The sequence below is a fragment of the Eleutherodactylus coqui genome, chromosome 11 (genome assembly GCF_035609145.1).
Source record: "Eleutherodactylus coqui strain aEleCoq1 chromosome 11, aEleCoq1.hap1, whole genome shotgun sequence".
Classification (NCBI taxonomy): domain Eukaryota; kingdom Metazoa; phylum Chordata; class Amphibia; order Anura; family Eleutherodactylidae; genus Eleutherodactylus; species Eleutherodactylus coqui.
This window is the reverse complement of record NC_089847.1, coordinates 36,151,930-36,224,018: the sequence shown is the minus strand read 5'-3', so window position 1 is coordinate 36,224,018 and position 72,089 is coordinate 36,151,930. Positions and strand designations below refer to the sequence as shown.

The 72,089-nt window shown below is 48.7% G+C and overlaps 1 protein-coding gene across 1 annotated transcript; it reads left to right on the top strand.

Annotated features, from left to right (window-relative positions):
* The first annotated feature begins 26,588 nt into the window (after positions 1-26,588).
* Positions 26,589-55,892, top strand: LOC136582628 (solute carrier family 12 member 3-like). The gene is made up of 9 exons (XM_066583798.1): positions 26,589-26,631; positions 26,708-26,791; positions 38,574-38,675; positions 40,723-40,834; positions 43,510-43,596; positions 45,709-45,844; positions 48,199-48,309; positions 53,659-53,793; positions 55,818-55,892. Exons 1-9 carry the CDS (start codon positions 26,589-26,591, stop codon positions 55,890-55,892), a joined length of 885 nt encoding a protein of 294 aa, XP_066439895.1.
* Positions 55,893-72,089: the final 16,197 nt, after the last annotated feature.

Below are 72,089 nucleotides of genomic sequence, written 5' to 3'. Positions count from 1 at the left end.
TGGCTGCGTGCAGGGTAAGGGCGGTTCATGGCGGGGTGCAGGGTGGCGACGCTGTGTGATTGCGCCCCCCTTATCGTCAGAGGGAAGAATCATTTGCTGCTCCAGTGGATGAATGAGCGATCCTGGTTGTCAGGTCATGGTCACATGATCAGTACTTCCAGGATTACAGCCTTCATTCATTCAGAATTTTTGTTGCAGCAAATGGATAATGCTTGCTTCATTGCAGCATCTCTCTTTAGAGCTGGGGGGCGCTGTGTGGCTGGGCGCAGAGTGGGGGTGTTGTGTGGCGAGGTGCAGGGTGAGGGCGCTGTGTGGCTGCGTGCAGGGTGAGGGTGCTGTATGTCTGCGTGCAGGGTGAGGGCGCTGAATGTCTGCGTGCAGGGTGAGGGCGCTGTATGTCTGCGTGCAGGGTGAGGGCGCTGTATGTCTGCGTGCAGGGTGAGGGCGCTGTATGTCTGCGTGCAGGGTGAGGGCGCTGTATAGCGGGGTGCAGGGTGAGGGCGCTGTATAGCGGGGTGCAGGGTGGCGACGCTGTGTGATTGCGCCCCCCTTATCGTCAGAGGGAAGAATCATTTGCTGCTCCAGTGGATGAATGAGCGATCCTGGTTGTCAGGTCATGGTCACATGATCAGTACTTTCAGGATTACTGCCTTCATTCATTTAGAATTTTTGTTGCAGCAAATGGATAATGCTTGCATCATTGCAGCATCTCTCTGGAGAGCTGGGGGGCGCTGTGTGGCTGTGCGCAAGAGTGGGGATGTAGTGTGGCGAGGTGCAGGGTGAGGGCGCTGTGTGGCTGCGTGCAGGGTAAGGGCGGTTCATGGCGGGGTGCAGGGTGGCGACGCTGTGTGATTGCGCCCCCCTTATCATCAGAGGGAAGAATCATTTGCTGCTCCAGTGGATGAATGAGCGATCCTGGTTGTCAGGTCATGGTCACATGATCAGTACTTCCAGGATTACAGCCTTTATTCATTCAGAATTTTTGTTGCAGCAAATGGATAATGCTTGCTTCATTGCAGCATCTCTCTTTAGAGCTGGGGGGCGCTGTGTGGCTGGGCGCAGAGTGGGGGTGTTGTGTGGCGAGGTGCAGGGTGAGGGCGCTGTGTGGCTGCGTGCAGGGTGAGGGTGCTGTATGTCTGCGTGCAGGGTGAGGGCGCTGTATGTCTGCGTGCAGGGTGAGGGCGCTGTATGTCTGCGTGCAGGGTGAGGGCGCTGTATGTCTGCGTGCAGGGTGAGGGCGCTGTATAGCGGGGTGCAGGGTGGCGATGCTGTGTGATTGCGCCCCCCTTATCGTCAGAGGGAAGAATCATTTGCTGCTCCAGTGGATGAATGAGCGATCCTGGTTGTCAGGTCATGGTCACATGATCAGTACTTCCAGGATTACAGCCTTCATTCATTCAGAATTTTTGTTGCAGCAAATGGATAATGCTTGCATCATTGCAGCATCTCTCTGGAGAGCTGGGGGGCGCTGTGTGCAAGAGTGGGGATGTAGTGTGGCGAGGTGCAGGGTGAGGGCGCTGTGTGGCTGCGTGCAGGGTAAGGGCGGTTCATGGCGGGGTGCAGGGTGGCGACGCTGTGTGATTGCGCCCCCTTTATCGTCAGAGGGAAGAATCATTTGCTGCTCCAGTGGATGAATGAGCGATCCTGGTTGTCAGGTCATGGTCACATGATCAGTACTTCCAGAATTACAGCCTTCATTCATTCAGAATTTTTGTTGCAGCAAATGGATAATGCTTGCTTCATTGCAGCATCTCTCTTTAGAGCTGGGGGGCGCTGTGTGGCTGGGCGCAGAGTGGGGGTGTTGTGTGGCGAGGTGCAGGGTGAGGGCGCTGTGTGGCTGCGTGCAGGGTGAGGGTGCTGTATGTCTGCGTGCAGGGTGAGGGCGCTGTATGTCTGCGTGCAGGGTGAGGGCGCTGTATGTCTGCGTGCAGGGTGAGGGCGCTGTATGTCTGCGTGCAGGGTGAGGGCGCTGTATATCTGCGTGCAGGGTGAGGGCGCTGTATGTCTGCGTGCAGGGTGAGGGCGCTGTATAGCGGGGTGCAGGGTGGCGACGCTGTGTGATTGCGCCCCCCTTATCGTCAGAGGGAAGAATCATTTGCTGCTCCAGTGGATGAATGAGCGATCCTGGTTGTCAGGTCATGGTCACATGATCAGTACTTCCAGGATTACAGCCTTCATTCATTCAGAATTTTTGTTGCAGCAAATGGATAATGCTTGCATCATTGCAGCATCTCTCTGGAGAACTGGGGGGCTCTGTGTGGCTGTGCGCAAGAGTGGGGATGTAGTGTGGCGAGGTGCAGGGTGAGGGCGCTGTGTGGCTGCGTGCAGGGTAAGGGCGGTTCATGGCGGGGTGCTGGGTGGCGACGCTGTGTGATTGCGCCCCCCTTATCGTCAGAGGGAAGAATCATTTGCTGCTCCAGTGGATGAATGAGCGATCCTGGTTGTCAGGTCATGGTCACATGATCAGTACTTCCAGGATTACAGCCTTCATTCATTCAGAATTTTTGTTGCAGCAAATGGATAATGCTTGCTTCATTGCAGCATCTCTCTTTAGAGCTGGGGGGCGCTGTGTGGCTGGGCGCAGAGTGGGGATGTTGTGTGGCGAGGTGCAGGGTGAGGGCGCTGTGTGGCTGCGTGCAGGGTGAGGGTGCTGTATGTCTGCGTGCAGGGTGAGGGCGCTGTATGTCTGCGTGCAGGGTGAGGGCGCTGTATGTCTGCGTGCAGGGTGAGGGCGCTGTATGTCTGCGTGCAGGGTGAGGGCGCTGTATAGCGGGGTGCAGGGTGGCGACGCTGTGTGATTGCGCCCCCCTTATCGTCAGAGGGAAGAATCATTTGCTGCTCCAGTGGATGAATGAGCGATCCTGGTTGTCAGGTCATGGTCACATGATCAGTACTTCCAGGATTACAGCCTTCATTCATTCAGAATTTTTGTTGCAGCAAATGGATAATGCTTGCATCATTGCAGCATCTCTCTGGAGAGCTGGGGGGCGCTGTGTGCAAGAGTGGGGATGTAGTGTGGCTGCGTGCAGGGTAAGGGCGGTTCATGGCGGGGTGCAGGGTGGCGACGCTGTGTGATTGCGCCCCCTTTATCGTCAGAGGGAAGAATCATTTGCTGCTCCAGTGGATGAATGAGCGATCCTGGTTGTCAGGTCATGGTCACATGATCAGTACTTCCAGGATTACAGCCTTTATTCATTCAGAATTTTTGTTGCAGCAAATGGATAATGCTTGCTTCATTGCAGCATCTCTCTTTAGAGCTGGGGGGCGCTGTGTGGCTGGGCGCAGAGTGGGGGTGTTGTGTGGCGAGGTGCAGGGTGAGGGCGCTGTGTGGCTGCGTGCAGGGTGAGGGTGCTGTATGTCTGCGTGCAGGGTGAGGGCGCTGTATGTCTGCGTGCAGGGTGAGGGCGCTGTATGTCTGCGTGCAGGGTGAGGGCGCTGTATGTCTGCGTGCAGGGTGAGGGCGCTGTATAGCGGGGTGCAGGGTGGCGATGCTGTGTGATTGCGCCCCCCTTATCGTCAGAGGGAAGAATCATTTGCTGCTCCAGTGGATGAATGAGCGATCCTGGTTGTCAGGTCATGGTCACATGATCAGTACTTCCAGGATTACAGCCTTCATTCATTCAGAATTTTTGTTGCAGCAAATGGATAATGCTTGCATCATTGCAGCATCTCTCTGGAGAGCTGGGGGGCGCTGTGTGCAAGAGTGGGGATGTAGTGTGGCGAGGTGCAGGGTGAGGGCGCTGTGTGGCTGCGTGCAGGGTAAGGGCGGTTCATGGCGGGGTGCAGGGTGGCGACGCTGTGTGATTGCGCCCCCTTTATCATCAGAGGGAAGAATCATTTGCTGCTCCAGTGGATGAATGAGCGATCCTGGTTGTCAGGTCATGGTCACATGATCAGTACTTCCAGGATTACAGCCTTCATTCATTCAGAATTTTTGTTGCAGCAAATGGATAATGCTTGCTTCATTGCAGCATCTCTCTTTAGAGCTGGGGGGCGCTGTGTGGCTGGGCGCAGAGTGAGGGTGTTGTGTGGCGACGTGCAGGGTGAGGGTGCTGTATGTCTGCGTGCAGGGTGAGGGCGCTGTGTGGCTGCGTGCAGGGTGAGGGTGCTGTATGTCTGCGTGCAGGGTGAGGGCGCTGTATGTCTGCATGCAGGGTGAGGGCGCTGTATGTCTGCGTGCAGGGTGAGGGCGCTGTATAGCGGGGTGCAGGGTGGCGACGCTGTGTGATTGCGCCCCCCTTATCGTCAGAGGGAAGAATCATTTGCTGCTCCAGTGGATGAATGAGCGATCCTGGTTGTCAGGTCATGGTCACATGATCAGTACTTCCAGAATTACAGCCTTCATTCATTCAGAATTTTTGTTGCAGCAAATGGATAATGCTTGCTTCATTGCAGCATCTCTCTTTAGAGCTGGGGGGCGCTGTGTGGCTGGGCGCAGAGTGGGGGTGTTGTGTGGCGAGGTGCAGGGTGAGGGCGCTGTGTGGCTGCGTGCAGGGTGAGGGTGCTGTATGTCTGCGTGCAGGGTGAGGGCGCTGTATGTCTGCGTGCAGGGTGAGGGCGCTGTATGTCTGCGTGCAGGGTGAGGGCGCTGTATGTCTGCGTGCAGGGTGAGGGCGCTGTATATCTGCGTGCAGGGTGAGGGCGCTGTATGTCTGCGTGCAGGGTGAGGGCGCTGTATAGCGGGGTGCAGGGTGGCGACGCTGTGTGATTGCGCCCCCCTTATCATCAGAGGGAAGAATCATTTGCTGCTCCAGTGGATGAATGAGCGATCCTGGTTGTCAGGTCATGGTCACATGATCAGTACTTCCAGGATTACAGCCTTCATTCATTCAGAATTTTTGTTGCAGCAAATGGATAATGCTTGCTTCATTGCAGCATCTCTCTTTAGAGCTGGGGGGCGCTGTGTGGCTGGGCGCAGAGTGGGGATGTTGTGTGGCGAGGTGCAGGGTGAGGGCGCTGTGTGGCTGCGTGCAGGGTGAGGGTGCTGTATGTCTGCGTGCAGGGTGAGGGCGCTGTATGTCTGCGTGCAGGGTGAGGGCGCTGTATGTCTGCGTGCAGGGTGAGGGCGCTGTATAGCGGGGTGCAGGGTGGCGACGCTGTGTGATTGCGCCCCCCTTATCGTCAGAGGGAAGAATCATTTGCTGCTCCAGTGGATGAATGAGCGATCCTGGTTGTCAGGTCATGGTCACATGATCAGTACTTCCAGGATTACAGCCTTCATTCATTCAGAATTTTTGTTGCAGCAAATGGATAATGCTTGCATCATTGCAGCATCTCTCTGGAGAGCAGGGGGGCGCTGTGTGGCTGTGCGCAAGAGTGGGGATGTAGTGTGGCGAGGTGCAGGGTGAGGGCGCTGTGTGGCTGCGTGCAGGGTTAGGGCGGTTCATGGCGGGGTGCCGGGTGGCGACGCTGTGTGATTGCGCCTCCCTTATCGTCAGAGGGAAGAATCATTTGCTGCTCCAGTGGATGAATGAGCGATCCTGGTTGTCAGGTCATGGTCACATGATCAGTACTTCCAGGATTACAGCCTTCATTCATTCAGAATTTTTGTTGCAGCAAATGGATAATGCTTGCTTAATTGCAGCAACTCTCTTTAGAGCTGGGGGACGCTGTGTGGCTGGGCGCAGAGTGGGGGTGTTGTGTGGCGAGGTGCAGGGTGAGGGCGCTGTGTGGCTGCGTGCAGGGTGAGGGTGCTGTATGTCTGCGTGCAGGGTGAGGGCGCTGTATGTCTGCGTGCAGGGTGAGGGCGCTGTATGTCTGCGTGCAGGGTGAGGGCGCTGTATGTCTGCGTGCAGGGTGAGGGCGCTGTATAGCGGGGTGCAGGGTGGCGACGCTGTGTGATTGCGCCCCCCTTATCGTCAGAGGGAAGAATCATTTGCTGCTCCAGTGGATGAATGAGCGATCCTGGTTGTCAGGTCATGGTCACATGATCAGTACTTCCAGGATTACAGCCTTCATTCATTCAGAATTTTTGCTGCAGCAAATGGATAATGCTTGCATCATTGCAGCATCTCTCTGGAGAGCTGGGGGGCGCTGTGTGCAAGAGTGGGGATGTAGTGTGGCTGCGTGCAGGGTAAGGGCGGTTCATGGCGGGGTGCAGGGTGGCGACGCTGTGTGATTGCGCCCCCTTTATCGTCAGAGGGAAGAATCATTTGCTGCTCCAGTGGATGAATGAGCGATCCTGGTTGTCAGGTCATGGTCACATGATCAGTACTTCCAGGATTACAGCCTTCATTCATTCAGAATTTTTGTTGCAGCAAATGGATAATGCTTGCTTCATTGCAGCATCTCTCTTTAGAGCTGCGGGGCGCTGTGTGGCTGGGCGTAGAGTGAGGGTGTTGTGTGGCGAGGTGCAGGGTGAGGGCGCTGTGTGGCTGCGTGCAGGGTGAGGGTGCAGAATGTCTGCGTGCAGGGTGAGGGCGCTGTATGTCTGCGTGCAGGGTGAGGGCGCTGTATGTCTGCGTGCAGGGTGAGGGCGCTGTATAGCGGGGTGCAGGGTGGCGACGCTGTGTGATTGCGCCCCCCTTATCGTCAGAGGGAAGAATCATTTGCTGCTCCAGTGGATGAATGAGCGATCCTGGTTGTCAGGTCATGGTCACATGATCAGTACTTCCAGGATTACAGCCTTCATTCATTCAGAATTTTTGTTGCAGCAAATGGATAATGCTTGCTTCATTGCAGCATCTCTCTTTAGAGCTGGGGGGCGCTGTGTGGCTGGGCGCAGAGTGGGGGTGTTGTGTGGCGAGGTGCAGGGTGAGGGCGCTGTGTGGCTGCGTGCAGGGTGAGGGTGCTGTATGTCTGCGTGGAGGGTGAGGGCGCTGTATGTCTGCGTGCAGGGTGAGGGCGCTGTATGTCTGCGTGCAGGGTGAGGGCGCTGTATGTCTGCGTGCAGGGTGAGGGCGCTGTATAGCGGGGTGCAGGGTGGCGACGCTGTGTTATTGCGCCCCCCTTATCGTCAGAGGGAAGAATCATTTGCTGCTCCAGTGGATGAATGAGCGATCCTGGTTGTCAGGTCATGGTCACATGATCAGTACTTCCAGGATTACAGCCTTCATTCATTCAGAATTTTTGTTGCAGCAAATGGATAATGCTTGCATCATTGCAGCATCTCTCTGGAGAACTGGGGGGCTCTGTGTGGCTGTGCGCAAGAGTGGGGATGTAGTGTGGCGAGGTGCAGGGTGAGGACGTTGTGTGGCTGCGTGCAGGGTAAGGGCGGTTCATGGCGGGGTGCAGGGTGGCGACGCTGTGTGATTGCGCCCCCCTTATCGTCAGAGGGAAGAATCATTTGCTGCTCCAGTGGATGAATGAGCGATCCTGGTTGTCAGGTCATGGTCACATGATCAGTACTTCCAGGATTACAGCCTTCATTCATTCAGAATTTTTGTTGCAGCAAATGGATAATGCTTGCTTCATTGCAGCATCTCTCTTTAGAGCTGGGGGGCGCTGTGTGGCTGGGTGCAGAGTGGGGGTGTTGTGTGGCGAGGTGCAGGGTGAGGGCGCTGTGTGGCTGCGTGCAGGGTGAGGGTGCTGTATGTCTGCGTGCAGGGTGAGGGCGCTGTATGTCTGCGTGCAGGGTGAGGGCGCTGTATGTCTGCGTGCAGGGTGAGGGCGCTGTATGTCTGCGTGCAGGGTGAGGGCGCTGTATAGCGGGGTGCAGGGTGGCGACGCTGTGTGATTGCGCCCCCCTTATCGTCAGAGGGAAGAATCATTTGCTGCTCCAGTGGATGAATGAGCGATCCTGGTTGTCAGGTCATGGTCACATGATCAGTACTTCCAGGATTACAGCCTTCATTCATTCAGAATTTTTGTTGCAGCAAATGGATAATGCTTGCATCATTGCAGCATCTCTCTGGAGAGCTGGGGGGCGCTGTGTGGCTGTGCGCAAGAGTGGGGATGTAGTGTGGCGAGGTGCAGGGTGAGGGCGCTGTGTGGCTGCGTGCAGGGTAAGGGCGGTTCATGGCGGGGTGCAGGGTGGCGACGCTGTGTGATTGCGCCCCCCTTATCATCAGAGGGAAGAATCATTTGCTGCTCCAGTGGATGAATGAGCGATCCTGGTTGTCAGGTCATGGTCACATGATCAGTACTTCCAGGATTACAGCCTTTATTCATTCAGAATTTTTGTTGCAGCAAATGGATAATGCTTGCTTCATTGCAGCATCTCTCTTTAGAGCTGGGGGGCGCTGTGTGGCTGGGCGCAGAGTGGGGATGTTGTGTGGCGAGGTGCAGGGTGAGGGCGCTGTGTGGCTGCGTGCAGGGTGAGGGTGCTGTATGTCTGCGTGCAGGGTGAGGGCGCTGTATGTCTGCGTGCAGGGTGAGGGCGCTGTATGTCTGCGTGCAGGGTGAGGGCGCTGTATGTCTGTGTGCAGGGTGAGGGCGCTGTATAGCGGGGTGCAGGGTGGCGACGCTGTGTGATTGCGCCCCCCTTATCGTCAGAGGGAAGAATCATTTGCTGCTCCAGTGGATGAATGAGCGATCCTGGTTGTCAGGTCATGGTCACATGATCAGTACTTCCAGGATTACAGCCTTCATTCATTCAGAATTTTTGTTGCAGCAAATGGATAATGCTTGCTTCATTGCAGCATCTCTCTTTAGAGCTGGGGGGCGCTGTGTGGCTGGGCGCAGAGTGAGGGTGTTGTGTGGCGATGTGCAGGGTGAGGGCGCTGTGTGGCTGCGTGCAGGGTGAGGGTGCTGTATGTCTGCGTGCAGGGTGACGGCGCTGTATGTCTGCGTGCAGGGTGAGGGCGCTGTATGTCTGCGTGCAGGGTGAGGGCGCTGTATAGCGGGGTGCAGGGTGGCGACGCTGTGTGATTGCGCCCCCCTTATCGTCAGAGGGAAGAATCATTTGCTGCTCCAGTGGATGAATGAGCGATCCTGGTTGTCAGGTCATGGTCACATGATCAGTACTTCCAGGATTACAGCCTTCATTCATTCAGAATTTTTGTTGCAGCAAATGGATAATGCTTGCTTCATTGCAGCATCTCTCTTTAGAGCTGGGGGGCGCTGTGTGGCTGGGCGCAGAGTGGGGGTGTTGTGTGGCGAGGTGCAGGGTGAGGGCGCTGTGTGGCTGCGTGCAGGGTGAGGGTGCTGTATGTCTGCGTGCAGGGTGAGGGCGCTGCATGTCTGTGTGCAGGGTGAGGGCGCTGTATGTCTGCGTGCAGGGTGAGGGCGCTGTATGTCTGCGTGCAGGGTGAGGGCGCTGTATGTCTGCGTGCAGGGTGAGGGCGCTGTATGTCTGCGTGCAGGGTGAGGGCGCTGTATGTCTGCGTGCAGGGTGAGGGCGCTGTATGTCTGCGTGCAGGGTGAGGGCGCTGTATAGCGGGGTGCAGGGTGGCGACGCTGTGTGATTGCGCCCCCCTTATCGTCAGAGGGAAGAATCATTTGCTGCTCCAGTGGATGAATGAGCGATCCTGGTTGTCAGGTCATGGTCACATGATCAGTACTTCCAGGATTACAGCCTTCATTCATTCAGAATTTTTGTTGCAGCAAATGGATAATGCTTGCTTCATTGCAGCATCTCTCTTTAGAGCTGGGGGGCGCTGTGTGGCTGGGCGCAGAGTGGGGGTGTTGTGTGGCGAGGTGCAGGGTGAGGGTGCTGTGTGGCTGCGTGCAGGGTGAGGGTGCTGTATGTCTGCGTGCAGGGTGAGGGCGCTGTATGTCTGCATGCAGGGTGAGGGCGCTGTATGTCTGCGTGCAGGGTGAGGGCGCTGTATAGCGGGGTGCAGGGTGGCGACGCTGTGTGATTGCGCCCCCCTTATCGTCAGAGGGAAGAATCATTTGCTGCTCCAGTGGATGAATGAGCGATCCTGGTTGTCAGGTCATTGTCACATGATCAGTACTTCCAGAATTACAGCCTTCATTCATTCAGAATTTTTGTTGCAGCAAATGGATAATGCTTGCTTCATTGCAGCATCTCTCTGTAGAGCTGGGGGGCGCTGTGTGGCTGGTTGCAAAGTGGGGGGGCTGGGCATAGGGTGGGGGCAGGGTGGAGGCGCTTTTTGGCGGGGCGCTTTGACTGGATGCCATGAAGTCGGGTCTTGCTTACCGTCCGTCCAGGTTGGCCCGTTCCTTACGTTTATTGCCTGGTAGAGCGTCGTGTGTCCCGAGTGGATGTTCTTCACGTTGTCCTGAGCGGCTCCTGACTTGTGTCCCGAGTGGATGTCCTTCATGTTGTCCTTTGCGGCTCCTGACTTCATATCCTGTGACAAGTTAAGAAAATAGCAGTAGGTTATGTGTTACTAGTGTTCTAATATCACCATGGTTACCAATCCACGTGTTCTGTTGATGGATCCTCCTGTGTGCGGCTCTTGTTCTTCCTGGACTGATAAGTGACTACACTACAGCACATCCCATAATGATGCCCACAGTATTGTGATGTCACCGTGTGTCCGGGACACTAGATTACGTCACTACTTGATACAATGTATATATATTACTGCTAGATAATTGTGAACATCGCACGTCCAAATGTAGCTTAATATGTTCCTTCACAATATAGGGGGCGCGGGTCATTGTACAGCAGACTTAGCGAATACCTTGATGTATAACAGTATATCCCAGCAGAATGTACAATGCAGAGCGATAGCGGATATACAGACCAGACCCGATATACGGAAGGGATGTAGGAGAGTAGAAAAAACGTTTGCTTTTCTTTCCAGAAGCAGCGACACTTTGGCCCGGTTGCTGTGCCTGATATTGACTCATTTGGTGCTGAGCTGCAATACCACACACAACCTACAGACAAAAGTAGCGCTATTTCAGGGGGAAAAAAGCAGATCCGTTTTTCTCTCTGGTTTAAACCAAAGCAATTAAAATGGTTACATTAATACATTACAGAAAACGGGTATTTCAGGAACAATGGTACAACATCCAAGCATTTTAAGCACATTGCAGGATCCGCTGTATGTCAGCAGCTCTGCAACTCCCGGAAAGTGGCGGTGTTACCTGTGCTGCATCCTCTCTCTTCGTTCTCGCCTCGTGATCTGAGCTCCAGGCTTTGCGTGCTGCAGGGTTATGTTGGAATGCGGTGATGTCACAATGCGGTGATGTCACAATGCGGTGATGTCACAATGTTAGAATTCTCTCATCCGATGATGTCACAATAAGTGCTCCACAGGCCGCCATCTTGTTATATCGCAAATGATGATCATGAAAGGGGTCGCATCACCACATGGAAAGTGGATGGGACCATAAAGGTTGCGTATAAATCACACACAGCATTAACCCCTTAATGCTCCATGACGTACTGGTAAGTCATGGAGGTTTGGGGTTTGTATGGAATAGGTTCGGGGGCCGATCCTACTCCATACAATGCTGTCTGGTATAGCTGACACCCGCCTGCAACATGTTAACCCTTTAAATGCTCCGATCGAAGTTTGCAGATCCCTAAGTACTCTTTTGCACGAGCGTATATCGACCCGCCGTTTTCACGGTCGGCAGATATACGCTGTCATCTGATGTGTTGGATTCCAATGCATCAGATAACATGGCCGTATTTCCGCAATGTAAACGCGTTTGGCCAGCCAATATAGCGCCGGATGCTTTTATGTTGGGCCCAAAAGACAGTCCTGGAACTATCTTTTGGGCAAGAATATGTCGGCCGCTGCATGGGCTCATAGGGGAGCCAATAACAGCGGCTGGGGAAGGGAGGTGGGAGGGAGTGTAGCAGCGTGACTGCTAAACACCCTCCCTTTTTTCTCCTCCCCTCTGGTTGATTGTAATGGGAAGGGGCGGGGCAGAGCTAAGCGCCGCCCCTGTTGGCTTTCTCCCATTGCTGGCTGTGGACAAGGGGCGGGATGGGGCAGAGCTAAGCTACCACCCTCTCCCGCCCCCTTCCGTTGCAATCAGAGGTGATCCAGTGAGGGGGAGGGAAGAGGAAGGGGCGACGGCATGGCCGCCTCGGCGTATATGCGTCAGGGCCCATGCCGTCTGATCGGTCGCACAAATATTAAATTTGTGCGCCTATTCACGAGCTTTTACGCCCCAGATGGCAGCGTATATTGGCTGGCCGTGAAAACTGCGTCCGATATACGCTCGTGTGAATGAAGCCTCACGGTTACAATGGCAGCTGTAGGCCTTCTGCAGACTCTATTGCAGATTGCCTATGAAGCCATGCCTGTGATTTGTTCTCTGCCTGATCTTAAAAGGGGTTGTCCTTTCAAGTTTGCATTCATTATAATGTGTCCCCGTACCTACAGCATTGGTTTCCAATGTATTCATTACGTAAAAACGTTGCACTGGGATTAATAGGTCATCAGTGACTGAAAACGGTGACGATTTTATACACAGCTGGAAAAGATAGGTCTTGCTGCTATGGGAGCTGCAAAAAAGGGAGGGGGAGGGAGTTTAGCAGCGTCCAGCACTGGGAAAAGCTTACAGCTGCCACTATTTAACTATTACAAGTCATTCCGAAGATTTATGCCGACCGAGGGATTTCCAGGCTGCAGCATATTTTTCCACTAATACATCGCACCCGGCCGTGTGAATGGATGAGAAAACAGTAATTTTGGCCGTGACTCGATCACAGTTTATCTTTATTCACGCGATTTTACGGCGAATGTGGGCTACCTTGAAAAGTATACGCCCAAGGCGTCATTTTCACGGGCGTTTTCACGCCCGTCCGAAAAACACGACCATCTGAGGCATTGTAATAGTGACCCCGTCAGTAGTAATAATGACCCCCACAGTAGTTTGAGTAGTAATAGTGACCCCCACAGTGGTTTGAATAGTAATAGTGATATCCACAGTGATCTCAATACTAATAGTGACCCCAATAGTACTCCAGCAGTTACAGTAACACACGCAGCAGCCCCAGTAGTAATAGTGACCCCCACAGCGGCCTCAGTAGTAATAGTGACCCCCACAGCAGCCCCAGCAGTAATAATGACCCCCACAGCAGCCACAGCAGTAATAGTGACTCTCACAGCAGCCCCAGCAGTAAAAGTGTCACTCATAGCAGACTCAGCACTAATTGTGTGCCTCACAGCAGACCCACCAGTAATAGTGACCCCCACAGTGGTTTGAGTAGTAATAGTGACACTCACAGTGGTCTCAGTACTAATAGTGACCCCCATAGTACTTCATCATTTATAGCGACCCCCCACCACGTCTCCAGTAGTAATAGTGACTCCCACAGCAGCCCCAGCAGTAATAATGACCCCCACAGCAGCCACAACAGTAATAGTGACCCTCACAGCGGCCCCAGCAGTAATAGTTTCCCTGACAGCAGACCCAGCACTACCCTACAGTGGTTTGAGTAGTAATTGTGACACCCACAGTGATCTCAGTACTAATAGTGACCCCCATAGTACTCCAGCAGTTATAGTAACCCACACAGCAGCCTCAGTAGTAATAGTGACCCCCACAGCAGCCCCAGTAGTAATAGTGACCCCCCACAGCGGCCCCAGCAGTAATAGGGACCCCCACAGCGGCCCCAGCAGTAATAGGGACCCCCACAGGAGCCCCAGCAGTAATAGGGACCCCCACAGGAGCCCCAGCAGTAATAGGGACCCCCACAGGAGCCCCAGTAATAATAGTGACCCCCACAGCAGCCACAGCAGTAATGGTGACCCTCACAGCGGTCCCAGCAGTAATAGTGTCCCTCACAGCAGAGCCTGCACTACCCCACAGTGGTTTGAGTAGTAATAGTGACACCCACAGTGGTCTCAGTGTTAATAGTGACCCCCATAGTACTTCATCAGTTATAGTGACCCCCACAGCAGCCACAACAGTAATAGTGACCCTCACAGTGGCCCCAGCAGTAATAGTGTCCCTCACAGCAGACCCAGCACTACCCTACAGTGGTTTGAGTAATAATTGTGACACCCACAGTGATTCCAGTACTAATAGTGACCCCCATAGTACTCCAGCAGTTATAGTAACCCACACAGCAGCCTCAGTAGTAATAGTGACCCCCACAGTGGCCCCAGTAGTAATAGTGACCCCCACAGCGGCACCAGTACTAATAGTGGCCCCCACAGTGGCCCCATTAGTAATAGTGACCCCCCACAGCGGCCCCAGTAGTAATAGTGACCCCCCACAGCAGCCCCAGCAGTAATATTGTCCCTCACAGCAGACCCAGCACTAATTGTGTGCCTCACCGCAGACCCACCAGTAATAGTGTCCCTTACAGCGACCCCAGTAATAATAGTGAACCCCACAGCGGTCCTAGCAGTAATCATATCCCTCAAAGCAGACCCAGCAGTAATAGTGTCCCTCACAGCGACCCCAGTAATAATAGTGAACCCAATAGCGCCCCCAGTAGTAATAGTGACCCACACAGCAGCCCAAGTAGTAATAGTAACCCCACTGTGGTCCCAGTAGTAATAATGCCCCCCACAGCAGCCCCAGCAGTAATCGTATCCCTCAAAGCAGACCCAGCAGTAATAGTGTCCCTCACAGCGACCCCAGTAATAATAGTGAACCCAATAGCGCCCCCAGTAGTAATAGTGACCCACACAGCAGCCCCAGTAGTAATAGTAACCCTACAGTGGTCCCAGTAGTAATAGTGTCCCCCACAGTGGCCCCAGCAGTAAAAGTGTCCCCCCCCCGTAGTACTAGTGACCTCCACAATAGCCCCAGTATAAATAGTGTCCCCCACAGCAGCCCTAGTAGTAATAGTCACATCCACAGTGCCAAGCAGTAATACTGTTACTACTGGGGCCGATATAGGGGACACTATTACTAATAGTATCCCCTATTTTAGCCCCCAATAATAATAGCACCCCCTGAGACCTATATACATACTTTCTTCTCCTCATAGAAGCGCTGCTGCTCCTACTCCTGGTGCTGTTGTGGACGTCAGGGTGTGCGTCTCGACATCAACTCCCTCTGCTCTTGCAGAACCAAGGAGGAGATGTCAGGGGAGAAGGATCCCGGGAGCACACTGACGTCACAGTGTGCGCCAGGATCAGTGCCACTGAGTGAATACCGGCCGAGAAGTTGCGGCACCCCGGGTAGTATTCGCTACCGAGGTGAGCAGCAGCTGACAGCGTGCATGCCAGCAGGGAGGGCTCTGTGTGCCGCCTCTGGCACACGTGTCATAGGTTCGCCACCACTGCTATAGGACACTTTATTATGTTTGCACATAAGGATCGCAAATTTTTAAAAAATTACTCAGACGACACCTTTTAATGGACGCCCGGAATTTCCTCTTCACTCTTGGTAATGAGGTTTTGCAGAATATTATAAAGAATATTCACCCCCTCCAGTAACAATATGAAGAATATTAGAAGTCCCCCCCCCCCCCCTGAGTTGTGTGACTTGTATAAGGATACAGTGTACAAGCCTCATGATTTTATAGACCACTGTCACAGAAGCCTTGGTGACGTCTGATGTCCCCATACAGTGTTTGTGGGGGTGGGGTGGGGGGGGGGGGCACTATCCATATATTATGTACTCTTCACCTAAAACTATTCTGTCTCCTCTCTAACTTGTAGGCTTCTGGACTCGGTTCCATGAAACCCAATGTTCTGTTTTTAGGATATAAGAAGAACTGACAATCATCTCACCCAAGAAATATTGAAAGTTATGTGGCCATCCTGCAGTACGTATGAAGATCTGCCTTCTTCTATCGCGATTTGTTTTATTTTTCTGATGAAGATTGAAGCAAACAGATCTGGGGTTGTAATGGCTGCATTAAAAGGATTCATCAAAAATAGATAACTTAGGTTCTATTTGCATCAGTTTCTTATCTGTTTTTTAGGGCTCGTTCACATCGCTATTTTTTAGTTCAGGTTTGCATTTTTGTCAGAGGAGCTACAAAACAGAAAAACAGCGATTCCTTTTTAAGTCCCGTTGATTTCAGTGGGAGCTCTTGGACTTCAGTTATGCTCATTTCAATTCCAATTAGAGATGAGCGAACGTGTTCTTCCGAGCTTGATATTCGTGCGAATATTAGGGTGTTCGGGATGTTCGTTATTCGTAACGAACACCATGCGGTGTTCTGGTTACTTTCACTTCCTTCCCTGAGACGTTAGCGCGCTTTTTTTGGCCAATTGAAAGACAGGGAAGGCATTACAACTTCCCCCTGTGACGTTCAAGCCCTATACCACCCCCCTGCTGTGAGTGGCTGGGAAGATCAGGTGTCACCCGAACATAAAAGTCGGCCCCTCCCGCGGTTCGGCTCAGATGCCTGGTGAGTTAGCTGAGGGACAGTGCTGTTTGTACCGGAGCTGCTGTAGGGAAATAATTGGTAGTTAGTGTAGGCTTCAAGACCCCCCAAAGGTCCTTATTAGGGCCACTGATAGCTGTGTGTTGGCTGCTGTTAGCAGTGCCATTTTTTTTCTTCTCAAAATCGGCTCTGCAGAGCGTTGCACCTGGCATTAGGGACAGAAGTGCTGCATAGGCAGGGAGAGTGTTAGGAGTGAGTGTAGCCTTCAAGAACCTCAACGGTCCTTTCTAGGGCCATATTTATCCGTGTGCAGTACTGTCCAGGCTGCTGTTAGCTGTGCTGCATTTTTTTTTGCTTCCCAAAATCGCCTCTGCAGAGCATTCCATCCTCCATTGATACTGCAGGGAAAGAATTGTATAGGCAGGGCCACAACACAGTTATTATTCATAGAATATACGCAGTGCTGCCTTTTGCTTGTAAAACAAGTGAAAATAATTCTATTTGTCCTGCCTCTGTCCGTCCTAACGCCGGTGGTCACGTGTCGGCTGCGTGTGCAACCTGTAAAAATCATACGCACCCAGCTACGTTTTACTCCTGGCTTCGCCATTTGCTTTCCTTAATTGGGAAAAAAAATACCTGCTCTGCCACAGTTAATAACTCTGCTACCCTCACGTTCTGTGACACATTAGCAGGAAAACAGCACAGTTATTAAACTTCTCATGTTCATAGAATATACGCAGTGCTGCCTTTTGGTGCAAAAAAACGGAAAATAATTCTATTTGTCCTGCCTCTGTCCGTCCTAACGCCGGTGGACACGTGTCGGCTGCGTCTGCAACCTGTAAAAATCAGACGCACCCAGCTACGTTTTACTCCTGGCTTCGCCATTTGCTTTCCTTAATTGGGAAAAAAAATACCTGCTCTGCCACAGTTAATAACTCTGCTACCCTCACGTTCTGTGACACATTAGCAGGAAAACAGCACAGTTATTAAACTTCTCATGTTCATAGAATATACGCAGTGCTGCCTTTTGGTGCAAAAAAACGGAAAATAATTCTATTTGTCCTGCCTCTGTCCGTCCTAACGCCGGTGGACACGTGTCGGCTGCGTCTGCAACCTGTAAAAATCATACGCACCCAGCTACGTTTTACTCCTGGCTTCGCCATTTGCTTTCCTTAATTGGGAAAAAAAATACCTGCTCTGCCACAGTTAATAACTCTGCTACCCTCACGTTCTGTGACACATTAGCAGGAAAACAGCACAGTTATTAAACTTCTCATGTTCATAGAATATACGCAGTGCTGCCTTTTGGTGCAAAAAAACGGAAAATAATTCTATTTGTCCTGCCTCTGTCCGTCCTAACGCCGGTGGACACGTGTCGGCTGCGTCTGCAACCTGTAAAAATCATACGCACCCAGCTACGTTTTACTCCTGGCTTCGCCATTTGCTTTCCTTAATTGGGAAAAAAAATACCTGCTCTGCCACAGTTAATAACTCTGCTACCCTCACGTTCTGTGACACATTAGCAGGAAAACAGCACAGTTATTAAACTTCTCATGTTCATAGAATATACGCAGTGCTGCCTTTTGGTGCTAAAAAACGGAAAATAATTCTATTTGTCCTGCCTCTGTCCGTCCTAACGCCGGTGGACACGTGTCGGCTGCGTCTGCAACCTGTAAAAATCATACGCACCCAGCTACGTTTTACTCCTGGCTTCGCCATTTGCTTTCCTTAATTGGGAAAAAAAATACCTGCTCTGCCACAGTTAATAACTCTGCTACCCTCACGTTCTGTGACACATTAGCAGGAAAACAGCACAGTTATTAAACTTAGATTATTCATTCACTAGAGGCAGTAGGGCCTTTCGTTTTCAAAAAAGGGAAAAAATTATATTTGGCCTGCAGTCTTGCGCCAATTTATTTCCTGCCTGTGAAATCAAATCACTGGTAATACAGCATGCTGAGGGGTAGGGGTAGGCCTAGAGGACGTGGACGCGGCCGAGGACGCGGAGGGCCAAGTCAGGGTGTGGGCACAGGCCAAGCTCCTGATCCAGGTGTGTCGCAGCTGACTGCTGCGCGATTAGGAGAGAGGCACGTTTCTGGCGTCCCCACATTCATCGCCCAATTAATGGGTCCACGCGGGAGACGGTTATTAGAAAATGAGCAGTGTGAGCAGGTCCTGTCCTGGATGGCAGAAAGTGCTTCGAGCAACCTATCGTCTACCCGCAGTTCTGCGCCGTCCACTGCTGCCAATCCGAATCCTCTGTCTGCTGCTCCTCCTTCCTCCCAGCCTCCTCACTCCACTACAATAACACCTGCTCAGGAGCGGGAACACTCCCAGGAACTGTTCTCGGGCCCCTGCTTAGATTGGGCAGCAGCGGTTCCTCTCCCACCAGAGGAGTTTATCGTCACTGATGCCCAACCATTCGAAAGTTCCCGGGGTCCGGGGGAAGAGGCTGGGGACTTCCGCCAACTGTCTCAACAACTTTCTGTGGGTGAGGAGGACGATGACGATCAGACACAGTTGTCTTGCAGTGAGGTAGTAGTAAGGGCAGTAAGTCCGAGGGAGCAGCGCACAGAGGATTCGGAGGAAGAGCAGCAGGACGATGAGGTGACTGACCCCACCTGGTGTGCAACGCTTACTCAGGAGGACAGGTCTTCAGAGGGGGAGTCAAGGGCATCAGCAGGGCAGGTTGCAAGAGGCAGTGCGGTGGCCAGGGGTAGAGGCAGGGCCAGACCGAATAATCCACCAAGTGTTTCCCAAAGCGCCCCCTCGCACCATGCCACCCTGCAGAGGCCGAGGTGCTCTAAGGTCTGGCAGTTTTTCACAGAGACGCCTGACGACCGACGAACAGTGGTGTGCAACCTTTGTCGCGCAAAGCTCACCCGGGGAGCCAACACCAACAGCCTCACCACCACCACCATGCGCAGACATATGATGGCCAAGCACCCCGCAAGGTGGGACGAAGGCCGTTCAGCGCCTCCGGTTTGCACCCCTGCCTCTCCCCCTGTGCCCCAACCTGCCACTGAGATGCAACCCCCCTCTCAGGACACAGGCACTACCGTCTCCTGGCCTGCACCCACACCCTCACCTCCGCTGTCCTCGGCCCCATCCAGCAGTGTAGTTCAGCGCACCGTCCAGCCGTCGCTTGCGCAACTGTTGGAGCGCAAGCGCAAGTACGCCGCCACGCACCCGCACGCTCAAACGTTAACCGTCCGCATAGCAAAATTCATCAGCCTTGAGATGCTGCCGTATAGGGTTGTGGAAACGGAGTCCTTCAAAAGTATCATGGAGGCGGCGGCCCCGCGCTACTCAGTTCCCAGTCGCCACTACTTTTCCCGATGTGCCGTCCCAGCCCTGCACGACCACGTCTCCCGCAACATTGTACGAGCTCCTCACCAACGCGGTTACTGCCACGGTCCACTTAACAACGGACACGTGGACAAGCACAGGCGGGCAGGGCCACTACATCTCCCTGACGGCACATTGGGTGAATTTAGTGGAGGCTGGGACAGAGTCAGAGCCTGGGACCGCTCACGTCCTACCCACCCCCAGAATTGCGGGCCCCAGCTCGGTGGTGGTATCTGCGGAGGTGTATGCTTCCTCCACTAAAGCACCCTCCTCCTCCTCCTCCTCCTCCTCCTCCTCTGTCTCGCAATCAAGATGTGTTAGCAGCAGCATGTCGCCAGCAGTCGGTGTCGCGCGGTGTGGCAGCACAGCGGTGGGCAAGCGTCAGCAGGCCGTGCTGAAACTACTCAGCTTAGGCGATAAGAGGCACACGGCCCACGAACTGCTGCAGGGTCTGACACAGCAGACCGACCGCTGGCTTGCGCCGCTGAGCCTCCAACCGGGCATGGTCGTGTGTGACAACGGCCGTAACCTGGTGGCGGCTCTGCAGCTCGGCAGCCTCACGCACGTGCCATGCCTGGCCCACGTCTTTAATTTGGTGGTTCAGCGCTTTCTGAAAAGCTACCCACGCTTGTCAGACCTGCTCGTAAAGGCGCGCCGGCTCTGCGCACATTTCCGCAAGTCCCACACGGACGCTGCCACCCTGCGCACCCTGCAACATCACTTTAAGCTGCCAGTGCACCGACTGCTGTGCGACGTGCCCACACGGTGGAACTCTACGCTCCACATGTTGGCCAGGCTCTATGAACAGCGTAGAGCTATAGTCGAATACCAACTCCAACATGGGCGGCGCAGTGGGAGTCAGCCTCCTCAATTCCTTTCAGAAGAGTGGGCCTGGTTGGCAGACATCTGCCATGTCCTTGGTAATTTTGAGGAGTCTACCCAGGTGGTGAGCGGCGATGCTACAATCATTAGCGTCACCATTCCTCTGCTATGCATCTTGAGAAATTCCCTGCAAACCATAAAGGCAGCTGCTTTGCGCTCGGAAACGGGGGCGGGGGAAGACAGTATGCCGCTGGATAGTCAGGGCACCCTCCTGTCTATTTCTCAGCGCGTACAGGAGGAGGAGGAGGAGCATGAGGAGGATGAGGAGGAGGGGGAAGAGACAGCTTGGGCCGCTGCTGACGGTACACCGGCTGATTGCCTGTCATCCTTTCAGCGTGTATGGCCTGAGGAGGAGGAGGAGGAGGAGGAGGATCCTGAAAGTGATCTTCCTAGTGAAGACAGCCATGTGTTGCGTACAGGTACCCTGGCACACATGGCTGACTTCATGTTAGGATGCCTTTCTCGTGACCCTCGCGTTGCACGCATTCTGGCCACGACGGATTACTGGGTGTACACACTGCTCGATCCACGGTATAAGGAGAACCTGCCCACTCTGATTCCCGAAGAGGAAAGGGGTTCGAGAGTGTTGCTATACCACAGGACCCTTGCGGACAAGCTGATGGTAAAATTCCCAGCCGACAGCGCTAGTGGCAGAAGGCGCAGTACCGAGGGCAAGGTAGCAGGGGATGTGCGTAGATCGAGCAGCATGTACATCCCAGGCAGTGCAACAGTCTTTAAGGGCCTGGCCAGCTTTATGGCTCCCCACCAAGACTGTGTTACCGCTCCCCAGTCACGGCTGAGTCGGCGGGAGCACTGTAAAAGGATGGTGAGGGAGTACGTAGCGGATCGCACGACCATCCTTGGTGACGCCTCTGCCCCCTACAACTACTGGGTGTCGAAGCTGGACACGTGGCCTGAACTAGCGCTGTATGCCCTGGAGGTGCTTGCTTGTCCTGCGGCTAGCGTCTTGTCGGAGAGGGTGTTTAGTGCGGCTGGGGGAATCATCACAGATAAGCGTAGCCGCTTGTCAACCGACAGTGCCGACAGGCTAACACTCATCAAGATGAACAAAGGCTGGATTTCCCCAGACTTCTGTTCTCCACCAGCGGACAGCAGCGATACGTAAGCAATACGTAGGCTGCACCCGCGGATGGAAGCTACGTTCTCTCTCACCATCCAAAACGGGGACATTTCTGCTTCATCAATCTGTGTCTAATATTCCTCCTCCTCCTCCTCCTGCTCCTCCTCCTGAAACCTCACGTAATCACGCTGAACGGGCAATTTTTCTTAGGGCCACAAGGCTCACTCAAATAATTTTTCTGAACAATTTTTATAAGTTTCAATGCGCTTAAAAGCATTGGAACTTTAACTTGAACCAATTTTTCGTTACACTGGGCTGCCTCCAGGCCTAGTTACCACTTAAGCCACATTAACCAAAGCGATTAATGGGTTTCACCTGCCCTCTTGGCTGGCCATGGCCAATTTTTGGGATGTACATTAGTACTGTTGATACAGCAATTTTTGTGGGCCCTCGCCTACAGTGTAATCAAATTAATTTTTAGCCCACCTGCATTACAGCTGACGTTACCTCAGCTGTGTTGGGCAATGCAATGGGATATTTTTATGTACCGCCGGTGGGTTCCAGGGAGCCACCCATGCTGTAGGTGCACACGGAGTTTTTAATTCATCTGTACACTTCTAAAGAACCCCAGTCTGACTGGGGCATGCAGTGTGGGCCGAAGCCCACCTGTATTACGCACGACATTACTACCTCAGCTGTGTTGGGCAATGCAATGGGATATTTCTATGTACCGCCGGTGGCTTCCTGGCACCCACCCAGGCAGTGGGTCCACAGGGAGTTTAACCTACATGTGTCCACTTGTAAAGAACCCCAGTCTGACTGGGGCATGCAGTGTGGGCCGAAGCCCACCTGCATTAAGCACGACATTACTACCTCAGCTGTGTTGGGCAATGCAATGGGATATTTTTATGTACCGCCGGTGGGTTCCAGGGAGCCACCCATGCTGTAGGTGCACACGGAGTTTTTAATACATCTGTACACTTCTAAAGAACCCCAGTCTGACTGGGGCATGCAGTGTGGGCCGAAGCCCACCTGTATTACGCACGACATTACTACCTCAGCTGTGTTGGGCAATGCAATGGGATATTTCTATGTACCGCCGGTGGCTTCCTGGCACCCACCCAGGCAGTGGGTCCACAGGGAGTTTAACCTACATGTGTCCACTTGTAAAGAACCCCAGTCTGACTGGGGCATGCAGTGTGGGCCGAAGCCCACCTGCATTAAGCACGACATTACTACCTCAGCTGTGTTGGGCAATGCAATGGGATATTTTTATGTACCGCCGGTGGGTTCCAGGGAGCCACCCATGCTGTAGGTGCACACGGAGTTTTTAATACATCTGTACACTTCTAAAGAACCCCAGTCTGACTGGGGCATGCAGTGTGGGCCGAAGCCCACCTGTATTACGCACGACATTACTACCTCAGCTGTGTTGGGCAATGCAATGGGATATTTCTATGTACCGCCGGTGGCTTCCTGGCACCCACACATGCTGTAGGTGCACACGGAGTTTTTACTACATCTGTACACTTATAAAGAACCCCAGTCAGACTGGGGCATGCAGTGTGGGCCGAAGCCCACCTGCATTAAGCACGACATTACTACCTCAGCTGTGTTGGGCAATGCAATGGGATATTTCTGTGTACCGCCGGTGGGTTCCAGGGAGCCACCCATGCTGTGGGTCGACAGGGACTTCACAATAGGGAGTTGTACCTGCCTGTGTCTATGAATTAAAAAGCCCGGTCTGACTGGGGCATGCAGACACCTTGACAGAATGAATAGTGTGTGGCACATAGGTTCCCCATTGCTATGCCCACGTGTGCAGCTCCTGATGGCGGTGGCACAGGATTCTATTTCTCATTGCTTCTGTACAGCATTGTGGGCTATCGCTCCGCCACTTTTAAAGAGGGTCGCTGCCTAGCCGTGCCAACCTCTGCAGTGTGTGCCTGCGGTCCCTCGTCAGGGCAGACGCAATTCTAAATAGACATGAGCGTGGTGTGGCATGAGGGCAGCTGAAGGCTGCCCAGGGACACTTTGGTGTGCGCTGTGGGGGGGAGGGGGGGCGGTTGGTCAGCATGTAACCCAGGAGAAGTGGCAGTGGAGTGTCATGCAGGCAGTGATTGTGCTTTGTTGGAGGTAGTGTGGTGCTTAACAAAGGTATGCCATGCTAATGAGGGCTTTTCAGAAGTAAAAGTTGTTGGGAGGGGGGGGGGCCCACTCTTGCCGGTATTGTGGCTTAATAGTGGGACCTGTGAACTTGAGATGCAGCCCAACATGTAGCCCCTCGCCTGCCCTATCCGTTGCTGTGTCGTTCCCATCACTTTGTTGAATTGCCCAGATTTTCACACATGAAAACCTTAGCGAGCATCGGCGAAATACAAAAATGCTCTGGTCGCCCATTGACTTCAATGGGGTTCGTTGTTCGAAACGAACCCTCGAGCATCGCGGGAAGTTCGTTCCGAATAACGAGCACCCGAACATTTTGGTGTTCGCTCATCTCTAATTCCAATCCATTTAATTTTCCTTCTTTTTTTTGCGCGGAAGCAATAGCGCAAAAACGAAAATCAGACAGACCCATTTTTTAATGTTATAGGCAATGGGTGATAGAACTGAATGGAAAGGCTTCAGTTTGATTCCGTTTTCTGTCCATTTCATTGTCCTATTTAATTGATTTGTCTACTGGATGCATTTAAGTTTTGTTTAAATTCTGTTTTGCTATCTGTTCCATTAAAAAATAATAATAATAATTTGCGCACCCGCCATTCGGGACGGCGGCAGCATTACAAGCTCTCCCATTGAAAGCAATGGGAGAAACTCTGTGATTTTCCTGCCGCGGCTGATAGCCGCAGCAGAGGATTGCTTCTTCTCTGAAGTGATGTGAGGCTGTTTTGCCATGAAAACGCTTCGCATTCTCTGGGAATTCCCATGGTTCAGAGGGTGACATGGAGGCGGGATTCAGGGCGCTGTATCGCACTTGCCCGTGTGAAGTTTGCCTTAGGTCGGCATCACGCGGGCTTATTTGCATACTCCATACGCAAAGAACAGAGCCCATTGATTTCAATGGGTCCGTTCACATGTGCGTATTTTCCTGCGCTTTTTGGTTGCGCAAAAAAAAGCCCAGCATGCTCTATTTTCCAAAAATCTTCATTGAGGTCAATGAAGGTGCGCAAATGTTTGCAAAGTACGCCAGGAGATGCGTGAAACACTACGTAATTGTGAAAAAGAACACATCTGGAGCTTATTAGGCTAATAAACTATTTTGATCACTGAACACAAATGCACATCACCTGCGCATTGAAGAAGTACAGTACAATAAGCCGATGAATGTAAAAAAGTTCCACAAAAACGCTGCGCCCATGCACGCACAAATGCACATAAACCCGTGTGACGCCCGCCTTAGTTTAAGTCATGATTGAAAAAAAAATAATAAAATAAACGTAGTTTAGCATAACTCTAGTTGCAGGTATATGTGTCAATTTTTTCTAATCTGTTTAGAATATACTTGCAGCATTTCTTAATTACTATTTTATGCTAATGTTATGGTTTTCAATCCTTACAATAATATATTTATCCTATTGGACTCTTTGTTTTATAAACCTTATTTGCAATGTTTTTATACTCAAGCATAAACTTTAACAATAAAATGTACAGTACCAGCTCTGACCATTAGGTGGCGGATACTTCTCACTACAATGTACTCGACTTGCACTGAATGGCCACTCTAGTAGACATCCCCATCTAGTACTATGTTGAACTTCCTTTGGCCTTGAGATGTGCAGTCATTCTAGGTGTTCTGCAGTGATATTGGGCAGGAAGCTTCTTGTAGCTGCTGCAAATTAGATGGAGATGCAGAAATGCTCCCAACACTTGACAGGAAGGGTTTATCGATTCATGCTGCTTCCTGACCCTCCATCAGCTCGGTGCAACAGAAATCTGGATCTAGTTGCCCAGGTGATATTTTTCCATTGCTCAATTATCCAGGTTTTGCGCTCTTTTGCCCCCCTGGAGTCTCGCTTTTCTGTCACTCTTAGACAGCAATGGCGCTGGAACCCTTCTGTTAATAGCGCATCTGTGCTAAGGAACACTGGGGCACATGTTCGTCTTAATAGGCACTCACGGCAGCTCTGGGCGCTTTCAGAAGGCTGCCATGACATCCGGACAACGCATTGTGATCTCAGGGTTAACAGCCACATTCGGAGTTATCTCCACCTGCGGCCGTTGTGGGCAGGTTTTAGCCCACTCCATATACAGTCATCCAATGTACATGTATGGTGCACGCCAGGAAGGGGTTAAGCAGCACTACATAAGAAAACTATATCAATGTGGTATTCCCATAATTGTATTGACCCGCAAAAAGATAACCTGTCAATTTTACTGCATTGTAAATGCTATAAAAGCAAAATATCCCTAAAAATTGCGCAGTTGTATTTTTTTTTGTTTCACCCCACAAAAATTCTTCAAAGCTTTGTAATGTATTAAATGGTACAATAAAAAAGCATCCCCCCCCCCCACACACACACACACAAAAAGCAAACTCACATGTAGATATAAAAAAGTTATGACTTTTTTTTTTAGGAGTAGGAAGGAAAAAATGAAGATGAAAAAAAATCAAAAAGAAGTGTAGTGGGAAGGGGTTAATAGTAATGATGATCATTAATAATGCCATTCATACTAAGTAGTTATATGTATTATGGGGACAGTTATCAATGTCTCCAGCATCTGCAGTCGATGAAGAACACCATAATAGCCCTTTCCAGTTGTCTCAACTACTCCTTAGTGATCTTGGTTCTGAAAGGGAACTGGTCACCAACTACATTATGGGGCTCAAAGATGAGGTAATGGGGGGAGCGGGGAGCTGTGTCTGATACTTATGGGTGCTCCGTTCCTGCACAGTGTCCCCGTGAAGTTGGCACACGGCAGTCTGAAGAGTCATGCTTTTCTATAGAGATGAATGGGAGAGCACCTGCACAGAGACGGCTGAAAAGAGCCCTCCTGCATACGCATGCCAACTTCATGGGGACACAGCGCAGTAATGGAGCACCTGTAAGTATTAAACACAGCTCCCCGGAGTCTCCATTCCCTTCCCCTTGGGGGGCTCAAAGGTGATGACTCGTTCCCTTTAAAACAATCTCTGAATAAGCAATCCACTGTGGATTGTGCCTGCTGAGGATGAAGGATGGTCTGAACATGTCCCGTGTCATGCAAGCCCATAGTAAGTGCAATCTCATATGTCTGCCTCTCTATAACATTAACCCGGTGTAATAACAAGCTCATATTGCTCCATGTAGTAAATCCCGTGTACCAACAAATGGAGGAACCACATCTGAAAACCAGCGCTGAAAACAGTGCAGACTGCTTGCCTCAAGGAATATGTAAGTGCCCAGTGTGCTTTAGAAGTACTGTTGTAGCAATGGGATGCCCATCATATAACATTCACAGTCTGTTACAACTGAAGGTTACAGTAAATACTATATGGACCATAGGCAAAGACAATAGAGTGTCAATAAACCACTCCTTCACAGTTACATATTAAACTAGTTATGACTGATCACATGATGGTGACATCCATCACAGGTCCTGTCAGCACACGAGGTGTCATTTATTGGAGTCTCCACACAGGTGTGCAGCTCTCTCACAACCAGCTACAAACTTCTAGACTGACTACTGCTGTATCCATAGCAACTGAGGCAGCAGGGGTTTGTGGGGGATGTAGGCCACCCATAATCCCTCATTCAGTGCAGAAGGATAAAGGACCTGTGATGACATCATGCGATCACAGGTGCTGTCAGCACACAGCTGCTGTCAGGCTCTGCATGTAACTCACACAGCATGCATGGACTCACAAACAAGTGGTCGTTAGCACTTTGATTAAAAGGGTTGTTCAGTTGTAAACTGTTGATTGCCTATCTTCAGAATAGGTCATCACCCAGGACCCTCACCAATCAGCAGTTCTTTGGACGAGTGTGTTTGTACACAGGGCGGATTTGTACAGGAAGTAGATAGCTCTGTTCCTAATACAGTGGCCAGCCTTGGTATTACAGGCAAAGTTTTCATTGAAGTGAATAGGAACTTGGCCTGCAATACCAATCACGGCCACTACAGTGGGAACTGAGCTGTCTAGTTCCTGAACAAATAAGCTCCATGCATGAGTGCAGTAGCCCAAAGAGCAACTGATTGGTGGGGGTCCTAGATGACGCATCCCTGCTTATCTACTATTGATAACCTATCCTGAGGAAAGTCAATCAAGAGTTTACAACTGAACCGCTTTAAGACCAGAGTGTTTCGTTCCTAAAGGACCAGACACTTTTTAAGCAATTTTTTATGCATGTGGTGGTTTCATGGCCCCACTTTTTTTTTCTTGGGCTGCCAAAATTCTCCGTACTTTGTTTTTTGGGACATACGAGGTTTTTTTAACATCTTTTTTTTACTGATTTTTCTTTTGTTTTATTAGGGGTAATGTATACAAGAAGTAAAAAAAAGAGGTTCTTTAAAATGCATAGTTTTTACTTATGCATATTTATGACAAAGTGAAAACACAACGTTAGAAATCTTTATATTTTTTTCTGAAAAAATTACATATTGCATTGACATAAGTATTCAGACCCTTTAAATTTAGTTCTGGGGGCTTCCCATTTCTCTTGATCATCTTTAAGAGGTTTCTACACCATGATTTGAGTCACCTGTGGTAAATTTAGTTGTTTGGACATCATTTTAAAAGACACACCCGTTTCTATATAAGGTCTCACCGCTCACAATGCATATCAGAGCCAAAATCAAGCCATGAGGAGGAAAGAACTGCCTGTAGAGCTCAGAAGCAGGATTGTGTGGAGGTAAAGATTTGGAGAAGCTACAACAAATTTCTGCTGCACTGAAAGTTCCCAAGAGCTCAGCGGTCTCCATAATTGGAAGAAGTTTGGAACAACCAGGACTCTTCCTACAGCTGCCGACCCACCAAACTAAGTAATTAGGGAAGAAGAGCCTTAGTAAGAGAGGAGATCCAAGAACCCAATGGTCACTCTGTCTGACCGTCAAAGATCCTGTGTGCAGATTGGAGAAACTTCCAGAAAGCCAACCATTACCGCAGCCTCCGCCAATCTGGGTATAATGGCAGAGTGACCAGAAAGAAGCCTCTCCTCAGTAAAAGAGACATGAAAGCCTGTCTGCAGTTTACCAGAAAGCACCTAAAGGACTCTCAGACTGTGAGAAACAAGATTCTCTGGTCTGATGAAACCAAGATTAAACTTTTTGGTCTCAATTTTAAGCATTATGTCTGGAGGAAACCAGGCGCCGCTCATAACCTGCCCAATACCATCCCTACAGTTAGGCCTGGTGGTGGAGCATCATGCTGGAGGAAAGGGAGACCGGTCAGGGTGGATGGAAAGCTGAATGGAGCAAAGTGCAGAGATATTCTTTATGAAAACCTGATGCAGGGTGCAGATGGAGCAGAAGGTTCACCTTCCAACAAAAAAAAACACAGGAGCGGGGACAACTCTGTGAATGTCCTTGAGTGGCCCAGCCAGGGTTCTGACTTGTACCCAATCCACCATCTCTAGAGAAACCTGAAAATGGCTCAACAGATGACAACCTGACAGAGCTTGAGAGGATCTGTAGGGAAGATTGGCATGGTAGCATCATACCCAAGAAGATTGGAGGCTGTAATCACTGCCAAAGGTGCTTCAACTAAATACCGAGCGCATGATCTAAATACTTAAGTCAATGCAAAATATTAGTATTTCGTTTTTAAAAAGCGCATAAAAAAATAAGCAGCAGCGGACCCATAAAAAAGCAGCTGCGGGGGACGGTCATCTCCCCTGCTTGCTTGGCAGAAGACCCCACACCGGCAAGGAACCCGGAAAACCCTCTGTGAACACCCGAACGCGGAACGCGGGAAAAGAGAACCGGGGCACGGAGGCGAGGAAACGGAACGCCTAACCCACAACAAACCGGGACCTTACCTTCACCGAAGACCTCCGGTGAGGTCTGCATACCCATCGGACCCCGCACAAGTCACTCTGGGAGAGCCGGGGACACTGCGGCCTGGACGCGCCTAAAGCCGCGGACTAGATTTCCGGCCGCGAGAACCGCGACTAGACCCGGTAAGAGCCGCGGGAGGGGGGAAGGCCTCGGGAAGCCACAGAAGACTCTGGGGACCCCCCGGGAATAGCCGCCCCACCGAAAGACTGCCGGAACACCAGAACGGGCAGTAGCGGGTGTCGCGCCATAACCCCTAGGCCGTGACAGGCACAACCCAACACCGCAAGAGGGGAGCAGCCTGGGGGAGCACCCGGATAACCGGAGAGACTCCCCCCCTCGGACCGGTGACCCCCCCGAAAATCGATCGGGACGCAGCGGCCTAGCGATAACAGAAGCCGCGGCCTAAATTTCAGCCGCGGCACCAATAATAAGCCCCGCCCACTACACCAGACAGGGGAAGGAGCCGAGAGGCAGTAAAGAAGTGTGGAGATACCACACAGCCACACCAACGCCGCAGAGAAAGCCCCAGAGAGCAGCAGAGACACAGGAGGCCCAGAGGTCCCCAGCAAAAAGAGAAGGGGAGGGGAAAAGCAAAAAACAAAAACAAAACCACCCAAAAACAGTGGGCAACCATAACCACCACACGAGCCCCATCCCAACCAGAGGAAAAGCACAAAACCTAACACATAAAAACAGAAAAGATCCTAAGAGACTTTTATCCGGGCCTGACCCCTGACAAACCCCCAAAAGAATAAAACAGCAACAGAGGGGGGAAAAAATAAGTAAGAGAGGGGGGAGAGGATACAGACAGCACAAAACAGAATAATTAAAAGATACCAAAAACAGGAGAGGGGAAGACAAAGGTGACAAAGAAAAAGAAACCAACAGAAACACTAGTCGCGGGGCGAACTAAGGACCCCAGACAAACAGAGATGGAGCAATAGATAAGGAAAGACAAGCCACATCCGCAACAAAATTAAACTGCAATAAAACCAGAAAAACATCAAGAACAGGGAAAGATACCTCAGCAAATCAACCCGCATAAACAGTCAACCTAAAAAACATGGATAAATATCTAAACGAAAAAAATGCGGGCACCTCAACAAGGGCAACACGCCAGCCAAACACAGACAAAACGTCAATGGGAGGACAACAAAAGAACAAATCGGCTAAAAACATCAAAGAAAGAGAAAGCAAAAACACACACCAACCTACATCCCCCTCGAAGAACTCCCCACCACGTACCGCGGTCTTATCAGACACAGACCACGAGACAATGGACACTTCCTCCATACAAACCAATGACCAACCAACGAATAATAACATGGACATAACCCAGGCGACACTGGTGGCACAAGAAGTCTCAAAAATGCTTCTCCCCCTATTCGATAACAGACTAGAGGCATTGCATAAATCCATAAATTCAGCATTATCCCAAATCACAGACAACACCCAAAGGCTGACGGAACTAGAAACAAAAGCCCAGAATACAGAACAAATCATAGCAAACTTGGAAGCCTCGCTGCAAAGAAATCAGTCAGAAACCGAAACGCTTCGGGAGAAAATCGACGACTTAGAAAATAGACATCGCCGTAATAATCTTCGCTTTGTGGGAATACCAGAGACAGTAACCAATAACCAGCTAACAACCTACCTAACAACTGAGCTACCACGAGTACTCCAACTCGACATACCTAACGACCCCTTAACAATAGAAAGAGTTCATAGAATCGGCCCCCAGGGAGAGGGGCGCAACAACAGAAGCAGACCTCGCCCAGTGATAGCAAAATTCATGCATTGGGCAACAAAAGAAACAATCCTACAAGCTTACCGACGACAAGGAGAACTAATAATACAAGGATCAAAGATCTTACTGTTCCAGGACTTTTCAGTGGCAGTATCGCAAAAACGCAAACTATTTACCCCAATCTGCAAGACCTTACATGAACAAAACACACGCTTCCAATTGCTATATCCAGCAAAGCTCCGAATCCAAGATGGCAATAAATCTCTAATATTTAACACCCCGGAAGAAGCCAGAAGACACCTGCGCATGGAAGAAGAAGGAGAACAGGGATGAGAAAGAGAGGGAGGGGGGGGGGGGGGGAGAAAAAAAAAAGAAAAGAAAGGAAAAGGAATTGCTCAATTGCTATTCACCATGACCCTGTTCGAAATATCGTGGATGTGGCATTCGTTATACAAAAGAATTTAATACTGAAAGTTTATACGTTTATAACTATGTTTTTCATGTTTTTTGTGTTTTCTGTTTTTTTTCTGACCCACTTGACCTTTAGAAAACGGACTGAAAGGAGGACCGGAGGGCCCCGCGGGCATGGCACAACCAACACCCAGTCGCATCCACGGCTCGCTGGGACCGAAGGATGTGACGACAATATAGAGGCAAAAACCACGGTAATTATAGCCGACACACACCAACATGCCCACAGACTTAGAGACTACTGAATACCAAACACCCTCCACAATACAAATACTGTCCTGGAACGTAGACGGACTAAATACACCCATTAAAAGAAAAAAAGTACTCACACATTTAAAAAGATATAAACCAGACATAGTGTTTCTACAGGAAACACACTGGAAAAAAGAGGGAAAAGGGGAACTAAAAGCACCATGGATAGACGCATGCTATACAGCCTCACACACATCAGCATCACGAGGAGTAGCCATTTTGATTAGGAAAAACACACCACATGTAATATTACAAAACATAGCTGACCCGTATGGCAGATATCTAATAATGAGAATCAAAATGGAAGAACAAATATACACCCTGGTGAACGTATATGCCCCCAACACAAACCAACCGGCATTCTGTACCACGCTAATAGAAAAACTACAACCGTACCTAAACGACAGAATAATTATGGGAGGAGACTTTAACAGCGTACAAGACGAAACACTAGACAGAACAGGGCCATCCACCCAAACAACCTCAATCACACATGCACTACTAACACTGAAAGAACAACTCAATCTGTGTGACCCGTGGAGACTCCTGAACCCCACCAACAAAGAATACACGTGCTGCTCTAATGCACACCACTCATTTTCGCGCATAGACTTTTTTCTGATATCAAACAGCATTTTTGAACACCACCACCAATCAGTAATCCACCCAATATCCCTCAGTGACCATGCACCGATAACAATGAAACTGCAACTGACAGCCCCGCGAAGGCTAACAAAAATATGGAGATTCCCCTCATTCCTGTGGGAATCAGAGGATCTCAGGGCATACCTGAAAATAAACTGGAATAATTACGCAGATGACAATAGGGCTCACATAGAGGACATAAACCTATTTTGGCAGGCTTCAAAGGCAGTGATGAGGGGCCACATCATAAGCTACCTGTCACATAGGAGAAAAAAATTCCACACAGAATTCGAGGCATTACATCACTCCCTCCTGGAGGCACAAAAAGAACATATGAACTCCCAGGACGACAATTCATATCAAACCTTCCTCACAGCAAAACATTTATTAAACACATTTGTACATACCCACGCACACTGGCAAACACAACTAACAAAAAACAAGTTCTATAGATGGGGCAACAAAACAGGTCGCTTGCTGGCCAACCTGGCCAAACAAAAACAACCACACAAACCAATATTGACATTGAGACAAGCTAATGGAGACAATCTCACAACAAAACAGGAAGAAGTGACTCAAATACTACACGAATACTTTGAAAACCTATATAGGGCAGAGCCGACAAACATGCAAGACATAAACAGCTTTTTAGAATCTGTGAACCTACCAAAACTAACAGAAGAACAAACATCTCTACTAGACGCCGACATACGGGAGGAAGAAGTAAGAGAGGTGATCTCGAGGGCACTAGGGGGAAAAACGCCAGGCCCCGACGGATTCTCGACGGAATATTATAAAATACTAATAACAGATATGGTGCCAATACTGACCCAACTCTATAATACAATATATAAAAACGACACACAAACAGAAGACTTCGGAATATCAAGAACGATACTACTCCCCAAACCGGGTAAAGACCAGACAGATCCAAGATCCTACAGACCAATAGCACTGTTAAACTGTGATTATAAATTCCTGTCCAAAATATTAGCCGATAGACTCCAGCTAATCCTCCCGTCCATACTAGACCCAGCACAGAAAGGCTTTACACAAGGGAGAAGTGCTTTAAAAAACATCAGAGCCGCCATAGCGGCGACGGTCATAGCACAAAACCCTGAGAGCCAAATTACAATGCTGCTGAGCCTGGACGCAGAAAAGGCCTTCGATAAAATGGCCTGGCCATATTTAAACAGACTGCTGGAAAAAAGGGGTTTTGGACAGATTTTTATGAACTACATAGACACAACACACACAAGGGCCACCACGACTCTCACAGTCAATGGCCTTAACACCCCCAACATAGACTTATTTAGAGGGGCCAGACAAGGTTGCCCCCTTTCACCACTGTTATTTAATCTATCAATAGACCCACTGCTTAGGTACCTGACGCAAACAACGCTATTTACAGGAGTCACCTGCGGAGGAACAAAGATAAAAGTAGAAGCCTTTGCAGACGATCTTTTACTGGTGATAGACAACCCTAGGGAAACACTAACACCCTTACTACAGGACGTGGAAAAAATTGGCAAACTCTCGGGTTACACTTTAACCCCTTGAGTGGCACGCCCGGAAAAGTTCCGTGACGAGCTCCACTGCTCATAGCAACATAGCCCGGAAGATTTCCGGGCTATGTATCACTATGGGAACTGCAGAGCACAATGCCACAAGCTGTGACAGTGTGCTCTGCCTGCACAGACCCACAGAGAACAAAGCAAGGGCTTTGAAAAACCAGCAGAAGATATTGCCGACATGTCGGCAATGTCCTGCTTTGTTTACAGGTTGCCATAGAGACCATCGGCTTGTCAGAAGCAAGCCGATGGTCTCTGTGGCAGGGAGAGCTTGCTGCTTAGCTGTCAGAGGACAGCTAGGTACTAGCTCTTACAGCAGAGATCAGAGAAAACCTCCGATCTCTGCTGTGTTAACCCTTTACATGCTGCAGTCTATGTGACTGCAGCATGTAAAGGGCTGTCACTGCAGCATGTAAAGGGCTGTCACCATCAGACCCCCGGAATGTGATCAGGGGTCCTGATGGGTCCCTGTGGAAGTCCCCTAAAGGGACAAAAAAAAATAAAAAAAATTTTAAAAATTAAAAAAAAAAAAAAGTTAAAAAATTATTAAAAAAATAAAAAAAACACTTGTCTCCCTTTACTTTGTAAAAAATCAAAAATACAATCACACATGTGGTATCCATGCGCGTCGTAATGACCCAGAGAAGGAAGTTAATACATTATTTAACCCCTTAATGACATGGCCCCTTTTTTCTTTTTTCCCCATTTCTTTTTTTCCTCCCCCCTGTTTAAAAAATCACAACTTGTCCCGCAAAAAACAAGCCCTCATATGGCCATGTCAATGGAAAAATGAAAAAGTTATGGCTCTTGAGACGCAACTGCAAAACTAGTTGAAATTCAATGGTTAGACCATTTTAAAAAAACTGCCCTGGTGGGCACGACAGGGTGGTAGGAAACCTGCCACTCAAGGGGTTAAACCTAGACAAAACAGAAGCCTTACTTCTAAGGGGGCAGGCCAAACCTCCATGGGCAACGCAGTACCCATTCAAGTGGGAAAAACATGCAATACAATATTTGGGAGTACAAATCACGAGAAATCCCTCCAAATTATACAGCACAAACATAGACCCCCACATCAAAAAACTAGAAACGACCCTAAACACGTGGAAAAACTTCACGATCTCTTTTCTGGGAAGAGTAAGCCTATTAAAAATGATAGAATTTCCACGTCTATTATACATACTACACTCACTACCTATCTTCTTAAAACTAAAAGACATAAAGAAAATAAACTATCTATACAGGAAATTCATATGGGGAGGGAAAAGACCGCGCATCGCGCTCAAAATATTACATAAACACAGAGAGAACGGAGGAACCAACTTACCCAATATACGAGACTACAATCTAGCGGCACAGGCACGAATTATTCATGACTGGATTCATTCCAAGTCACACTTCACAAACAAACCACTCGAACAAGAAATGGCCGGCCCAACACGACTCCAGAATATCCTCCACTGCTCATACGCAGAACTCCCAGGAAAAATCAAAAAGAACCCCCTGATATTAACGGCTTGGAAAACATGGAACAAACTGCGTAAAGATAACCAAACATCACCACAAGTATCGCCATACCTGTCGATAATGAACAACCCCAACTTTCAAGACGGTAATCCCCATAATATATTCGCGGAATGGGAGACCAAAGGAATACACACAATAGACAGACTACTGCACACAGGGGAAAAACGAATCCTAACATACGACGAAACGAAACAAAAATACCCTGAGATCCAAATTCCACTATTTTCATATCTACAAGTAAGACACTACATCACAGAACTCATACCACGACTTCAAGAACCCGACTGGGCACAAGTAAACGACATATGGACGGCTAGGAAAACAGGCCCACAGGGAATGATCTCCAAGCTGTACAGGACAATAAGAAACATGAGGGAGCAAGATGACATTGACTCGGGGGTTGGTAAGTGGGCCAGGGACAATCCTGATTTCACACCTACATTGATAATGAAATCTCTGACCTCAGCACACAGATACCTACCATCAGCCAGATTTCTGGAGATGAGACTGCAAATTGCCCACAGATCATACATAACCCCAAGTAGGGGATTCCAAATAGGAACTTACGACACCCCAAAATGCCTTAAATGCCAGGCCCCATATGCGAACTTATATCACAACCTATGGACCTGCCCCCCAATACAGGACTTTTGGACACGAATAGGAGAATACACAAAAACACACCTGACGAATTTCTGCCCACAAGAACCAATATGGGCAATATTTGGCTATTTAGACCCTGAAGTCTACCATTGCTCGAGAGGCGTTAGAAAACTGCTGCACTTTATAGCAGCAGCAGGACTAAAAGCCATTTTACAAACATGGATACAACCAACAGGGCCCCCGTTCAGACTGTTCCTGGACAAGCTAGCGTTCCTGTTCCAGATGGATTGGGCGGAAACCTCACTTTTCAGAGAAAAGAAAGTACAAACTTTCTTTGAGACCTGGGGGAGCTTCATTCAATTATTACCACAAAGGGTAAAAGACAAATTGAGAAACTGTTTCTACTACACCTGCTGGTTCCAGGAACAGATAGCAATGGGAGACACACCGATTTAGGGTGATACACAGGTCGTGCCATAGCCCGCGGGACCTCCGAAAACTTTGAAAATCCTCAACATACAGGTCAGTAGACCAAAAATATCCGTGGTCAAATTGGGTCAAAGGTTAGATTTCATGCATATAACCTGTTTGATTTAAAGTTTTATTTTAATTTGTTTAGTTTAATATAAATAACACAAAAAATGCAGGCTGGGACAATACGGCGAAAAAAGAACCTGCAAGAATATTGTAATGTCATATGTTTGTCCAGACCTGTTTAATAAAGACAAAGTTAAAAAAAAAAAAAAAGCGCATAAAATTTTTTAACATTCTGTTGTCACTTTGTCATTATGGGGTACCGACTGCAGAATGAGGGGGAAAACTGGATTTCTTTTTACATTTGCACAAGGCCACAACATAACATATAAAAAAATGAAAGGGTCGGAAGACGTTCCGAATGCATTGTAAGGTATTGTTGGGTCATAAGAGGGTTTCGGTTGGGTAATTTGTGGCATCACAACTTTACTGTAATGAAAACAAAGATCTGGTACCGTGTTAACAATCCGCAACTAGAGGTACTAAGGAAAACCGCAAGAAAACTCCACCATACCCTGCACAAGGATGACCGTCTGAAAACCATATTCCCGGACCCTCCGCTTCTGTGTTACAGGCAACCTCCTAACTTGAGGAACTTTATAATCAGGAGTGCATTACCCTCTGACACACAAAAAGGAACTTATCCCTGTAATGTAAGGAGCTGTAAGACCTGCTCACATGTACTGACTGCGGACAGGATACGGATCCCCAACACACAGCAGGACTATAAGATCCAGGGGACATTCACATGTTCCTCGTCCAATGTTGTGTACCTGATCATGTGCAGTAAATGTCCTGTTGGGGGTCTTTATGTTGGAGAAACAGGACAAAAACTGAAAGCCAGGATGAGATCCCATCGCCACACGATTGAACACAGAAGAAGAGAATTACCTGTGGCCGAACACTTCTCTAGCCATGGACATGACATAGGAGATATGAGAGTTTTGATATTGAAGGGTGGTTTCAAGTCACAAAACCACAGAAGAATTTGGGAGTATAAATTGATAACAACCTTTGACACGCTGAATACTGGGTTAAATTATTCCCCAGGATTTATGCGTGAATGGGAAGTGTGAGACTTGATTGCACAGATAAGACCCCCATCAACAGTAATTCAGGGACCATAAACTTTCACTCCCTTATCAGTATTTAGCTAAAAATGTTTGTGTATCTCTTATAACAATTCAAGCCTGTTGACCTTTTCCCCCCCTCCAACAGTAATTTAGGGACCATAAAACTTTCACTCCGCTATCAGTGCCTAGACAAAAAAAGTTTGTTTTCTGGTTTGCAGAATTCCTTTTAAGTGCGAACCAATCCCATCCATATCTGTGCCTTGTCATAAGTATGTATGTTATAAGTGTGTATAAATATGCATGCCTCTTCAGATCCAATCCATTTAAGCCGGAAGAAGTACCCTGCGTTGGTACGAAAGCTCGCTATTATTACATCATGTATTTTTGTTAGCCATTAAAAGGTATCATATCTACAAGATTACGTAGTTTCTCTTGCTGAGAACTTTACTGTGACATGACAACTAGTGTCAGGTGAGCTAAGGGGCAGACATACCATTGTTACCGTATGCCGTACTTACACAGGGGGCGCTGTTGTCGGCGCCCACCTCTGCAGTCAGCCAAGCCCGCAATGTTTATAGGGTGGTCCGGACGATAGTTACTACTTGGGAACATCCCCATACTCCCTCAGTACACATCTCTGCAGCACTTTCTAGGCTGCCAGCCATCATAAGTGACACTAATCTTGGCAGATGACATCATTATCTTGTGACAATAAGTAAGCACTATTATAATAACTTGTACGCTTTGTGACTTGCAGTGGATCCAGAAGCTGTTACCGTCGAGCAGCAGGCCAGCACTGTTTTCCAGATTAACCAAGGAAAGAAAACAATAGATATTTACTGGCTCTTTGATGATGGAGGTATATAGAGTATATAGGGCCAGTAAAAAGGCCTGCAATTATTACCTTATTAACCCCTTCCAGTACAAGAAAGTATACATATGTCCTGGGTTGGAAGGGATCCTCAGAAAATGAATGACATACCATCCGCAGCAGGAGCCTGCATCTCACTGCATCAATGAGAGCCCTGATCCCCACCATTAACCCCTTACATGCCATGATCAATATTGATTGCAGCATGTATGGCCTTAATATAGCAAGGCAGCTCCCTTTGTGATGTCATTGGCTCTCTGCCATAAAATAGCGGAGGGTCAATGGGTTGCATGCGAAGGTCTAACAAAGGTCTCCAGGTTTGCCATTTCTTTTAATGTAGAAGAATAGCGATAATACACAGCAGTGCAGAAGTGCTGCAGTGTATTATCTGAGTGATCATAAGATCACAAGTTCAAGTTGAGTAAAGGGTCATAAAAAAGTGAAACAACATAAAAAGATTTACTCATACAATAAATTGAAAACACTTTTTATCCCACACAGCAAACACTTAAAAAAAAAAAGTTGGAAAAATCGAGACAAAAAACTGAAAATTGATCAAAAGATAATATGTACCCCAAAATGGTACCAATAAAAACAGCTTGTCATACAAAAAACAAACAAGCCCTCACACCTCTTCATCCATAGAAAAATTATGGGTCTTTGAATGCAGCAATGTAAAAATAAAATTTTTCAAAAATAAGGGTTCTATTGTAAAACAAAAGTGAAAAAAAAAATCTCTATATATAATTTTGGTATCGTTGTAAGGGCTCAAACACACAATCATATGCGTAAAATGCTGCGTGAGTCTCTTCCTTTGGGTGCATTCAGACGACCGTATATCGGACCCCCTCTCCGCCCCTCTGCGCTACTTGCAATGAGAGCAGGTGGGAAGGGGGCGGGGCTAAGTTTAATGAATTTGCCCCGCCCCGCCTCTCCTCATTGAAAATAGTGCGGGGGGGGGGATGGAGAGGAGGCAGAGAGGGGGCGGGAGCTCAGAGCACTGCTCCTGGCTCTTCCAGCCTCCTCCCCCTGCAGAGAGAGACGCCGTATATCGGCCGGCGTGAATACCCGGCCGATATACGGTCGTCTGAATGCACCCTTTATCTGAGAATAAAGCAGTGCTTTAGCAGTTTGTGCTAGGGCCCATAAGCCAGCAGAGAGCCGGCTACCGCCGCGCCTGGCAGTGAGTATCTCACATTCGTGGTCATGCGCAGCGTATCTTGTTTCTTTCTTTTTTACCAAAAAACCCCAGCTGTGTTTCATAGCGGGGTTGCGTATGTATCGTCACCCATAAGCGATGTATTGCGTATGGACAGCATTGCATACGCTGCCCATTCAAAAGTATCAGGCTCTCACTTCATAATGCGCAGTGAAATAGTGCACGCTGCTATCTTTTTCACATGGGTATCTCCATGCAGTGTTTATACGCTAATGTGAATGGATCAATGAAAATCCACTTACTTTCATTGACTCCATTCACCGTGTATCACACGACCATGCATCGTGCGCGTAATACGCAATGAAAACACGGTCATGTAAATGAGCCCTTATTGTACTGACCCACAGAAAATGTTATCCTGTCAGTTATACCGTATAGTGAATGTTATTTTACAAATTGGCAGAATTGATGTTTTTTCACGCTACCCTCCAAAATATCAATAAAAGTTGTACAATGCATTATATATACCCCAAACTGGTACCAATAAAAACTACAGCTCGCTACACAGTGAGCTGTATGGTTATGTTGATGGGAAATGTGGCGATGAAAATCCTAAAATATTGTCACACCCTGAGGTCCACAGTAGGCCGCACCATTATGGGGTTAAAGGAAAAATTAAATATTCAAAATTAGTATAAGTCCCGTTACTCTCCGTTATGGCTCTCCTCACCAACCCCTTTCCTATGGCTGGTGTGAACCCAGGGGGTCGCACAAGGCTGAGAGGACTGGCCTAAAGGTTAGGCTGCCGCCCCTCCTACAAGGTATCGAGAAGGGATAAGTGTAATACGTGGTTTAATAGCCTTCTCTTCCTGGCAGGACTGACTCTACTGATCCCTTACCTGCTGACTCGTAAAAAGAGATGGGAGAAAGTTAAAATCCGAGTTTTTGTGGGAGGACAGATCAACAGGATGGACGAAGAGCGCAAAGCGTGAGAATGTCATATACTGTTTGAGATACATAGCCTTCATATAATAAACTGGAATGGATCACATTCTGAGAAAATCTGCTTTTCAAGAAACTATATGCCTGTTGATAAATTGATATTGGAGTTGGAGACGCTGTCATCTGTCCTGACATCTCTGCTTTAGTCAAAGTAGCACCTTTATACTGCACTCTCTGAGGGCAGCATTATGTAGTCGGCGGCTCGCTGACTGCAGTGATCCGTTGTCTTTTGTATGGGTTAATTAGTTTGTCAGAAACTTGTATTTTATCAGTAGCAGCCACACATAGGGGAATACAGGAAGTAGTCCTCTATATTCATGAGCTGCAGGCTAGTCCCACCAACCTCACCCTCCAACCACAGGTTGACAGCTATCTGCATATTACTGTGCACAGGAAAGACAAATAGGAAAAACGAGGCGCTCAGACTGTAGAAATGGCATCAGGTGTATAATAAAGACATAGTGACAAGTCAGACTTACTTACACCAAAAGGGTGAAGACGCTACTTGCGCTAATCACCCTATAAAAATCCTAGCAGGCTCTCACCAAGACCACCAGAAGCTCCAAGGATCAATAAAAACTATTTATTATGCTAGCGCATTTAGGGGGTACATTAAAACATCCCCCTTTTTCAGAAGCAATAATTACATATAATTGAATAAAGATAATAAACAGTATGACGCACCTATAGATAAATCACTAATAGAAACCCACTCTTCCTTCCTTCTCATATCCGAATCAGCATCGGAAGTGATGTAGTCAAGACCTCCTGGCCAAGTCCAATCAGCATGTCTTCCAACCTGGAATGCAATGCAATCAAACTCACAGGCGGGGCATGTGCCCTGCAACAACCATGAAAGCTGCTGGGAAGGAAGAGAATGCGGCTTGTGTTTCAGCTTCAGATGCATCGCCGCAATGTACAAATGCGGGAGCATGAGGCCTATGGCTCATAAATAGGCCCAGTGGAGAAGGGGCACAGTCTGTGTTGCCGAATTACATTACTGTGTATAGAGACAGCTATCAATCAGTGGCTGGAGTAGGGGTGGGCGGGGCTAGCCTGCAGCTCATGAATATTGAGGACTACTTCCTATAATCCTCTGTGTGTGTGCTTCTAATGATAAAATGTGAGCCTCACATATATGTAAGTCAGACAGTTTATTCAAATGAGTCAGTATGTGAGCTTATTAGTAAGTTTGGAATCATCATATCTGTTACAGGCAATATGTGAAATGAGGCATTGTATAGAATGCCTAAAATGGGACAACAAGTTATGAATTTTTCACATTTTCTAGACATTCTATACAATGCCAAAAGGCGACGTATAAAATACTCCCACCAGCAGTGGACTGGGGGCCCACCTACTCCCAGGCACCCTATTTTTTCCCCTACACCAAAACATATGATTACACTTATTCACATTATCAACCCTCATCATCTTCGTCCAGTGTCCTCTACAATCCAACCCCCATCATCTTCCATTGTCCCCCACAGCGTGACCACCATCATCTTCTGCCAATCTCCCACAATCCAACCCTCATCATCTTCTTCCAGTGTCCTCCACAATCCAACCCCCATCATCTTCCAGTGTCCGCCACAGTGCAACCACCATCATCTTCTTCCAATCTCCCACAATCCAACCCCCATCATCTTCTTCTAGTGTCCTCCACAATCCAACCCCCATCATCTTCCAGTGTCCCCCACAGTGCGACCACCATCATCTTCTGCCAATCTCCCACAATCCAACCCCCATCATCTTCTTCTAGTGTCCTCCACAATCCAACCCCAATCTTCTTCCAGTGTCCCCCACAATCTAACCCCCATCATCCTCATCCAGTATCTCCCACAGTGCAACCACCATCATCTTCCTCCAATCTCCCACAATCCAACCCCCATCATCATTTTCTAATGTTTCGCAATTCAACCCCCATCATCTACTTCCAGTGTCTCCCACAGTCCAACCCCCATCACTTTTATAATCTCCCACAATCCAACCTCCATCATAGTCTTCCGATGTCCCACAATCCAACCTCCATCATCTTGTTCTAGTGTCCAGCAATCCAACCCTGGGACTTATGTCTCCAGAGGTGCTGTATCTGCTCCCAAGGCGCGTTATGACTAGAGTCATAACCCATCCAGCTCCTCAGCTGCCCCTGATGCCACCACTTCAAAAATCTGACTTAGTAAAAAAAAGAGAGATACGGAGAAGGACTCCCTGACCAACGTCGTGGGGCACCAAGGGACTTGTAGACGCAGGCGCTGCGTGCTGCCACTGGGTCAAAACTGGGGGGGGGGAGAAGTATTTTGCTGTTTTTCAGTAAGAAGTCCGGTACTTTAGTTTTGTATTTCTTGTTACATTTTGTATACATCTGTTTTTCAGTAAAGGCCTTTTCATGACTCTTTAGTGCTTGTCATGCTATATAATGCCCAGCGAAAGCATAGATAGCTTCTGTAAATAAAACACACATTTCATTCATTCTATTGATTATCTAGGCATCCTAGACATTGCTTGCTTATTGCCTGTAACACATTTCATGCTTAACTGGCATTCACAGTACAGTGTATATGCATTAATGCCATTAACTACGCTTTACTGACAGTTTTTAGCCAAGTGCTACTTTGTTATTTCTGTTGTTTCAGCCTGTTTCTCTTTAATGTCTTACAGGATGATCTCTTTGTTAAGTAAATTCAGAATTGGTTTCCATGCGGTGCATGTTCTACCAGACATCAACCAGAAACCAAGACCTGAACAGTAAGGACACTGCCAACCTGCACAATATTTGTGCCCAAAATGTACAAATAAGTCCATCATGACAGGTTCCACTAGGTGTTGGAATCTTTCTGCAGTGACATTGGCTCATCCAGACAGGAAGCGTCTTGAAGCTAGCGTAAATTAGATGGTGATACTCCACCTCTGAAATCCATATCAAAATCGACATCTTTTTGACACGGTTTTTCGCGTGGCCCCGCATGCAGAATCTGCCCAAGGCAATATCCATAGGTGGAATTCAAAGTGGAAAATCGCATTTCCACATCAAGAAGTGAGATGTCAGATGCGCGCAAAAACGTGCCAAAAACATGCAGATTTGATATGGATTTCAAAGGCGGAATTCATGTGGAAATGTTCCATGGTGAATTCTGCTGTGTGATCATACCCTAACTCTAACCTGCGGGTCAACTGCAGAAATTCCGCAGCAAATCCGCAGCATTTCTGCAACGTGTGAACACTAACTAAGGCCGGCAGCACACGGCCGGATTTAAATTGCGGAATCCGCGATCGTCAGCCATGCGGACGATCTATGGCATTCCACATCCATTAACAAAAATAGAAAATTTGCATGTCTGCTTACACAAGCGGACAGTGATTGCCATTTGCGGTCACGGAAAAAAATTAGCAGTATGTTCTATTTTTGCCTAGATTCTGCGAGGACGGCTTCCATTGAAGTCAGTGGAAGCCGTCCGACCCGCAGCCTTTCCAGAATGTCAATTTCAGAATTGCTGCGGGTACCCGCGTCATTGCCTAGCGACTGCATGGGAAAAGCAGTGATTCGAAAAAAATCTGTATTGCACATGTTCGATGGCGAGCTGTCTTGATCATCCGCAATACAGATAATTACAGGTACACGCGGATAATGGCCGAGCACAAGGTCGGACTCCGCTGCGAGCTCCTGCATGGGGAATCCGACCCGTTCCTGTGCAGCCGGCCTCAGTCAGGCACTATGGAATGGTAGTGGTAATAGTGTGACAGTATTATTTTGGCCTCATATAGTAGTATTGGCAACCGCAGATGTTTAGTGCCTTTTGTTCAGTTAAGGTCCTTTTACACGCAAATATATTCTTTCAAACGAATGAAAGATTGAAAGATTTAGGCTCAATGTCCACGGGCGTATTTGATTTGCAGAATCGGCAAGGGTGCAGATCTGCAGTTCCAGCCTCCATAGGGAAGTATGGGGCGTCCGCAGCTCAATTAACACATGCAGATTGGATTTGTGGATGCCATGTGTGGAATAGAAATCGCAGCATGCTCCATTTTACCACGGATTCCGTGTGGATGGGCTCCAATAATCTTTATGGAAGTGAGCGATTCACAATGCATCTGCAATTCAATTGTTGATGCATTGTGGATTTGTAGGCAAATACCTCTCTGGTTACTTGGAGACCAAGGAGGGGGGTGAAGAAAACAGGGTAGACAATCACTTTGGGCTTGTGATTTTTTTTTTTTTCTGCACGGATGATCCGCACTACATCTGCGTACATCCGCACGGAAAAAAAACACATATGCCTTGGTGCTCGTCCCTGTGCTCACTTAAGACTCCAGCAACACCTTCTAAAACTTCTAAGCCCCATTTACACTTAACGATTATTGCTCAAAATTCCCTCAAACAATGTCTTTTTAGCAATAATCGTTGCGTGTAAATGCTACCTTCGTTTGCTTTTTGGCTGAACGATGACTTTTAGTTGAGTTTAAAATCCATCTTTGGATGGAAAGCTGATAGCAGGGACCACATGCTGTGGAGTGATTCTCCACGGAAGCGCTGATAACATTGTATTCAGCTGCAGTCCAGCACCAGAACAAAGGGCTGTATAGCGATAACAGACCACCTGCTGTTATCTGCATACAGTGAAGGGAGCCTCATTTACATGCAAATGAAGCTAATAAGCTACTAATAGGCATTAGGCCCATTAGCAGCTTATGCAAAATGATCGCTCAAACTGTCATTCTCCCTATCTTTTGAATGAATTTTGAGCAACCATCTTTGCATGTAAATGGGATTTAGTTTACAGTATTTTCTCCACACCTGTCTAAAACTTTTTCGCAGTCCTGTACGTAACACACAAGTGAACTATGAATGTTTGCTGACAGTGTGAAGCGGTTTGAAGATCTCATTGCTCCGTATATGTTGAACGATGGCTTCAAGGATGAGCTCCTGGTAAATGAGATGAGACGCGACTGTCCGTGGAAGATATCGGATGAGGAACTCAAGAGAAACAGGGCCAAGGTATGAATCCACAGTGTGTGCGGGCAGCGCCATGCAAAATGCCTCCTGCAGGATGTTCTTGTGGACATTTTAGGGAAAGGATTAAAGGTCATGTCTCACAAAGTATAAACACTGCTGGGGGCCGCAGCGGACCTGTGTGCAGAATACAGTAGTAGCAATATGAATAAGTCTTTGTCCACAAGCTGCAGAAAAAAATTTGTGCAAAATCTGCAAAAGTCGCCTGGTACAAAGTCACAGTTGCATTTAAATGACTTGCAAACTAATTTGTACGGCGATCCCCTCTGTGAATGAGATCTCAGCAAACAACTAATGAACAATCATCGTAAAAGCAAACAAACGCCTGTCATTCGGGAGTTTCAGTATCTTTTGCTGAGCAGTGATAGTTTCTCTGTGTTTAGGCTCCTTTTTTTTTGGAGGGGGGGAGATTGGGGGGCAGGGGTTTTACCACATAGTATAAAACTGCTATCTGACAAACGTTTTTCTGCTCTTATTAGAACAATGCCCGTTGCCAGAAAAGGTAAATGTCCCAGCGCTCTACACATGGCCTGGCTGGACACCCTGTCACAGGACCTGAGACCACCAGTTCTACTAGTCAGAGGAAACCAGAAGAATGTCCTAACAATGTACTGCCAGTAAGAAGTGCTCCATTACCAAACACTATCAAAGGCAGATCAAGGCTGCTGGAAGATGCGAGCTAACAGCAAACGTCTCACTGGCTACATCATCTAACGGCTTGTATAGGATTTGTCCCTGTGCCGGCACACTACATAATTGGCATTCCCACAAGTTAATATTGTCTTTAGAAGGTTACATTGTGCATCCATGATGAGAAAATAAAAAGATATAAAATATATACAGAATATAAAAAAGTATAAAGGAAACTAAATGATATATAGTAATATGTATATTACAAAATAAGTAATATATAACATAGTAATGATATGTATATTAAAAGAACACTAACCATAAAAAACTAATAAAACATGCCATAATAAATCCTCTTTTATCAAATCAATCTTCTTATACTAATGTTTATTAGTATTTACTAGTACATTCAGTATATTTTACATGTATAGCATACTATTCTTAAAATGTTTCTCATTTTGCTGAACAAGCTGTCATGTGTGTACATGAGCAGTAACACTCTTTCTGGACAATTACATGACTTGAATATGACAATTGTGACCAGTTTTCACCTCTGCAGGCTTTATATTTAATGGTCAGATTTTCCTGAGGGTTCAGACTTAGCTGCTATGGAGTTTTGCCATACACCGCACACACAGAAATGATTAGATCCTGCTCACCTATCCGCTTTTCTGACACACACAGAAGCAGCAGAACATAGAGGACATTATACAGCAGTACCGAGCAGTGTAGATGTGAATTCAGTACTGGGGTAAGATAAAACACTGAAGGAATGTTCACATAGATTTTTTTTACATTAATTCCACCACTAAAACCAAGGCGTAAATCCACACACAGATTTAGAACTGTCAATGGGCAGAACTGGATCTGTGTAAAATTGAAGATTTTGTCTATTGATGGAACGAAATGGAACAGATGCAATTGCTGCATTTTTTTAACATCATTCACAGTGCAGCAAAAATTATGTTATCGTTATTCTGGGGCCAGTATGATTACGCTGATACCAAATTTATTTCTTTTTTCTATGTCATACTACTTAAAAAAAAAAACTTTTTTTATAATTTTTCTGTTGATGCAGTTGTGTAAGGGGTTGTTTTTTCAAGGTGACCTGTAGTCTTTATTGGTACTATTTTGGGGTACATATGACTTTTTGATCGCTTTTCATTCAATTTTTTCCTGGAGATGGTGTGACCAAGCCAATCTGGTGTGCAAAACCACCTCCACAGGAATCGGCACATGCGCTGTGCACGGATGAAGCCAGTTCACTTAGCTTCACTGCATATGCGCCAAAACCACTTAAGGATTCTATGATACTGTGAGTTCAGGTCAACATATTCTCACTTGGGCCAGGACACTTGTCTGTAACACAGGTGTAGGAATATATAATACACTCGTGTGAAAGCGGCCTTTCTCCAGACAATTCACTCAGTCCAAAAGCATTTTCAAAAAAGTTCAATGTCAGTGAGTTTAAATCAAACCTCATATCAGTGACTCGTCCTCCCAAAATCTGGATGATTATTATCAGGTGTGCTTTAAAGTGTGGTCTAATACTGAGCAGTGATGATCCCTGTTGTCTGTGGATATACCAAAAATAGTGTGCAAAAAGACTTGAGACACCTGGCCTTTAAAGATTCCCAGATCTTGCACAATTTGACCATCCAACTACCTACTGTACACGTTAGTCATTATTCCTTTTATATGCCTTTCAGGACTGCACTATGTACAAGCCACATCTAAGGCCAGGCTCACACAAGCGGGTCGGATTCCGCGTGCTGATATCTGCAGCGGGAGACCTGCAAATGATCACAGAAGCGAACTGCGTATGGTGACATAAGCGTGCAGTTTTCCGCGTGGGTATACTGCGTATGACAGCAGATTGTCTACTCAGAAGAATGAATGCACGCAGGGAATAAAATCAGAAAATTGCCTACCTCCTGGAAACGCCCTTTAATCGCTCAGGCGACCACTTATACAACATTCTCTTGTGCTGTCATGGTAAGAGCTGCTCTGAGAGCCTTCAGAATGGGATACTGCCCTCTTGGCTTGGCTGGTTTATACTACTTTTTTTGGAAGTAGTATAAACCACTTTAAGAAAACAAAACACTTATTCTTGTGGAGGAAGAGCCCAGAAGAATAAGCGGAGGTTGCAGACAGTCTGGATGCTGTGTTGCTCTCCAGATTCTGTCCTGCATTGTCTGCCCACAAATTCCTGCTTTCTTTATACGATTTGTTATCTGGTCGCCTATAAATATGCGTACGAATCCTCATACATATGCAATGTTAATTGCTTGTGTACTGCCAATCGACTGCATCCATAGAGATCTATGGAGCCTATAAGCGCAGAATCCGCGGTAAACTACAGTTTGCTGGGATTTTTCTAATCCTCGTGGAATCCGCAATTCCTACCCGCAATTGTGAGAAAAACTTCGAAAGTCAATGCCTTTAAACGCCCATGTGTTACCACATATCATACGCATGAATGGCGATCGCGGAATCCGCAATTTAAATCCGCTTGTGTAAGACCGGCCTTACCTAGAGCGACCCTTCCCAATTTGTAATTTTTCCCCATCTAACATATATTATTTCATATAAGTTTGTTTTTCTGACATGTTCTCGACATGAGATTTATAACCTGCTACAATAAATATCCAGATTCGTATGTATGTTCAACTCTGATCAAATGTAATAGATATATGGGTTAATAAAAAATATTAATGACACATTATTTGGCGTTTTTCTACTATGCAATACCCTGCATACAACTCAAAGGTATCTGGTAGTGTTTAACGGGAGCCTGTCATCTGCCTAGAACACCATAAACTAACTTATGGTGCTGGTAGGACAGGTGACAGGAAGCTAGGGGATGTATTTTTCATACACACCCACTTCCTGGTTCCTGTGGTGTCTGCCTGTAAAGTCTGCTCACTGGATGAAAATCTGACTCTTCAGAGTCCAGTGCGCTCTACCATAGACTTGTATAGGAGAGCTTGCACATGGGACTCTGAAAAGAGTCAGATCCAAGGCTTGTGGTATGATAACCAATGGTCCTAGGTTATGCCAGGAAAACACTACAATTCCACGACACTGCCATCACTGGCCTGTTGATGCCCAATGGTGTACCAATGGGACTCAGCTTTGTGCTGTTTACTCCTGATGTGGACTCCGCCATCCATGGGAAAACTGGATTCGTCACTACTTGCAACCTTCTGCCAAGGTCCATTGATGTATTTAATGGACCCATGTGAGACGTTGTTTAGGGTCATCAGAGGTGCCCCCTGTCAATCTACCTCAATTAAACCCTAGTTGATGCAAGGTATGCCCCATGGTCATTGTGAAAATTTGTCTATCTTCCCTACTGTTGTACTGCTGGGTCAGTTGGTCCACCAGATGTACGCCCAACGCTCAACTCTAGGACCAACCACATGTGGCCTGCCACTAGGTGACCATCGGTCGGATGTCTGTCCATGGTTCAACTAGTCTTGGACTATTCTTTATACCGTGGTTTGGAAATGGCCAACAAGTGAAACTGTTTCAGAAATACTGAACCCACACCTCCGGGCACTAGCAATCTGGCCATAGGCAAAGCCACTCAGATTACCACGTTTACCTATGACTGCCCAACGTTGCCTTCAGCTACGCAGAGAGGTCAGCACATTATCTGTGATGCGGCCATCACGTAGTACTGCATTACTGATCACAAGATGTCACACGCCAGCTGTTCCTTTGGCTGCCTGTCCACTGGCGCTTGCTTATTGTGTTACCCGCCATGATAACCTGGTGGCGGCTAACGCAGTGAACTCTTTCCATAATATTGCTATGGAATGCGCAGCCGTGGCGTCCACGAGCGGACAATCATAGCGATTCTCCGCTCGCGGGATCTAAATCGCGTCATGCCGAGATTCACTGCGATTCTCCGCGGTGAGCCTATCTGTCAGATAGGCTCACTGCAGGGAACTAACAGCGGCTCCCCCGTAGCGGAATATCGCTGGCAATATTCCGCAACGGCCGTAGACAGGGGGGCTAACGCACTTTATTCCAGCTCTGGTGGATTTTGTAGGAACATTTACAAAAAAGCAAAGCCTGATGATCTGTGGGAACATAATCATTGTAAGTATAAAGGATGCCCCTGCATATACTTATAAGGAGGAGCTGCAATAAGTACGTGCATGCTTTAACCTGCGTCCATGTGGACTGCAGTAAGGATGTAGTGTGTGCATAGTTTTATAATTCTGCTACATCTCTGTTCCCTGTCCCTGTGAAGAGGAGAAGCCGTCCTTTGGTGCACTCAGCTTCTCCTTTTCACATCACATCCGCTCTGATCTCCCCCAGACTTGATGTACTGTGTCAGTGTCTCAGTGCATCTGATTGTGAGCATTACATCTGATGTGCTAATAAGGAAGACGGAACAATATCTCTGCAGCGCCACCTTTTTTTTTCTTCTATCGATATTCCATTATTATTAATGAGATAAGTAGGTTAAATGTTTAACTAAAACCATATATGGTGAAGAGTATTATCAGTATTGTAATAGTTTGAAAAGTTATGCATATATGTGGTAGCTTCTATAGGAGTGGGGAGCCCATAATTTATGCTAACGTTCATATACGATTAAGGGTTAACTAACAGGTGTAAATCTAATGAGATCTCTTCTTATGGAAGGAAGTAGTATGATGTAAATGAGGTGATCAAGATCTGGAAAGATCAAAACGCGTCCTCGGGACGTATTTAGTTTCTTTGTTACTATGAGAACAAATTGAACAAAAGCAGAAGAAATTTTATCTCTAATCTATTGAAAAACAGCAGCATTAGTGCAAGCCAATGTTAGACTCTTTATACAAGCCTTATAACAATGACTGGGAATTGCGTTGTTATAAGCCTTGTATAAAGAGTCTAATATTGGCTTTCAGGAATGTTGTCTTCCAATAGGGGGCGCTGCAGATGTATTGTTCCATCATCCTTATTTGCATATTTCCCAGAGGAGCATGCATGGCCTTCTGAGTCTCCTCACTCCCCTTATAGGAAACTATACCTCCTGATCCGATGTGCTGAGACACTGTCACAGTGACATGGTTAGAGTACCAAAGGCTACAGAAAGGTGTGCAGTGTTTGAACATGGTGGGGATGTACTGAAATGTTCTCTACACCCAGAGAAAGGTATTTTAAAGTATCCTCACATATGACTCACCTAAGGGATCCTTCACAGGAACCTAATGACAGAGTATTCGATGCGGAATACGCTGTGCCAATCTCCCATGGACTCCCATGTTGCCGTAATTGCACGAAATACGTGTGCAATAAAGCTCGCAGCATATTTTATCTTGGCGCATTTTATGCACACATACATGCCAAAGCAGTGCATGGCGAACGGCGTCCAGCAGCAAGTACACAATGTCGTTGTGTGTGACTGTAACATGCGGGCGGCATGCAGCAAATTGCGCTAGTGTAAAGCCGCCCTCACCCTGAGATAACTGGAAGGCACATGACCATAACCATGGATAGCTAGACCTGCAGTTTTGGATATACCCCATTCATAGGGGTTAACTTTCAGATTTTAGTTTAGCCCCTTAACATTTAGGTATAAGGGTGGACACCCACTGGTGTTATATTCTCTCTTGCGCTGCGAGAGCAAGTAAAAACACTCGCCTCGCAGCGCTAGAAAAACACCAGTGTTTTCCATGGGGCCAGCGGCAGCACCGCTAGCTACATTGAAAACATAGAAAGAAAAAAAAAATACTCACCTCTCCGCCACTCAGACGCGTCCTCTGGCTGGCTCAGCCAATCAGCACAGCCCTTTCAGGAGGCAGGGATTTTAAATCCCCCCTGCTGAAAGTGCTGGACAGTAGTGGCGGGCAGCCAGCCGGAGGACGCGTCTGAGAGGTGAGTAATGTTTTTTTTCTTTTTTTAACCAGTTAATGATGATTTTTCAGGGAAGGGCTTATATTTCAAGCCCTTCCCCGAAAATCATGCTGCGGGGGTTGCCACAAACCACTGCTTTCAATGGGACCAGCAGCAGCGCCGATCCCATTGAAAGCAATGGGATAGCATGGTAGACTTCTGCCACAGCTGTCATAGCTGTGACAGCTGTAGCAGAGGATTCCTTCATCCCAGTGGTCCCTGCGGAGATGAAGGGAACTCCTGCCACAGCTGTTACAGCTGTGACAGCTGCGGCAGAAGTCTGTGATATTCTCCCTATGTTTTCAATGGGGCTAGCGCTGCTGACGCTGGCCCCCTTGAAAACACTGGCGATATCCGGGCGTCATCCCGGCCTCTTTCTTGTGCTGCGAGGCGAGTGCTTGCACTGGCTCTCGCAAGAGAGAATAAAACACCAGTGGGTGTCAGCCCCAAGAGTTTACCTATATTGGAAAAGTTGTGTGTATGTTTTTGGGATGGGGGGTCTGCAGTCATGCCACATGTAGATTAGTAGGTACTAGCTACAGGGGAGAAGTAGTGTTGTACCAAGCTGCTCCTTAGGAAATAGAAGATTGGAGAATACGGAGTAGAGGCTGTGTGAACCAAGTACAGACATAAAAGGCAAATTATTGTACATGAAGCTTCAATAATATGTTAAAAGGCAAAATCAACTAAAAAAAGGAAAAAGAACTGTGTAATTACTCATGGATTTGATTCCATGACCAGAACGCCTTAGTAGCAAACTCTTGATGGGCTTATTTTTAGGAAAGTCCATCAATAGTGCGACGCCCAGAATCCCTTCTGATCAGCTGTTTTTAAGACCAGTGTGCTCCTACACTGAGCTGATTTCTACAGGAAGCAGACAGCTCCATTCTCACTGCAGTGGCCAGGTTTGATATTACAAGCCAAGTTGACATTGACATGAATAGGAACTTTGCTTGTAATACCAAGCCTGGCCACTGCAGTGGGAACAGAGCTATCTGCTTCCTGCAGAAATCAGCTCAGTGCACAAGCACACTGGTCCAGAAAACAGCTGATTGGCCGTGGACTTCCACTAATCTGCTATGGATGGCCTATTTTCCAGATTTGCTCATCAATAGTTTGCAACTGGACAACCTCTTTAAATGGAATGTGGGGGAGAGAAATCTGAACCACACTCAGAAAGTGTAAAGTGTGTGTATGAGTTCTTTTTGGGGGGAAGTTCAAAGGGTTAGGACCAGGTTGTGGGTGTGTGGTAACACCTTATTTTTCTTGCACAGGGCCCACGTAAACAAAAACTCCAAGAACTGAACTCAAGCGGCCACATTAAGTGGTTAAATAAGAGAAAAATCCGAGCCTTTTACACGGGACTAATTGCTGACGACCTCCGCAGCGGCGCTAATATGCTCATTCAGGTACTGGGTACCTCCTTCATCTGCAGCTTGGGTAGAAGTGTTGTATTTGTCCACAGCAGCCAATCACAATTTGTCTACTATTTCTCCAGTGCAATTTAAAAAATGAAAACTGACCTTACCGTAGATAAGGGAGCCTTCACACCTGCGCTGGGGATTCCTGCTCCGCTCGGGAAGCAGGAAAGGGGAATCCCCACAGCCGGACAGTTCCGTTCCTGGATGGAACCGCACAGCTCCAGTCAGACCCCATTGACTATAATGGGGTCTGCCCGCTTTACGCCCAGCTGCCTGGTTTTGGGATGGAAGAAAAAATGCTGCATGCAGCTTTCGACACAGTTGTGAATCCACCCTTAGGGCTCATGCTCACAGACGGGGTTTTGCTGCAAATCCATAACAGCTTTCTGCCCGCGGGTTCCGTAGCAATGTCCATCCATAGCATGCAATGCAAAAGTGATTGTTCCACGCACACGAGCGGAAATCAACTGCGATTTTGGAGCGTTTCCGTACGGATGGCTTCCATTGAAGTCAGTGCAAGCCGTCTGATCCGCAGCCTATCAGGAATGCTGCAGACTGTCTTTTGTGAGAGGGACGGGGACAATAAATCACTTAGGCCTCCTGTCCATGGGTGATTTTTTTCACTGCGTTTCCCGCGGCCATAATCCAGCCGCGGGGAACACTTTCCATACACTTAGTATGGAAAGCGCAGCCCCGCTGTCCACAAGCGGAGAATCATAGCCATTCTCCGCTCGCGAGATTTAAATCTCAGCATGCTGCGATTTGCCGCAATTTTCCGCGCTGAGCTTATCTGTCAGATAGGCTCAGCGCGGAGAGCCGTCAGCTCTTCGCTGCTCTCTGGCGGCGGCTCCCGCGGCAGACATCTGCCGCGGGATATCGCTATGCCCATGGACAGGTGGCCTTAAAGTGGTTATCTGAGTAATTTTTTAAGTGAGTGCCCTCATACGTAAAAATAAGAGTTCCTATATTCGCCTCACCCAGCTCCCCGCAGCTCCGATCCCCGCTGTGACACTTTCTCTACAGGCAGCGTGTGCCCAGGAAGTCACACACTGCAACCAATCATAGACCTTGGGTGCTTGAAGGCTGAGGTCTGTATCTACCTGCAGCATGCTGTGGCATCCCGTAAGAAGGTGACTGGAGCCTGTCAGCACAGACTTGGCATAGAGAATAAAGCTACAGGGGGTCGGGGGAGATTAGTATAGGGCAGTGATGGTGAACCTTTTAGAGACTGAGTGCCCAAGCTGCATCCCAAAATCCACTTATTGATCGCAAAGTGCCAACACATCTGGGGCGGGGCTTATCACAACATCTGATTTTACCTCAATCATTATAAAAAGGACAGGGCTGTTTCAAAATATACAAGGTGCAGATTTTGACTGCTTTTTGGATGCAGAAATGCAGCTTTCTTACAGCATCTTCTTCTGGTTCCTCCAGTCCCCCGGGTCACGTCACCTCCAGCCGGACAGATTCTCTTCTTCATCCACTACTGTTCTTTCTCTTTTTCGTCCATTTGCTACAGTTCACTTTCTGCAGGTCAGTGTACCCAGTCACTAGTGACGTAGGGTTCACTGCGTAGCAGGAAATGCGGAATCCTCGGCAGCCTGCTTTAGCACGCAGGTGCGGGGTCCCTGCCATTAGTGCTCATATGCACATGTGCAGCCGTGGCAATAGCCTTGGCGAAAAAGCAGGCTGCCAAGGATTTGGCATTCCCTGCTAGGCAGTGTACACTACGTCACTAGTGACCTGGTGAACTGACCTGCAGGAAGCAGAATGCTGAGAATGGACACTACATGACAGGACATAGAAGAATCCACTGGCTGGAGGTGAGGTGACCCGAGGGCCTGGAGGAGCCAGGAAAAGATCAGTGGGCTGAAGATGCGGTAAGATGACTGACGGGGGAGGAATACGGAAGTCTAGAATATTTTTTTTCTAATGACAGAACCCCTTTAAGAAAGAATCTATCTAAAACAAAGGGTCATAATGTTTGCTTGACTGGCTTGTGACTTCTTCAGGTATCTGGCCAATATTTGAAGATGAGCCAACACAGACTGACAAATATTAAGATGAGTCAGCACGATGAACAATAGAATGTCTATGTGTACACGAGCGTGTAGACCATTTTTGTAAATAGTATATAAGATGGGCTGAGAGTATATGGGCAGGAGGCTCGCCTATGGATCTGATGAGATGCCTGGGACCTTTACCCTGATTTGATGTGACTCCTGCCTCGATAGAAATCAAGGGCTTTATTTACAATGGGCTCTGGGTCTCTAGAGCGATGGCAGTATTTTAGGGCCGCTATAGACCAGACATGGAAGGGACCATTTTATTTGTAATACTTCTGTCTGCTTTATTGTCCTGTGTCTTGTGTCATTGGGTCCCAAAATCAATACTTCCACTATAAGGGGGTATTCCAGGCTAATGCTATGGATGAGATGTCCTCAGGATGGGTTATCATTGGTTGACCAGCTGAGGTCCACCTCTTCAATTTGCCGCTGATCAGCTGATTGCATTTCTAGCCTTGACTACCAATGACTATATCCAGCCCCGCTGTACTGACAGTGAGCCAGAGGATAAACTAATGTAGCGGGGATTCTGAGCGGTGGATCCCCGCTGGTCGACTGTTGATGGCCTATCCTGAGAAAAGGTCATCAATTATAAAAGCAAGGAATAACCCTTTAATTGCCAACATATTCCTTACATATACTTTTGATGTATATCTATATATATAAAATTGAATGTATGTCTGTCTGCGTGCGTGCGTGCGTGCGTGTGTGCGTGCGTGCGTGTTTGTCCTTTATGCGCTACTACACCATTCATCCGATCGCCATGAAACTTTGGGAAGTTGTTGAGTACACTCCTGGGAAGATTATAGGCATAGTACAAATATCCTACGATAAATGGCGCGCGAGCTTCGTCGAAAGTTACGCCCCCCCCCCCACGTAGATCGAATAAGTAAGCCACCTGCTATTGTGATGTCATCACTGATGTCATCAACATCGGACGCCCTTGAACATGCCCCAACATGTTCTATAAAGCTGCATTGTGATGTCATTAAGGCTCTATTATGACACGTACAGCTTGGAACCACTAGAGCACGCCAGCCAATTACCATTGGAGTTGGAAGTGGGTAAACAAGTACTAGGATATCTTCCTAAGAAGCCACAGCAGCCGGATAAATTGTATGTTCCACCCAACGGCTATTTTATTCAGCCCGCAAGGGGGAAGCAGCGGCCTACAAAATCTAATTCTCTCATTTCCTGATGTCATAGATAGATAGATAGATAGATAGATAGATAAATAGACTGTATGCAATAACCCTGATAGATAGATAGATAGATAGATAGATAGATAGATAGACTGTATGCAATGACACGTACAGCTTGAAACCATAAATACTAGAGCACTCCAGCCATTTACAGTCAGTCTCCATTGAAGTTGGAAGTGGGCAAACATGTACTAGGCCAGTGATGGCGAACCTTTTAGGGACCGAGTGCCCAAACTACAACCCAAAACCCACTTATGTATCGCAAAGTGCCAACACGTCAGGGGGCGGGGCTTATCACAACGTATGATTTTACCCCCGTCGTTTTAAAAAGGACAAGGCTGTTTCAGAATAGACCGGGTGCAGATTCTGACTGCTTTTTGGACGCGGAAATACTGCAGAATGTCCTCAGCGGAGATTTCTGTGGAAAATTCTGCAGCATTTCCGCATCTAAAAAGCAGTCAAAATCTGCACCCGGTCTATTCTGAAAGAGCCCTGCCCATTTCTGCCACATGTACACATACCCCAGCGGTAATAGTGACACCTTCACCCCAGCGATAATAGTGACATCCCACAGCAGTAATAATAGTGACACTCCCCCCATTAGTAATAAGAGTGACATACCCCAGCGGTAAACCTCAGTGGTCGCTGCTGCCGTCATCTAGATATATAAAAACGTAGTATGTATGTATGTCTGTCTTCGCAGCAACGCGCGAACATGCCCCAACATGTTCTCATAAGCTGCATTGTGATGTCATTAAGGCTCTATTATGACACGCACAGCTTGGAACCACTAGAGCACACCAGCCAATTACCATTGGAGTTGGAAGTGGGTAAACAAGTACTAGGATATCTTCCTAAGAAGCCACAGCAGCCGGATAAATTGTATGTTCCACCCAACGGCTATTTTATTCAGCCCGCAAGGGGGAAGCAGCGGCCTACAAAATCTCATTCAGGTAGGTAGGTTCAGTTCTTGGAGGTTGGGGAATGCTTATGGGCAAGGCCTTATGTCTCATCCCAACTCGATTATTCAATTCTAAGCGCAAAAGAATTAGCGTCCAAATTTTATGTACGGAATTTAATTCTCTCATTTCCCAATGTCATAGAAACTTGAAATTTGGCACGAGCATTGATTATGTCATAAATAGGAAAAGTTAATGGGTCCCAACTCGATTATTCAATTCAAAGCGCCAAAGAATTAGCGTTCAAATTTTACGTACGGAATCTAATTCTCTCATTTCCTGATGTCATAGATAGATAGATAGATAGATAGACTGTATGCAATGACACGTACAGCTTGGAACCATAAATACTAGAGCACGCCAGCCATTTACAGTCAGTCTCCATTGGAGTTGGAAGTGGGCAAACATGTACTAGGCTATCTTCCCAAGAAGCCACAGCAGCCGGATAAATTGGATGTTCCACACAACGGCTATTTTATTCAGCCTGCAAGGGGGAAGCAGCGGCCTACAAAACCTCAGTGGTCGCTGCTGCCGTCATCTAGATATATAAAAATGAATGTATGTATGTCTGTCTGTCTTCGCAGCAACGCGCGACGGGTACGCTAGTATTCTATATATATTGATATTTTATCAATGGCAGCTTGAACAAGGTAGTAAATGGTTGGCTATCAGTTCCATGGAAATAGAGCCGTGCTCACACATTAGCAGTATAACTCAATTCACAAGGGAGCTAGGGGACTGCCATTCTCGTGATCACTGGAGGTCGCGGTGGTCGGTCTCCCAGCCTCGTACATTTATCTCCTAGTTTTCCTGGTGGTTTAAAGTAGAAGAAAGGGTTCAAATGTATTTCCCTTCACACTGTGAGGTGCCCCTAAGTGGTTTAGGGAGTTTTGACCAAAGGGATTATATGTTGCACAGGGCTTCTGTGGGTTCAGCTATTTCCAGTTCAGCAACAGAACTACCCTGCACTTCTTTTAATGTTTTTATGGGATCAGTTGAGAAATGTTAAGATAAAGTAACTTTTAAAAAGATTGAAATGCTTTAGTATGGAAAACTAATTTGAACTAAACGTCTTATATATAATGTTTATGGCCATCGCTACCACCCCAGCTGAGGCCATGCGGACACACAACTGGGTACATAGAAGTGTCGGACAAAGCCTTAGAGCTCTCCTTACTGCTACATATCAAGTTCAGTTCTGGTTCCAGGGCCCTTAAAGGGGTTCTACCAAGATTATAACTTATCCCCTATACACAGGATGAGGGAATAAGTGTTTAATCAGTGAAGATCCAGTTGCTAGTACACCTACCAATGAGGAGAATTGGGGTCCTTTGTTTCTCATGGATGAATGGAGTGGCGGTCAAGCATACACATTGCTTCTTCTATCATCCCTATGGAACTGCCAGAGATAGCGAGCATGCGTGCTGGGGAAGAGCTGTATCATGGGATTGATTGCCTAGTGGTGGCCTAATTTAGGGGTGTGGCCACTATTGGGGATTGTAGGACAATCAGGCACCTATAAAACAACATAGTCTACAGGGGCTCCTGTGAAGTAAGCAGGAACAGAGTAGAGGAGAACAAACAGTCTTTCCTGTATTATAAGCTTGCAACGTGTGGCAAATATTCAGTTTGTTGCACTTACCCTGCATTTACATACTTTACAAAGGCCCTACCTGGCACCTGGAGCACATTTCCCCTCTTATCCCTCATTTACATAACTCACCAAGGCTTCCCCTGGCACCTCGGGTACATGCCCTCTCTCATCCCTCCTTTACATACCTCACCAAGGCCCCCTGGCACCTGGGGTACATGCCCTCTCTCATTCCTTATTTACATACCTCACCAAGCCCCCGTGGCACCTGGGGCACATGCCCTTTCTCATCCCTCATTTACATATCTCACCAAGGCCCCCCCTGGCACCTGGGGCACATGCCCCCTCTGATCCCTCCCTGACCTCCGTCTAGCTACAACTTTGCTGCAAACAACCATTTTCTCACCCATATGTATTTGGATTCAATTCCATAAATTTAAGAAATGGTTTATTTAGAAAGTATTGTCTAAAATCAGCCTTCACCAGAAATTAAACACCAGAAAATAAATTCTCGCATGCTTCAAATTAAACTTAAGAGAAGTGTCAATTATAAAAGACTTTATTTATTTAAGGTTTTCAACATTTTAGTGTTATGGCTTCCCTAAGGCTGCAGATCCAGAAGAAGGCGAAAAATCCCTCGACACTTTTAGCCAATTTATGTCACAGGGAAAAAATTCCTTCATGACCCCGGGAAAAGGCGATCAGTCCTAGAACCCTGGATCAGAGCCGCTGATGATAGTGTGATGGTGGTGCGCATTGTACTTGTAGAGCTGGGGGGGCGCGCTGTGTGGGTGTCCGAATGAAGTTGCTGGGTGGGTGTGCAGCTAGTAGACGCTGTGTGGCTGCGTGCAGGGTGAGTGCGCTGTGTGGCGGGGTGCAGGGTGAGTGCGCTGTGTGGCGGGGTGCAGGGTGAGTGCGCTGCGTGGCGGGGTGCAGGGTGAGTGCGCTGTGTGGCGGGGTGCAGGTGAGTGCGCTGTGTGGCGGGGTGCAGGGTGAGTGCAGAAATTGAAGTTGCACGGCTGGGTGCAGGGTGGGGACGTTCTGTGGCGGGGTGCAGGGTGGGGGCACTGTATGGCGGGGTGCTGAGTGGGGGCGCTGTGTAACTGGGAACAGGGTAATAGTGCTGTGTGACGGGGTGCAGGGTGGGGATGCTTCACAGCGGGGCGCAGGGTGACGGTGCTGTGTGACTGCGCCCCTTATCGTCAGAGGAAATAATCATTTGCTGTTCCAGTGGATGAATGAGCGATCCTGGTTGTCAGGTCATGGTCACATGATCAGTACTTCCAGAATTACAGCCTTCATTCATTCAGAATTTTTGTTGCAGCAAATGGATAATGCTTGCATCATTGCAGCATCTCTCTGGAGAGCTGGGGGGCGCTGTGTGGCTGGGCGCAGAGTGGGGGTGTTGTGTGGCTGCGTGCAGGGTGAGGGCGCTGTATGTCTGCGTGCAGGGTGAGGGCGCTGTATGTCTGCGTGCAGGGTGAGGGCGCTGTATGTCTGCGTGCAGGGTGAGGGCGCTGTATGTCTGCGTGCAGGGTGAGGGCGCTGTATAGCGGGGTGCAGGGTGGCGACGCTGTGTGATTGCGCCCCCCTTATCGTCAGAGGGAAGAATCATTTGCTGCTCCAGTGGATGAATGAGCGATCCTGGTTGTCAGGTCATGGTCACATGATCAGTACTTCCAGGATTACAGCCTTCATTCATTCAGAATTTTTGTTGCAGCAAATGGATAATGCTTGCTTCATTGCAGCATCTCTCTTTAGAGCTGGGGGGCGCTGTGTGGCTGGGCGCAGAGTGGGGGTGTTGTGTGGCGAGGTGCAGGGTGAGGGCGCTGTGTGGCTGCGTGCAGGGTGAGGGTGCTGTATGTCTGCGTGCAGGGTGAGGGCCCTGTATGTCTGCGTGCAGGGTGAGGGCGCTGTATGTCTGCGTGCAGGGTGAGGGCGCTGTATAGCGGGGTGCAGGGTGGCGACGCTGTGTGATTGCGCCCCCCTTATCGTCAGAAGGAAGAATCATTTGCTGCTCCAGTGGATGAATGAGCGATCCTGGTTGTCAGGTCATGGTCACATGATCAGTACTTCCAGGATTACAGCCTTCATTCATTCAGAATTTTTGTTGCAGCAAATGGATAATGCTTGCATCATTGCAGCATCTCTCTGGAGAGCTGGGGGGCGCTGTGTGGCTGTGCGCAAGAGTGGGGATGTAGTGTGGCGAGGTGCAGGGTGAGGGCGCTGTGTGGCTGCGTGCAGGGTAAGGGCGGTTCATGGCGGGGTGCAGGGTAGCGACGCTGTGTGATTGCGCCCCCCTTATCGTCAGAGGGAAGAATCATTTGCTGCTCCAGTGGATGAATGAGCGATCCTGGTTGTCAGGTCATGGTCACATGATCAGTACTTCCAGGATTACAGCCTTCATTCATTCAGAATTTTTGTTGCAGCAAATGGATAATGCTTGCTTCATTGCAGCAACTCTCTTTAGAGCTGGGGGGCGCTGTGTGGCTGGGCGCAGAGTGGGGGTGTTGTGTGGCGAGGTGCAGGGTGAGGGCGCTGTGTGGCGAGGTGCAGGGTGAGGGTGCTGCATGTCTGCGTGCAGGGTGAGGGCGCTGTATGTCTGCGTGCAGGGTGAGGGCGCTGTATGTCTGCGTGCAGGGTGAGGGCGCTGTATAGCGGGGTGCAGGGTGGCGACGCTGTGTGATTGCGCCCCCCTTATCGTCAGAGGGAAGAATCATTTGCTGCTCCAGTGGATGAATGAGCGATCCTGGTTGTCAGGTCATGGTCACATGATCAGTACTTCCAGGATTACAGCCTTCATTCATTCAGAATTTTTGTTGCAGCAAATGGATAATGCTTGCATCATTGCAGCATCTCTCTGGAGAGCTGGGGGGCGCTGTGTGGCTGTGCGCAAGAGTGGGGATGTAGTGTGGCGAGGTGCAGGGTGAGGGCGCTGTGTGGCTGCGTGCAGGGTAAGGGCGGTTCATGGCGGGGTGCAGGGTGGCGACGCTGTGTGATTGCGCCCCCCTTATCGTCAGAGGGAAGAATCATTTGCTGCTCCAGTGGATGAATGAGCGATCCTGGTTGTCAGGTCATGGTCACATGATCAGTACTTCCAGGATTACAGCCTTCATTCACTCAGAATTTTTGTTGCAGCAAATGGATAATGCTTGCTTCATTGCAGCATCTCTCTTTAGAGCTGGGGGGCGCTGTGTGGCTGGGCGCAGAGTGGGGGTGTTGTGTGGCGAGGTGCAGGGTGAGGGTGCTGTATGTCTGCGTGCAGGGTGAGGGCGCTGTATGTCTGCATGCAGGGTGAGGGCGCTGTATGTCTGCATGCAGGGTGAGGGCCCTGTATGTCTGCATGCAGGGTGAGGGCGCTGTATGTCTGCATGCAGGGTGAGGGCGCTGTAAAGCGGGGTGCAGGGTGGCGACGCTGTGTGATTGCGCCCCCCTTATCGTCAGAGGGAAGAATCATTTGCTGCTCCAGTGGATGAATGAGCGATCCTGGTTGCCAGGTCATGGTCACATGATCAGTACTTCCAGAATTACAGCCTTCATTCATTCAGAATTTTTGTTGCAGCAAATGGATAATGCTTGCTTCATTGCAGCATCTCTCTGTAGAGCTGGGGGGCGCTGTGTGGCTGGGCGTAGAGTGGGGATTTTGTGTGGCGAGGTACAGCGGGAGGGCGCTGTGTGGCGAGGTGCAGGGTAAGGGCGCTGTGTGGCTGCGTGCAGGGTGAGGGCGCTGTGTGGCTGCGTGCAGGGTGAGGGCGCTGTGTGGCTGCGTGCAGGGTGAGGGCGCTGTATAGCGGGGTGCAGGGTGGCGACGCTGTGTGATTGCGCCCCCCTTATCGTCAGAGGGAAGAATCATTTGCTGCTCCAGTGGATGAATGAGCGATCCTGGTTGTCAGGTCATGGTCACATGATCAGTACTTCCAGGATTACAGCCTTCATTCATTCAGAATTTTTGTTGCAGCAAATGGATAATGCTTGCATCATTGCAGCATCTCTCTGGAGAGCTGGGGGGCGCTGTGTGGCTGTGCGCAAGAGTGGGGATGTAGTGTGGCGAGGTGCAGGGTGAGGGCGCTGTGTGGCTGCGTGCAGGGTAAGGGCGGTTCATGGCGGGGTGCAGGGTGGCGACGCTGTGTGATTGAGCCCCCCTTATCGTCAGAGGGAAGAATCATTTGCTGCTCCAGTGGATGAATGAGCGATCCTGGTTGTCAGGTCATGGTCACACGATCAGTACTTCCAGGATTACAGCCTTCATTCATTCAGAATTTTTGTTGCAGCAAATGGATAATGCTTGCTTCATTGCAGCATCTCTCTTTAGAGCTGGGGGGCGCTGTGTGGCTGGGCGCAGAGTGGGGGTGTTGTGTGGCGAGGTGCAGGGTGAGGGCGCTGTGTGGCTGCGTGCAGGGTGAGGGTGCTGTATGTCTGCGTGCAGGGTGAGGGCGCTGTATGTCTGCGTGCAGGGTGAGGGCGCTGTATGTCTGCGTGCAGGGTGAGGGCGCTGTATGTCTGCGTGCAGGGTGAGGGCGCTGTATAGCGGGGTGCAGGGTGGCGACGCTGTGCGATTGCGCCCCCCTTATCGTCAGAGGGAAGAATCATTTGCTGCTCCAGTGGATGAATGAGCGATCCTGGTTGTCAGGTCATGGTCACATGATCAGTACTTCCAGAATTACAGCCTTCATTCATTCAGAATTTTTGTTGCAGCAAATGGATAATGCTTGCTTCATTGCAGCATCTCTCTGTAGAGCTGGGGGGTGCTGTGTGGCTGGGCGTAGAGTGGGGATTTTGTGTGGCGAGGTACAGCGTGAGGGCGGTGTGTGGCGAGGTGCAGGGTAAGGGCGCTGTGTGGCTGCGTGCAGGGTGAGGGCGCTGTGTGGCTGCGTGCAGGGTGAGGGCGCTGTATAGCGGGGTGCAGGGTGGCGACGCTGTGCGATTGCGCCCCCCTTATCGTCAGAGGGAAGAATCATTTGCTGCTCCAGTGGATGAATGAGCGATCCTGGTTGTCAGGTCATGGTCACATGATCAGTACTTCCAGGATTACAGCCTTCATTCATTCAGAATTTTTGTTGCAGCAAATGAATAATGCTTGCTTCATTGCAGCATCTATCTTTAGAGCTGGGGGGCGCTGTGTGGCTGGGCGCAGAGTGGGGGTGTTGTGTGGCGAGGTGCAGGGTGAGGGCGCTGTGTGGCGAGGTGCAGGGTGATGGTGCTGTATGTCTGCGTGCAGGGTGAGGGCGCTGTATGTCTGCGTGCAGGGTGAGGGCGCTGTATGTCTGCGTGCAGGGTGAGGGCGCTGTATAGCGGGGTGCAGGGTGGCGACGCTGTGTGATTGCGCCCCCCTTATCGTCAGAGGGAAGAATCATTTGCTGCTCCAGTGGATGAATGAGCGATCCTGGTTGTCAGGTCATGGTCACATGATCAGTACTTCCAGAATTACAGCCTTCATTCATTCGCTGTGTGGCTGCGTGCAGGGTGAGGGCGCTGTGTGGCTGCGTGCAGGGTGAGGGCGCTGTGTGGCTGCGTGCAGGGTGAGGGCGCTGTATAGCGGGGTGCAGGGTGGCGACGCTGTGTGATTGCGCCCCCCTTATCGTCAGAGGGAAGAATCATTTGCTGCTCCAGTGGATGATTGAGCGATCCTGGTTGTCAGGTCATGGTCACATGATCAGTACTTCCAGGATTACAGCCTTCATTCATTCAGAATTTTTGTTGCAGCAAATGGATAATGCTTGCTTCATTGCAGCATCTCTCTGTAGAGCTGGGGGGTGCTGTGTGGCTGGGCGTAGAGTGGGGATTTTGTGTGGCGAGGTACAGCATGAGGGCGCTGTGTGGCGAGGTGCAGGGTAAGGGCGCTGTGTGGCTGCGTGCAGGGTGAGGGCGCTGTGTGGCTGCGTGCAGGGTGAGGGCTCTGTGTGGCAGCGTGCAGGATGAGGGCGCTGTGTGGCTGCGTGCAGGGTGAGGGCGCTGTATAGCGGGGTGCAGGGTGGCGACGCTGTGTGATTGCGCCCCCCTTATCGTCAGAGGGAAGAATCATTTGTTGCTCCAGTGGATGAATGAGCGATCCTGGTTGTCAGGTCATGGTCACATGATCAGTACTTCCAGGATTACAGCCTTCATTCATTCAGAATTTTTGTTGCAGCAAATGGATAATGCTTGCTTCATTGCAGCATCTCTCTTTAGAGCTGGGGGGCGCTGTGTGGCTGGGCGCAGAGTGGGGGTGTTGTGTGGCGAGGTGCAGGGTGAGGGCGCTGTGTGGCTGCGTGCAGGGTGAGGGCGCTGTATGTCTGCGTGCAGGGTGAGGGCGCTGTATGTCTGCGTGCAGGGTGAGGGCGCTGTATGTCTGCGTGCAGGGTGAGGGCGCTGTATGTCTGCGTGCAGGGTGAGGGCGCTGTATGTCTGCGTGCAGGGTGAGGGCGCTGTATAGCGGGGTGCAGGGTGGCGACGCTGTGTGATTGCGCCCCCCTTATCGTCAGAGGGAAGAATCATTTGCTGCCCCAGTGGATGAATGAGCGATCCTGGTTGTCAGGTCATGGTCACATGATCAGTACTTCCAGGATTACAGCCTTCATTCATTCAGAATTTTTGTTGCAGCAAATGGATAATGCTTGCTTCATTGCAGCATCTCTCTGTAGAGCTGGGGGGCGCTGTGTGGCTGGTTGCAAAGTGGGGGTGCTGGGCATAGGGTGGGGGCAGGGTGGAGGCGCTTTTTGGCGGGGCGCTTTGACTGGATGCCATGAAGTCGGGTCTTGCTTACCGTCCGTCCAGGTTGGCCCGTTCCTTACGTGTATTGCCTGGTAGAGCGTCGTGTGTCCCGAGTGGATGTTCTTCACGTTGTCCTGAGCGGCTCCTGACTTGTGTCCCGAGTGGATGTCCTTCATGTTGTCCTTTGCGGCTCCTGACTTCATATCCTGTGACAAGTTAAGAAAATAGCAGTAGGTTATGTGTTACTAGTGTTCTAATATCACCATGGTTACCAATCCACGTGTTCTGTTGATGGATCCTCCTGTGTGCGGCTCTTGTTCTTCCTGGACTGATAAGTGACTACACTACAGCACATCCCATAATGATGCCCACAGTATTGTGATGTCACCGTGTGTCCGGGACACTAGATTACGTCACTACTTGATACAATGTATATATATTACTGCTAGATAATTGTGAACATCGCACGTCCAAATGTAGCTTAATATGTTCCTTCACAATATAGGGGGCGCGGGTCATTGTACAGCAGACTTAGCGAATACCTTGATGTATAACAGTATATCCCAGCAGAATGTACAATGCAGAGCGATAGCGGATATACAGACCAGACCCGATATACGGAAGGGATGTAGGAGAGTAGAAAAAACGTTTGCTTTTCTTTCCAGAAGCAGCGACACTTTGGCCCGGTTGCTGTGCCTGATATTGACTCATTTGGTGCTGAGCTGCAATACCACACACAACCTACAGACAAAAGTAGCGCTATTTCAGGGGGAAAAAAGCAGATCCGTTTTTCTCTCTGGTTTAAACCAAAGCAATTAAAATGGTTACATTAATACATTACAGAAAACGGGTATTTCAGGAACAATGGTACAACATCCAAGCATTTTAAGCACATTGCAGGATCCGCTGTATGTCAGCAGCTCTGCAACTCCCGGAAAGTGGCGGTGTTACCTGTGCTGCATCCTCTCTCTTCGTTCTCGCCTCGTGATCTGAGCTCCAGGCTTTGCGTGCTGCAGGGTTATGTTGGAATGCGGTGATGTCACAATGCGGTGATGTCACAATGCGGTGATGTCACAATGTTAGAATTCTCTCATCCGATGATGTCACAATAAGTGCTCCACAGGCCGCCATCTTGTTATATCGCAAATGATGATCATGAAAGGGGTCGCATCACCACATGGAAAGTGGATGGGACCATAAAGGTTGCGTATAAATCACACACAGCATTAACCCCTTAATGCTCCATGACGTACTGGTAAGTCATGGAGGTTTGGGGTTTGTATGGAATAGGTTCGGGGGCCGATCCTACTCCATACAATGCTGTCTGGTATAGCTGACACCCGCCTGCAAGATGTTAACCCTTTAAATGCTCCGATCGAAGTTTGCAGATCCCTAAGTACTCTTTCGCACGAGCGTATATCGGCCTGGCGTTTTCACGGTCGGCAGATATACGCGGTCATCTGATGTGTTGGATTCCAATGCATCAGATAACATGGCCGTATTTCCGCAATGTAAACGCGTTTGGCCAGCCAATATAGCGCCGGATGCTTTTATGTTGGGCCCAAAAGACAGTCCTGGAACTATCTTTTGGGCAAGAATATGTCGGCCGCTGCATGGGCTCATAGGGGAGCCAATAACAGCGGCTGGGGAAGGGAGGTGGGAGGGAGTGTAGCAGCGTGACTGCTAAACACCCTCCCTTTTTTCTCCTCCCCTCTGGTTGATTGCAATGGGAGGGGGCGGGGCAGAGCTAAACGCCGCCCCTGTTGGCTTTCTCCCATTGCTGGCTGTGGACAAGGGGCGGGATGGGGCAGAGCTAAGCTACCACCCTCTCCCGCCCCCTTCTGTTGCAATCAGAGGTGATCCAGTGAGGGGGAGGGAAGAGGAAGGGGTGACGGCATGGCCGCCTCGGCGTATATGCGTCAGGGCCCATGCCGTCTGATCGGTCGCACAAACATTAAATTTGTGCACCTATTCACGAGCTTTTACGCCCCCAGATGGCAGCGTATATTGGCTGGCCGTGAAAACTGCGTCCGATATACGCTCGTGTGAATGAAGCCTCACGGTTACAATGGCAGCTGTAGGCCTTCTGCAGACTCCATTGCAGATTGCCTATGAAGCCATGCCTGTGATTTGTTCTCTGCCTGATCTTAAAAGGGGTTGTCCTTTCAAGTTTGCATTCATTATAATGTGTCCCCGTACCTACAGCATTGCTTTCCAATGTATTCATTACGTAAAAACGTTGCACTGGGATTAATAGGTCATCGGTGACTGAAAACGGTGACGATTTTATACACAGCTGGAAAAGATAGGTCTTGCTGCTATGGGAGCTGCAAAAAATGGAGGGGGAGGGAGTTTAGCAGCGTCCAGCACTGGAAAAAGCTTACAGCTGCCACTATTTAACTATTACAAGTCATTCCGAAGATTTATGCTGACCGAGGGATTTCCAGGCTGCAGCATATTTTTCCACTAATACATCGCACCCGGCCGTGTGAATGGATGAGAAAACAGTAATTTTGGCCGTGACTCGGTCACAGTTTTTCTTTATTCACGCGATTTTACGGCGAATGTGGGCTACCTTGAAAAGTATACGCCCAAGGCGTCATTTTCACGGGCGTTTTCACGCCCGTCCGAAAAACACGACCATCTGAGGCATTGTAATAGTGACCCCGTCAGTAGTAATAATGACCCCCACAGTAGTTTGAGTAGTAATAGTGACCCCCACAGTGGTTTGAATAGTAATAGTGATATCCACAGTGATCTCAATACTAATAGTGACCCCAATAGTACTCCAGCAGTTACAGTAACACACGCAGCAGCCCCAGTAGTAATAGTGACCCCCACAGCGGCCTCAGTAGTAATAGTGACCCCCACAGCAGCCCCAGCAGTAATAATGACCCCCACAGCAGCCACAGCAGTAATAGTGACCCTCACAGCAGCCCCAGCAGTAAAAGTGTCACTAATAGCAGACTCAGCACTAATTGTGTGCCTCACAGCAGACCCACCAGTAATAGTGACCCCCACAGTGGTTTGAGTAGTAATACTGACACTCACAGTGGTCTCAGTACTAATAGTGACCCCCATAGTACTTCATCATTTATAGCGACCCCCCACCACGTCTCCAGTAGTAATAGTGACTCCCACAGCAGCCCCAGCAGTAATAATGACCCCCACAGCAGCCACAACAGTAATAGTGACCCTCACAGTGGCCCCAGCAGTAATAGTTTCCCTGACAGCAGACCCAGCACTACCCTACAGTGGTTTGAGTAGTAATTGTGACACCCACAGTGATCTCAGTACTAATAGTGACCCCCATAGTACTCCAGCAGTTATAGTAACCGACACAGCAGCCTCAGTAGTAATAGTGACCCCCACAGCAGCCCCAGTAGTAATAGTGACCCCCCACAGCGGCCCCAGCAGTAATAGGGACCCCCACAGCGGCCCCAGCAGTAATAGGGACCCCCACAGGAGCCCCAGCAGTAATAGGGACCCCCACAGGAGCCCCAGCAGTAATAGGGACCCCCACAGGAGCCCCAGTAATAATAGTGACCCCCACAGCAGCCACAGCAGTAATGGTGACCCTCACAGCGGTCCCAGCAGTAATAGTGTCCCTCACAGCAGAGCCTGCACTACCCCACAGTGGTTTGAGTAGTAATAGTGACACCCACAGTGGTCTCAGTGTTAATAGTGACCCCCATAGTACTTCATCAGTTATAGTGACCCCCACAGCAGCCTCAGTAGTAATAGTGACCCCCACAGCGGCCCCAGTAGTAATAGTGACCCCCACAGTGGCACCAGTATTAATAGTGGCCCCCACAGTGGCCCCATTAGTAATAGTGACCCCCCACAGCGGCCCCAGTAGTAATAGTGACCCCCCACAGCAGCCCCAGCAGTAATATTGTCCCTCACAGCAGACCCAGCACTAATTGTGTGCCTCACCGCAGACCCACCAGTAATAGTGTCCCTTACAGCGACCCCAGTAATAATAGTGAACCCCACAGCGGTCCTAGCAGTAATCGTATCCCTCAAAGCAGACCCAGCAGTAATAGTGTCCCTCACAGCGACCCCAGTAATAATAGTGAACCCAATAGCGCCCCCAGTAGTAATAGTGACCCACACAGCAGCCCAAGTAGTAATAGTAACCCCACTGTGGTCCCAGTAGTAATAATGCCCCCCACAGCAGCCCCAGCAGTAATCGTATCCCTCAAAGCAGACCCAGCAGTAATAGTGTCCCTCACAGCGACCCCAGTAATAATAGTGAACCCAATAGCGCCCCCAGTAGTAATAGTGACCCACACAGCAGCCCCAGTAGTAATAGTAAGCCTACAGTGGTCCCAGTAGTAATAGTGTCCCCCACAGTGGCCCCAGCAGTAATAGTGTCCCCCCCAGTAGTACTAGTGACCTCCACAATAGCCCCAGTATAAATAGTGTCCCCCACAGCAGCCCTAGTAGTAATAGTCACATCCACAGTGCCAAGCAGTAATACTGTTACTACTGGGGCCGATATAGGGGACACTATTACTAATAGTATCCCCTATTTTAGCCCCCAATAATAATAGCACCCCCTGAGACCTATATACATACTTTCTTCTCCTCATAGAAGCGCTGCTGCTCCTCTTCCTGGTGCTGTTGTGGACGTCAGGGTGTGCGTCTCGACATCAACTCCCTCTGCTCTTGCAGAACCAAGGAGGAGATGTCAGGGGAGAAGGATCCCGGGAGCACACTGACGTCACAGTGTGCGCCAGGATCAGTGCCACTGAGTGAATACCGGCCGAGAAGTTGCGGCACCCCGGGTTGTATTCGCTACCGAGGTGAGCAGCAGCTGACAGCGTGCGTGCCAGCAGGGAGGGCTCTGTGTGCCGCCTCTGGCACACGTGTCATAGGTTCGCCACCACTGCTATAGGACACTTTATTATGTTTGCACATAAGGATCGCAAATTTTTTAAAAATTACTCAGACGACACCTTTTAATGGACGCCCGGAATTTCCTCTTCACTCTTGGTAATGAGGTTTTGCAGAATATTATAAAGAATATTCACCCCCTCCAGTAACAATATGAAGAATATTAGAAGTCCCTCCCCTGATTTGCGTGACTTCTATAAGGATACAGTGTATAAGCCTCATGATTTTATATACCACTGTCACAGAAGCCTTGGTGATGTCTGATGTCCCCATACAGTGTTTGTGGGGGTGGGGTGGGGGGGGGGGGGGCACTATCCATATATTATGTACTCTTCACCTAAAACTATTCTGTCTCCTCTCCAACTTGTAGGCTTCTGGACTCGGTTCCATGAAACCCAATGTTCTGTTTTTAGGATATAAGAAGAACTGGCAATCATCTCACCCAAGAAATATTGAAAGTTATGTGGCCATCCTGCAGTACGTATGAAGATCTGCCTTCTTTTATCGGGATTTGTTTTATTTTTCTGGTGAAGACTGAAGCAAACAGATCTGGGGTTGTAATGGCTGCATTAAAAGGATTCATCAAAAATAGATAACTTAGGTTCTATTTGCATCAGTTTCTTATCTGTTTTTTAGGGCTCGTTCACATCGCCATTTTTTAGTTCAGGTTTGCATTTCTGTCAGAGGAGCTGCAAAACAGAAAAACAGCGGTTCCCTTTTAAGCTCGTTGATTTCAGTGGGATCTCTTGGACTTCAGTTATGCTCATTTCAATTCCAATCCATTTAATTTTCCTTCTTCTTTATTTTTGCGGAAGCAATAGCGCGAAAACGAAAATCAGACAGACCCATTTTTTAATGTTATAGGCAATGGGTGATA

What these genes read in the sequence shown, in the direction of transcription:
- LOC136582628 (XM_066583798.1), top strand. Translation starts at nt 26,589, where the DNA reads ATGAAGGATGGTCTGAACATGTCCCGTGTCATGCAAGCCCATA. An exon ending in CCGTGTCATGCAAGCCCATA is followed by an intron (nt 26,632 to 26,707) that starts GTAAGTGCAATC and finishes TGCTCCATGTAG; the next exon opens with TAAATCCCGTGTACCAACAA. An exon ending in CTGGCTCTTTGATGATGGAG is followed by an intron (nt 38,676 to 40,722) that starts GTATATAGAGTA and finishes TCTTCCTGGCAG; the next exon opens with GACTGACTCTACTGATCCCT.